The 71,705-nt window shown below is 46.7% G+C and overlaps 3 protein-coding genes, 1 long non-coding RNA gene and 1 pseudogene across 4 annotated transcripts; 3 read left to right on the forward strand and 2 right to left on the reverse strand.

Moving 5' to 3' along the window:
• Positions 1–28,768: 28,768 nt before the first annotated feature.
• Positions 28,769–31,335, forward strand: LOC136503020 (uncharacterized). The gene is made up of 2 exons (XM_066498235.1): positions 28,769–31,005; positions 31,088–31,335. The coding sequence occupies exons 1-2, from the start codon at positions 28,782–28,784 to the stop codon at positions 31,333–31,335; spliced, it is 2,472 nt and encodes an 823-aa protein (XP_066354332.1). The 5' UTR covers positions 28,769–28,781.
• A 3,717-nt stretch (positions 31,336–35,052) lies between these two features.
• Positions 35,053–39,255, forward strand: LOC136505683 (uncharacterized). Its single transcript, XR_010771280.1, has 3 exons — positions 35,053–35,501; positions 36,199–36,356; positions 36,552–39,255. It is a non-coding gene; the product is annotated as an uncharacterized lncRNA (long non-coding RNA).
• Positions 39,256–51,665: 12,410 nt separating this feature from the next.
• Positions 51,666–52,661, reverse strand: LOC136502724 (patatin-like protein 2). Its single transcript, XM_066497971.1, has 2 exons — positions 52,537–52,661; positions 51,666–52,447 (listed from the first exon to the last, which is right to left on the reverse strand). Exons 1-2 carry the CDS (start codon positions 52,642–52,644, stop codon positions 52,211–52,213), a joined length of 345 nt encoding a protein of 114 aa, XP_066354068.1. The 5' UTR covers positions 52,645–52,661; the 3' UTR covers positions 51,666–52,210.
• Positions 52,662–53,326: 665 nt separating this feature from the next.
• Positions 53,327–59,254, forward strand: LOC136503021 (probable apyrase 3; annotated as a pseudogene).
• On the reverse strand, positions 55,946–57,018 carry LOC136505576 (patatin-like protein 1). Its single transcript, XM_066500742.1, has 3 exons — positions 56,969–57,018; positions 56,384–56,924; positions 55,946–56,294 (listed from the first exon to the last, which is right to left on the reverse strand). Exons 1-3 carry the CDS (start codon positions 57,016–57,018, stop codon positions 56,058–56,060), a joined length of 828 nt encoding a protein of 275 aa, XP_066356839.1. The 3' UTR covers positions 55,946–56,057.
• Positions 59,255–71,705: the final 12,451 nt, after the last annotated feature.

Below are 71,705 nucleotides of genomic sequence, written 5' to 3' on the forward strand. Positions count from 1 at the left end.
ACAATAGATACACATGTGTATTCTTTCTAGTGGACAAAAGTGATATATTTGCAACATTCAAATCATTTTTCAAGGGCATTCACAATGAGTTTGAAACATCCATCAAGAGAGTTAGAAGTGACAATGGTAGTGAGTTCAAGAATACTAAAATTGATGAGTTATGTGATGAATTTAGAATTAGACATCAATTCTCGGCCAAGTACACACCTCAATCAAATGGCCTTGTTGAGAGAAAGAATAGAACACTCATTGATATGGCAAGGTCTATGCTTAGTGAGTACAATGTGAGTCAATCCTTTTGGGCCAAAGCTATCAACATGGCTTGCTATTGTAGCAACCGCCTCTATTGTCACCGATTGAAAGAGAAGACACCATATGAGCTCTTGAATGGTAGAAAGCCCAATATTGCATATTTTTGGGTCTTTGGTTGCAAATGCTATATCTTGAAGAAAGGCACAAGATTGGGCAAGTTTAACAAGAAATGTGATGAAGAATTCCTACTTAGATATTTCACTACAAGCAAAGCATATAGAGTTTGGAATTTGGATAGTGGTACTCTTGAGGAAGTTCATGATGTTGAATTTGATGAAACCAAGGGTTCACAAGTAGAGAATAAGAACTTGGAAGATGTTAGAGGCATTCAACTTTCAAATGCCATGAAGAACATGGATATTGGTGAATTAAGGCCTAGGCAAGTGAATGATGATGAAGATGATCAAGTGCAAGTGCTCTCTAACTCAAATGTGCAAGATGATACAAATCAAGTTTGTATAAGTGGATCTCATGATAATGAACAAGATCAAGTGGCTAGTACATCATCTCAACCAAATGATCAAGCAAGTGCAAGCAATCAAGTTCCAATCCTCCAACCAACCAATGTTGCAAGGGATCATCCATTGGACACTATCATTGGTGATATTTTAAGAGGTGTACAAACAAGATCAAGATTGGCATCATTTTGTGAGCACTTCTCATTTGTGTCATCCATTGAACCAAAGAAGATAGATGAAGCATTGAAGGATGTTGATTGGGTGAATGCTATGCATGAAGAATTGAATAACTTCATAAGAAATCAAGTATGGGAATTGATATAAAGACCAAAGGGACACAATGTGATTGGAACCAAATGGGTTTTTAGAAACAAGCAAGATCAAGATGGGATAGTAGTAAGGAACAAAGCAAGATTGGTAGCACAAGGCTATACACAAGTTGAAGGTCTTGACTTTGGAGAAACATATGCCCCGGTTGCTAGATTGGAAGCAATTAGAATCTTGCTAGCCTATGCTTGTGCCCACAACATCAAGCTCTATCAAATGGATGTTAAGAGTGCATTTCTCAATGGCTACATCAATGAAGAATTATATGTTGAGCAACCTCCTAGTTTTGAAGATGACAAGAAGCCCAACCATGTATACAAGTTGAAGAAAGCTTTGTATGGCTTGAAGCAAGCGCCTAGAGCATGGTATGAGAGATTGAGGGATTTCCTACTCTCTAAAGGGTTAACAATGGGCAAGGTTGACACCACTCTTTTCATCAAGAAGATTGGAAAAGATCTATTTGTATTGCAAATCTATGTTGATGACATCATATTTGGATCAACCAATCAAGACTTTTGTGATGAGTTTGAAAAGATGATAGCTAATGAGTTTGAGATGTCCCGTGATTGGAGAGTTGAGTTACTTCCTTGGTCTTCAAATCAAGCAATTTAAGAATGGTACTTTTGTAAGTCAATGCAAGTATATCAAGGACATAATCAAGAAGTTTGGCATGAGTGATAGCAAAGTCATTAGCACACCAATGGAAACAAATAGTAACTTGGATAGTGATGCAAGTGGCAATATGGTGGATCAAAAATTGTATCGGTCTATGATTGGAAGCCTACTCTATGTGACCGCATCAAGGCCGGATGTCATGTTTAGTGTATGCATGTGTGCAAGATTTCAAGCCTCACCAAGAGAAAGTCATTTGAAGGCTACAAAGAGGATATTGAGGTACTTGATGCATACACCAAATGTTGGTTTGTGGTATCCCAAAGGAGCAAAGTTTGAGCTAGTTGGTTACTCCGACTCGGATTATGAGGGATGCAAGGTTGAAAGGAAGAGCACCTCGGGCACATGCCAATTGTTAGGAAGATCACTTGTTTCATGGTCATCAAAGAAGCAAAATAGTGTTGCATTATCAACCGCCGAAGCCGAATACATATCCACCGGTAGTTGTTGTGCACAAATACTTTAGATGAAGGCCACTTTAAGTGATTTTGGAATCAAGTTCAAGAAAGTGCCATTGCTATGTGACAATGAGAGTGCAATCAAGTTGACCAACAATCTGGTTCAATATGCAAGAACAAAGCACATTGATGTCCGCCACCATTTCATAAGAGATCACCAACAAAAAGGGAACATTTGCATTGAGAGTGTAGGCACCGAAGATCAACTTGCCGATATATTCACCAAGCCATTGGATGAGAAAAGGTTTTGCAAGCTAAAGAATGAGTTGAACATATTGGATTTCTCAAATATGTGTTGATGCACCCCCACTCATATGACATGCCTCTCCTTCGAGAAATCCAAGGTAAAAATTGATTGGCATGACATACATCCTTGCTAAGGACATGTTTAGTGCATCTAGTCATCTCTCCATTTTATTAGGCTCATTCATGAAAATCAAATGATCTTGATGTTTATATGGTATCACTATTGCTTCTTTGCTTGACTTGATCTAGTGATAACATATGACATGTTTATGGGCTTGTAAACCTAGTGTTTGATCTAGAAAATAAGCTCTAAGTGTTTAACTCAACATGGTACAAGATAACCCTTATTTGGAGGTGTGGAGAAGCTTGTCCTTGGATCAAACCGAGTTAAATATCTTTGGCAAATGGTCTAGATTGGACAAAATTTGGGAAAATAATCCTCACCCCATTGATTGACATTGGTAATCTCAAACTATCTATAATTTAAGCCTTTGTGGTCATTGATGACAAAGGGGGAGAGAAACAAAGATATAAGTAATAGGGGGAGAACTTGACATAAGGGGAGATATATGACAAAGGAAAGGAATCAATTAAAATTTTGAGCACACAAGTAGGGGGAGCAAGCTCATGAACTTGTATGGTGCATTTGAATGTGCATTTTATATGTTTGCTTGCATGGCACAAGTTTTAAATTTCAACATCCATGCTTGTGTGGTATATGCTAGTTGTAGGTTTGAATGATGAAATAAAAAACTAGCATGCATAGGATATCTAATGATTTCATTTCCAAGTGTTTCCAAGTGGTATAGAGCTAACCATGGTGCTAAGGATGGTATAATGGTGCACTTCGATTAGTATCACGCTTCAAAAGTCCATCTTTTATATCTTAGCATCATTTGGTAGATATTGTCTCCTATATTTCCTATCTAAGAATATATGCAAACTACAATCCAAATTCTTAGCACATATGTAGGGGGAGCAATTGCTACCATATAGGGTTCATAAAACTTGCCATATTCTTTTACACATGGTAAATATGCTTGGGCAAGCAACATGGATTCAATTGAATTTCAATTCATATCTTTGTGAAAGGGTTGTCATCAATTACCAAAAAGGGGGAGATTGAAAGCTCTAGTTTGGTTTTAGTGAATTGATGAAACCCTAAGTGCTAACCTAGTTTATCAAGTGATCATGAGATAGGTAGCACATTCCAAGTGATGAAGCAAATGAAGATCATGACATGAAGATGGAGATGCCATGGTGATGATCAAGTGCTTGGACTTGGAAAGAAAAAGAGAAAAACAAAAAGCTCAAGGCAAAGGTATAATTTGTAGGAGCTATTTTGTTTTGGTGATCAAGACACTTAGAGAGTGTGATCATATTTAAGTTTGATAGCCATACTATTAAGAGGGGTGAAACTCATATCGAAATGCGGTTATCAAAGTGCCACTAGATGCTCTAACTCATTGCATATGCATTTAGGATCTAGTGGAATACTAACACCCTTGAAAATGTTTGTGAAAATATGCTAACACATGTGCACAAGATGATACACTTGGTGGTTGGCACATTTGAGCAAGAGTGAAGAAGTTAGAGGTGAAAAGGAGTTAGTCTTGCTGGTCACTAAGTGACCGGACGCTGGTCCCTGAAGGACCGGCACGTCCAGTCAAGTGTGGCAGCGAAGACGCCAGCGTCAGTCATCGACCGAACACTGGGTCGTGGACTGACCAGATGCTGAGGTCCAGCGTCCGATCTTGTTGTCGGGCAGTGTAGAGAAAAGTCACTGAGTGAGCGGACGCTTACAGGGTCCGGTCAAGCATGACCGGATGCATCCGGTCGAAGAAAATCATTTCTAGAACCTTACTGAAAATGACCGGAGGCTGGAGGCTGAGCGTCCGATCAGTTTATGCACTGCGTCCGGTCAACAGATGACCGTTGAAATCTGATGAATAGTATTTGAAGCAGGGGACACGTGGCGTGAATCATGTGATTGGACGCTATGGGCCAGTGTCTGGTCGATTGGACCAGAGCGTCCGATCACCCCACGTTGTGCCCAGTGAAGGGGTACAATGGCTCTATTTCGTGGGGGCTTCTATTTAAGCCCATGGCCTGTTGAAGCTCACACTTTTGGCCATTTTCATTGACATAGCAACCTTGTGAGCTTAGCCAAAGCCCTCCCACTCATCTCCATCATTGATTCATCATCTTTGTGAGATTGGGAGTGAATCCAAGTGTATTGCTTGAGTGTTTGCATCTAGAGGCACTTGGTGTTCGTGTTTTGCTGTGGGTTTCGCTTGTTACTCTTGGTGGTTGCCACCACCTAGATGTCTTAGAGCAGCGAGGATCATTAAGCGGAGAGTGGTGATTGTCTCTGGTTCCGATCGTGGTGATTTTGAGGGGTTCTTGACCTTTCCCCGACGGAGAGCCAAAAGGTACTCTAGTGGATTACTCGTGGCTTGTGTGATCCTCATCTTGTGTTGATTGTGCGGCACCCTATTGTGGGTTTGGCGTGTGAAGCCAATTAGCGCGTGAACCTCTAAGTGAGTGAATTGTCACAACGAGGACTAGCTTGTCTGCAAGCAAGTGAACCTCGGTAAAAAGCATTGTGTTCATCATTAATTCTGAGGTGATTGGACTTCATTGTTATTCATCCTTGTGATTGATTGGTTTGTTCATCTACATGGCGGTATAACCTTCATGATCACTCTCTTTACTTTACCGCAAACTAGTTGTCAAGCTCTTTAGTGTAGCTAGTTGTGAGAGCTTGCTTGCTTGGTTGGTGTGGCTCTTTAGTTAGCCTTTGAGAGCACACTAACATAGGGTAGTGTCATAGCTATTGTGTGAATAGATACTATCTAAACTAGAATTGTGGTAGGTGGTTTGCATTTTGAGTAGGCTAGCGCAACACTTGCTTCGCCTCTTAGTTGTCTAACCATTTTGTTAAGTGTTGTTGTAGAAATTTTTATTAGGCTATTCACCCCCCTCTAGCCATTAGGACCTTTCACCCGGCTTCTAGTCAAACTGGTTGGACACATGTTTCTGATGATCAGCAACAAGTTGGATAGCTCGGATAAGCTCAAGACGGTGTTGCTCAAAGGATACAAGGCGCTCGGGGACTAGCTGTGGGGGATATGACCCCCAGTACCCATAAGACAAGACATGGGCCGCACCATCAGAGGTGGCCCAACCCACAAGATCAAGGCATGCACAGTACTGGTCGACGTGCACCACAAGATATTGTATAGTACCAAATAGGATACTTTCCTTGTAACCCTACCCCTCCAGAGTATATAAAAAGAGGCAGGGGTCTCCTAGAGGATATATCAAATCTCATATACAATACACATGATGTAGAGTATTACGTCGATCAGAAGGCCCGAACCTGTCTAAATCATTGTCCCTATGCCTTATGTCATCATCCGGTTCCTGATTACGCGCACCTCCATCGATGAATCTACCTTCGTGGGATACCCCTCGAAGGACTACCGAGCATATTTTGTCGACAGAATCCATCTCTACCCATTCCAACTTTACCCTTGTGTTGTCCTTGGATGAATTAGCCAGAAGAAATACCTCTATTTCCTGTGGAAATACGATACACTAAATACTTCTGGGTGAAAGCTACAACGGTAATTCCGTACACTTACGGATCCTTTCTGTGTACGTTAAAAAATATCAACAAGCTTTCTAGCGCTGTTGCCGGGGAACCGTTGCTATTTTCTTCAAACCTAGTTCATCCTCGTATCTTATCTAAAAAAACAAAATATTTTCTTTTATCTTCTTCATCAATGAAGCCATCTTCAAATTCAAATATGTCTGCTTCAAAGGGGGAGTTCCCTGAGCCACCTTCAAAACCTAACTTTTCATCTGGCTATGAACTCCTCCCTGGCATGATAGCCATGGTTCGGGCACAACCCTTCTCCAGGCTAGAAAATGAAAACCCATGCCACCACCTGCACGAATTTGAGGAAATGTGTTCGTGCCTAAGGATCTCGGGCATGACACAGGAAACACTAAAGTGGAAATTGTTTCCCTTCTCTCTCATTGGAAAGGCAAAGCAATGGTACACGTTTGCCGTAGAAAGCACGAATGGGGACTAGGATGAACTTAAAGGCAAGTTTTGTCTTGCATTTTCCCCATGTCCCGTATCGGCTCTCTACCAAGGGCAGTCCTCGACATTGAGCAGCGCGAGAAGGAGTCTATAGGTGCAACCTAGGCTTGGTTTTCAATGTTAATATAAACTAACCTAGATTTGTCTTTACCCGATGGCATGATTTTGCGTCTCTTTTGTTCGTGTCTCGACATAGATGCTGACCTATCCCTAGACGTGACTACCAGAGGTCGGTTTACACATAAACCTATGATGGAACAAGTGAAGTTCCTTGAAAACTTCCTAAAAAGACACACTTCCTCCATCATGGAAACAAGAACCCTCTAGGCGAAAGTCATATTGAGTGTCGAGGAGTCCTCATTAGTCCAAACCAACCACATACCATTCCTAGGTTCGACTCATGAGCCCTCACCTCGGACCACGAACACTGAAGGAATGAGTAATTTATCCTTCAGGGTTCCCTATTGAATTCAAGGATTGTGGCAATACCTCAAGACTCTTTTGGCACAATCCTCATAAGGAAGTTTTCCCCAAGACAGAACCGTCGGAGGAATGGTTAATGGAAGTGAAACGTTCTTCTAAAGCAATTTAGATTCTTTCACCTTCCATGACCATACCTTGCTCATTAAGGGGAACAAACATAGAAGCCCTACAAAACCCCAAAGTCGGGACTAGTATCATGTCAGAATTCCTAGCGAAAAACCTTTTGGGTAACATGCCACTAGTCTCGACCAATAAACTCTTCAAAAGTCCTTTGGGACTATTTTTTGAGTGTTGTGAAATTTCTAGGGCCATGCCAATCGTAATAAACAAAATCTTGGTTTCATAGATTTCCACATCTTTGCCATCCTTGAGTTTGATCTTGTCATAGGCTACCCTTTTAAAAAGTTTTTACAAAAAGAACCTAGGAGCCTTAACGAAGAGTTTGGGAAAGCAGCATCCCAATCATGACCAGTTTGAGGAGGTGAAGTTCATTTCCCCATTCGTTTCACATCCTGGTGAAATAGAACGTCCATCATCACCCTCGCTTGAACATAAACCATGTCCCTCTGGCCATCTAAAAGAAAACTTCTAGGCCATGGACAAACTCGAAGCACCAACTCTAGAGCTCGAAATGTATGATTCCACAAATGAGCATGAAAGTTTCTCTTTTGAGTTTCTTCATATTTCATGCTCACTTTTGGAGTCTCTAGAATTGATCACGCTTAGTGCTACAAGCTTCTACGAGGATCCCAACTTTCTCCTAATCCTTGTTTGCAAACTTTTTAAGAGAATGGTTGTGGATGCCTTCATTTATCACAAATATTGCAAATTCCATTTTTGCATTGTGGCACTATCCTTGCAGCTTGAACATTATTGCTAAATGTTTGGTGGTAAAGCTAGGAACTATATTACCATTGATAGCTGCAGGACAAAGTTCCCACGGTCAAGCTTAAGACCATAAATGAAGCATTGTTGGGAGATACCCTAGATTATCATATATTATCATATAAAATATTCTTTTTAATAAAAGCAAGAACATGTTGTCATGTTAGTATGCACCTTCGGGTATTCTTGGTCGCTAACCATTCCAAGTTGAGATTGAGAAGAACAAGGGTACATATGAGGCTAGAGAACATGAAAGCTGCATCAACAATATGCCTTGACGCTCTTTGTTAATATAACACACTCAATAGGAGACCCTGACTCTGAACACTTGACTTTTACACAAAAGTCCAAGTGTGGGGGAGGATGGTGAAAATCTCACAACAAGTTCCATACACAAAGGCCATCTTGTTTAAAAAATGATGACAGCTCTGTCTTGCTAAAACATATATATATAAAGAGAGAGAGAGAGAAGGAGCCACAAGACCAATGCTCCTCCTCTAGACCTTTGCTGCTATCACTATGGCTCATGGTCCATACACACTAGTTGTGTGTACGGCCTAGCCTTGGTGATAACATGAGGTATACCACATGCGATCAAGCCACCGATGCAGCAGCAACTTTGAAGCTCCATACACAGATGCTGTCGATAAAAACACTCAGGTATGCAAAGGTAAATAAATGTTCACCAAACCCTCCTACTCATAATTATCTCCATAAGAATATAACTTGCTCATAAAGTTCATGCTTCTTTTGTTTATGTTATAATGCTCTAGTTTGTTTATATTCGCAAGAGGTACATCCATAGGCGTTTTAAATTAAGCATGGTGCTTATGTTAAAATTGCCTTCTTTAATCAAACTTAAACATGGTGTTTAAATTTGATTAATGAACTGTGAGTATTACTTTCATAAACAATAGAAGTAAATTACTATGAAGATAAATCAAGGCTATGTTTATTTTTTTCAAACTTTACATTAGCCTTGCTTGAGTATACAAAGTCTAGTGAACAAATAAAATAAAATAAAAATATATAAACATAATAGATTAATAGATAATAATACTAACATAATAATAATAAAATATTTAATAATAATAATAAAATAAAATTTAGGCTCTCCAGTATTCCAGCTGGAAGAGCCCGGTTTGTTTCCATTTTGTTTCTTTTTAAATAAAACAGGTACAAGAACAAGTATTGGGGAGATCTCTCAAGCATGATGAACACTCATTCGAGATCTCCCACCACCACGTTGCACAAACATTGACTATTCCAACATGTAGAAGGACAGGATTGGCTAACCTTCTGGTTTAGCCAAACCACTTCTGACTGAACTCTTTTTCTTCAACGGTGGTTTGTGCAACGCTACCCACAAATTCTCCTATTTTTTTTTGAATTTAAAACTGAATAACTTAAAAAAATAATGCAAAACAAATGACGCTCAATCTTTATACTATCCATTGATTAAATTTGCATACTTTTTATTCCTTGCTAATATTCCTATAATTTGTGAACAAATATCATAGGGACCCCATGTTATCTAAGTAATTGGAATATGTGATATAGTAGGATGAAAATGAACCTTGCTCTCTCATGTGAAGAACTTGGAATTTATTTTACAAAAGCAAAATTTAAATAGCATTCTCCTCAATGATGTTTAAATTCCTACCAAAGCCATATCTTGTGTTTTAGAGCTTAAAACCATCAAATTTTTGCTACTTATTACTGTATTGAATTTTGCCAAGTCTTGTTGACCCTTGTTGAGAAAGTTATCATACCCCCAAAATCAAGATCACGTACACCCACATACATAAGCTATTCCTACACTGGGAATACGCTAAAACATGCCTCCATCCACCCAAAATTCTGCTCCTACACTAGGAGTAGACAAAAAAATATGTGTTAGAAAAATACTCCATATTTTACAAGATAGTGATCTCTCTCAATATGTGGTTTAAGAGACATGTAACACCCCTGGTGTTACGAGCTTATTTAGAACCATGATTTAGGCCTAAGTAAAAGTTTACGAAACAAGTTTCTCGAATTTTTGATTTAAAACATACTTGAAGCGATAAGCGAATCCTGTGCGACTTAGTTTCGTGGAGTCAAATCAACGCGCAGGTTAAATTACGTAGTGCGTAGAAATATTAGACGTGTCCAATAACGATTCTAGCAAATAAATAACGAACGGCTTGTTTCATTAATTAAGCATGAAAAACGACTTTTATAAATAAAATAAAATCCATAAATAAATAGAACGATATATATATATATATATATATATATATATATATATATATATATATATATATATATATATATATATATATATATATATACATGCAACCACGCCATGCATCGCTGTTGGTCTGACCCTGCCGGCCACGTTTGGCCAGGACTACCATGCTATGTTTTGGAAGTTGAGGACAGAGTCTTTCAATCAATCTCTGTCTGTTGTGTCTTGTTGTTGGTCCACTGTTCCCTTTTCCTGGCAAGCAGGCCGGTCACCATATGGTGCTGCTATCGTTCCTTTTTCTCCACCAGGCTGCCACTCCTCCCAACCACGCCATCGCTTTATTCTTCTCTTTCTCAGCTGCCGTGGAGGCGCGCTCGCTCTAGTCCGCCGTCGCCCGGCCACAGAGCACAGGCGCACCGAGCCCCGCGGTGCTACTCTTCCTGCACCCCGCTGCTCACCGCACGCGCAGGCGCGCCGAGTCCGTGCGCAACTCCTCTCTACCGCCCGAGCCTCCAGCGCCGCCGCGCGCTATCCTACCGTGCCTCGCTCGGACCCACGTCGCTCCACCGCGAGCACCAGCGCCTTCCTTTTCCTTCCCCGCAGCTCCACAACGTTCGAGCCGCCTCGCCAGCAACTGCCAATGCCACAGCTCTGCTCTCCCTCGGCCCTCCCCCGCGCAGGCGCACGCGCCGCTCCTGCTCGCCCTTCTCGGCTGCATCCATAGCCGCGCCTTCCACCGATGTTGTCCGGTCTTCGCGTACACGCGCGAGCGCGCGTGTCCCACGGTCGCGCCGTGACCCGTGGCTCTCTCCCGCGCGTGTGCTCGCCCGAGCTGCGAAGCGCCTCCCCGCCGTCCATCGCCGGTCCTCGCGGGCGCGTGCATGAAGCCCACCACCGCACTGGACCGAGCCCTGCGCGCCCATGCTGAACGCGGCCGCGTCGCTGGTGCCGTGCCGCAGCGCATCGCCGGTCCGCCCATGCCGTGCTCGACCACTACCGTTCGCCTCCCGTCACCGGAGCCACGCGTGTCTCTGCCGGCTAATCCGTTGCCGTGCGCGTGCGTGGCCAGGGTGCTATGGGCCACCGCTGGCCATGCCGTCAGTGCCTGCGTACACTGCCGGGCACGCCGCTGCCCCACAGTCGGTTTTCTGCCGTCGCCGTGCAGCCCCGGCCGGGATTGACCGCCGGTCGGTGCTCCCAGTTCCGTCCTCTGCTTCTGGGGAAAAGAAAGCAAGGTGAGGAGGATATAAGTCCAATTCGGAAATTTATACGGGGCCTTTACTGCGAATACGTGAGCCATCGGAATAGTACTGATTGTACTGTGACACGCTTTAGTAGAAGCTCAGGGATCGTTTTGTAAATATTCCGCGCCATCAGCCACCTGGGCCGTCCGCGCCACTACCGCGCGTTGGGCCGGCCGGTTACCGTGCTGTGCGCTGGCCGCGCGCCCGCCTTGGGCCGCCGCACCTGTGGGCCACCTGGCCGGCCTGCTTCCGCGTTGCTGGCCTAGCCGCGCCGCTGGGCCGCGTGCGTTTGCAGGCCGAGTTGGCGGCCCGGGCCCGGTCTTGTTGCGTTGCTTCGGTTTTGTTAATTCAGTGCCTTTCAAAAATTGAAAATAAAATATAGAAAAATAATAAAAAGGTCAAACCAGTTTTAATAGGCTCCTAAAATCATGATCTACCTGTTAGTTCAGTTTGTTCACATAGGGTAATATTATTCTTGGAACCGATATAATTAATTTAGGATACTTAATATTATGAAAAGATAAACTTATAGGAATTTCCATGATAAATCGGTAATATTGTTGAATCTAAAAATTGTACAGTAGGCTTCTAGCAATATGGGGTATTCACTGTAATTTTGGTAGCTCCAGAATAATTAGTTGCTAAATAGATAATGATGTCTTATTTCGAATAATGATTAAATCGATAGAATAAAATAAAGAAACACCTTGGTTTATATAATTAAACTTATTGTTGGGAAATAACGCCTTATCCAACAACGTGTATATGTAGCCTAAGTACGGTCATCATTAGAACTAGCTCGTTAACTTGAGAGGCGAAAAGCGTATTTATACGAGTCATGATTGTAGTCTGTCGACGAAATATGGTCAGCAGTCTACCTAGGGGTATGCCCAAGGTAGTAGATTATCGGCAGACAGGTGCGCAAGCTACGAACGAGATGGTGACGCAAGACAGACACGAGGTTTTATCCAGGTTCGGTCGCCGTGAAGGCGTAATACCTACGTCCTGCGTCTGATTGTATTGCTGTATGTTAATGAGAGATGTTTTTGAGAGGGGCTCCCTGCCTGCCTTATATAGTCTGGGGGCAGGGTTATAGATCTAGAAACTAATCCTAACCAGTTACAATTGCCATAGGTGGCCGGATTAGGATTCCTATTCTAACCGACCAGGATCTTGCTTGATCTCCAAGTCTGCCTTAATTCCTTGTGCGGGACTTCGAGCAGATTGGCCGGGCCGCGTGTCGTCTTCTAGTGGGCCGGACCCCCTGGTCTAGGCTAGCCCAAGCCTAACTGTAAGGGTATAGGGGTTAATACCCCCACACCTAGTCCCCGAGCACCATGTATTATGTTGCGACACGCCGTTTGATCTTCTTCGACTAATACAGTCTGTCTTCATGTTATCTCCAACTGGTTGAAACATTGACCAAACAAATGTGCCAATATCCTGGTCAGCACAGAGAGCAGTAGATCACGATTATAGCCAAAGATTCCAGTTGTTTGAAGAATGCATGGTGTTCTAAAGAAAAAAGAAAAAGATTTCTTTCCTGATCAAGTGTGCCCACTTGTATTGCTGAAAAGAAATGTAAGTGACCCTTGTACAGTAGCAGTTATGGCCAACAGTCAGAGCGTAGGGGTCGATAAAATAAGCACATTCACCACAAGGTGAAATGTGCCCACTTAGTCCCCGAGCTTGGTAGTAGGTGACGTAGGCACATGGTGCCAGAGTCTAAAAAGAATTCCTAGTAAAGTTGAGAATCCAATCGTCGTACAATCGATACAAGATGCATCGGCAGGTGCATCGTACCGATGTAGTCCTCGAGCTTGCTGGAAGGTGAGGTATCAGCCTTGTAGCAAGGTCTAAGTGAGAAAAAATAAATGCCTCTCAACTGTATGTGAGTACAAATCACATGTAGCCGAGGAGAGCGGTCTCCGAGCAATGGTCGGAGAGTGGTCGGGGCAGTCCCCGAGCGCAGCATGGGAAAAACGATGAATCCCCAAGAATAACCGTAGTCAGTTTAGTCCCCAAGCACGAGGGTGGTCGAGACAGTCCCGAGCACGAGAGTAGTCGGAACAGTCCCTGAGCACGATGGTGGTCTGGACAGTCCCCGAGCATGAGTGTGGTCGGGACAATCCCCAAGCACAAAAAGTGTGGCAAAAAACCTTTTGCCACTTGTACTATTATGCCACTTTTACTATTATTTTATGCATTTGCTTATGTATTTGCTCTGACAAGTCCAGTCTGACATGTCTGGTCAAAAAAGTAGACGGGTATAGCACGTCATTTTGCCTTTTTGTCTTGTCAAGCAAACAGTTGCGTGGCACCTATCAGTAGGTGCGTCAGCGTGGGCCCTCCCACACTGGCAACGAAGAGGCACATATATTGGCGTAGATCTCGAGGCTGTGAAAACAACCATCTGCGGCGCGTGCGCACGTCTCCCAAGAATCTCGGGCAGACGAAATGGCATAACTCTTGGGTTAAATACAATATAGCATAGGTCAGTTACTATTTACTGAACCCCATTGCCATTCGCAACCGTAGCTTTCTTCTTCCTCTCGCCAACCAACCCTAATGCATCCGAATCTGCCGCCGCTTCGACTGCCGCCTCCGCTAATCCCCCACTACTGTTGAAGATTAGAACACTCCCCATTCACCAGCAAGGCCAGAGTCATGGCAAAAAGTGATGCGCAGAAGAAAACAGGGGTCATGGCGAAGGAATGGTGGAAGTCAAAAAGCAACGAGCAGACCATTGAAGACCTCATCACCATGGGGGTACTCCACAACAAGGAGCTCACAGGATGGCATGCGCCGAAGGGTGAGGGGTACCCCGATCCGCACCCAGGTGAGATCATGGTGTTCGAGGATTTCTTTAAACGGGGATTTGGGGTTCCGATACATCCGTTTCTTCAGGGGCTCTGTCTTTACTATGAGATTGGGATTTGCAATCTACATCCCAACTTGATCCTCCTTGTCACCACTTTCATTCATCTGTGCGAAGCATATGACGGCTTCCAGCCCCATTTTGATTTTTTCTGCCATCTTTTCTGTCTGCGGAAGAAAGGAAGCGGTGGTTCGAAGATAGCCGGGGGTGTATACCTCAACCTTCACGACAGCATGAAAGCCTAGTACCTGCACTACCCATGGAACATGTTGCTCGATGACTGGTACAAGAAAAGGTTCTACATCCGTGAAGAGCCGAACACGATCACGCTATGCGACACAGGCTACATTCCGGAGAAGAAGACAAGCTGGTCGGAGAAGCCCGAGCATCTTGGACAAATCCCAGAAATATTTAGAATGATCCCATGGAAAAAACTGGATGGTCCGAGCGTGGTCGGGAGTTTCATCAACCGACGGGTCCAGCCCTACCAGAGGAGGGTGCATCCTGGTTATGAGTATCAAGGGAGCGTAGACCCGACGAGGACGAGGCAGAGGGCGCTTGACAAAATCGAAGTCAAAGCTAGAATTGGCGAGCTATTTAACTTAGCCGATCCAAATTATGCCAGAATGAGCGACGTCGAGCATGCTTTCAAGCTTGCCCGACCTCCCCCAAAGGTAACTCATCTTGCCACATACCCGTAGTCTTATATTGTGGTAGGGTAAGTGGAGACTTACTGTGTTCACTCCCCTTTTTTTTACCTAGTTTAATGGTCGTGATAGAGCGATAGTGTTTGTGTCACCACCCCCTGGAGTAGATTGGCCACAAGGAGCTGATCCCACCACCCAGACCAGCGTCGAGATCGAGGACGAGGACGTTGACTGGGCGGTGCTCGGTGCTGGAGAGGAGGCGGCGGCCAAAGCTGTTGGTAAGCGGCTGGCTACCCTAAATAGTCGAAGAAGAGATTAGTAACCACCCTGCTCACCGGGGAAGCGCTAAATATCAATGAGCCCAAGGAGGGTCCAGAGGAGAACCCGGCCAGCAAGCGTCGGCAGGCGATTTTTGCTTGGTCAGACGACGATGTAGAGGAGGGAGAGGATGCAGACACCTTTCGACTTGTCCCTCAAAAAAGAAGGAAGCAACTAGAGTTGATGGAGCAAGGTGGCTCCTCCACGCCTGTGGGGCCTACATCGCCGATGGTGGTGAAGGATGCAGCCGGGTCGACCTCGGGAGTACCTGGGCAAGGAACACGACTAGCGACGGGAGCGACAACTCGACTGAGCATGCCACCAACCACTACAACACGAAGGACGAGTGGTAGAGGGGTTGAGCACCAAGGCCCAGCGACAGTGCTGGATGTAGAGGGAGACCAAGAGTCATCCGCACAGCATGTGGAGCAAGTATGGCCGAAGAGACGTGCTTTCTCCACATCATTCTGTGCTTTCAACATGTAAGTATTTGTAACCTTGATGTAAGTTAGCAATTTGCATTGAATATGATTGCCTTCTGAACTTATCTCGGATGTACTAGTTCAGCGTCCACAGAAAGTCCGGACCAGCTAGCCAGAAGTAGCATGGCACTGCCAATAAGTTTATAGCAGACTACCCAGCAGCTGGCCATCGAGGAAGCCATAGTAGAAGATCCATCGGGGCCTTAGCAAGTGAGCAGTCAGACAACAGTCCCCGAGCAGGTGGTCGAGGGACTAGCCAAGCCGGGCATGAGTGCTCTGAGCACTAAACCTGTTGAGGGCAACACCTCAGCGTCGAGGGTGACGGAGCAGACCAAGGAGCAGCGGCCGAAGGTGAGAGCACAGACCACATTTACCGATGCTGCAGCTCGTGGGAAGGCTGTGGTGATCATAGATGCTGCCGACTTCAGACCAGCACCAGGACTCGAAGAAGAGCCTGAAGAGGACGAGGTGGAGGAAGTCCTAGGCCATCCACAAGACAAGCAACAACATGTTTATGTGTCGCGTTGGTGGAACGACCAATGGGTTATCCATGAGGAAGTCCCAGAGGTTGAAGAAACCAAGAAAGTTGAACGGGCGGCGAAGCGGCTTGTTACGGAAGTGCAGGTAAGCTTCGCTTCACCCGTTGGTCTTGCTGTCAAGTCGTGGTTGTCTTACTTAGCTATCTACACATAGGACTTAATGAAGACCTCAAGGTACCGCAAGAAATGCTTTGACCAGATCGAGGGGATCGTTGCAGACAACAAGGAGCTGACGGCGGAGGTGGACCGCTTGCGCCAGCAACTTGAAGCCGCCAATCATGAAAAAATGGTGCAAGAGTCCAAGAACCAGAACCTGGTCACCCAGCTCAGTAATAAAGAGCGGGAAAGGACAAGTAAGTAGCCATTTTATCATACTGACTACTGACAAGTGCTGTTGCGTTGTTGGTAGTAACAGCTGTAGTGCAGGCTTAGAAGCTGAAGTGATCCATCTCCGAGAGGAGAACAGTCGTGCGGTCGTGGAGTGTGATCACCTGAACGAGAACAACAGAAAACTGGTGCAAGACCAGTCGTAGCTCTAGGACCATACGACCAAGATGATAGAGGAGCTGAAAGGTAAGTTGTCCAACAGCCTTTGCTAATTTTTGTTGCCTACCATAGTTTGGCGTGGTCTGACATTTTAATAGCGTGTGCAGTTTGAAGTTATAAAAATCAATGCAAAGAAGCATATGGAGGCCATGATGAAAGACAGTGGCGGCTGGAAGGCGCAATGCCAAGAGATCACCAAGGACTGTGACACCTGGAAAAGCCGGTGCCAGGAGGTGGCAAAGGGCATTTTGCTGGTCCTTAACCTCATCGATCCGACGCTAGCAGAAGATGTGCCAAGGACGCCACAGCTAGGATTGATTGAGAGATGCCAAAAGGCATGGGGATGGTTCCAGGAGTTCATGAAGGAGGCAGGAGAGTACACAAGTGCACATGTGTTGAGCATGGTACGTGCTCACTACCCCCTGATCGATCTCAAGCGCCTAGAGGCTGGATACCCGAAGGAGGTAGATACAGACAAGGCTGAGGAGCTATGGATGACCCAGCTAGACTTATCAGCGAAAATAATTGGCGACATTAACCTATGTGGAGGTGCGACACCACCCGTACAAGGAACGCCATCAACAAGTTAGCTGGGAGCGTCGTTATTTTCAAGCCAACCGGTGAAGCCTACGGTCTCGACCAGCCAGGCATCGACGGGGCAATCTTCTTCAGCTCGATCAATGCTAGAGTCCTTGAGACCCAAGCACGATGTCAGGCCCAGCGAGCAGTAGGTGCCGCGTGCCCTGACCAGCCATTAGTGTAGGCTATAGCTATAGAAGAAGATGTAGTTGTGTTATTGTGAACTTGGACCTTTTCAGGCAAGCTTGTAATAACGTAACTGTATATCAACATGAGCTTGTTTGTTTTGTAGAAAACGTGTTTAAGCTCGGATATCATGTTGATGTAACTAAGTTAGAATGTATTGGCTTTCTGTTTAGTTGTACCAGTTTAGTCGACACGTCATCCTAAAAGGTTTGTATGGCCCTGGTTTGTCTTGTGGTCAGAGTGTGAGGTGCGTAGCGTGTGCACACGTAGAAACACACAAGTCAAACTAGAGAGCACATGCCGATCACCCATAGCATAGAGAGCGGATCCCATGCACGCTTTGGGAGGAACTAGAGACAAGGCCTGCTCCGAGAACCCGAGAAGGAATGGTGGTCGGTTTTAACTGGTAGAGTTAGAATAACAATAGACTTCGAAATAATACATTAGAGTGGTCGGAGAAATCATAATAGCTTTATTGAAATAAATCAATAGTACAAGAGGAGTACATATCTTAGTAGCTAAGCATAGAAATGCCTAAGCTTATCGATATGCCAGGAATTGGGTACGTCTGTGCCATCTAGGCGAGCTAACCTATAAGATGTAGGGCGTGTAACCTCCTTGATCATGAAGGGTCCTTCCCATGGGGTTGCGAGTTTGTGGACACCAGCCTGATTCGTCTTCCACTTCAGTACCAGGTCCCCGACCATGAAGAACCGCTCCTTGACGTTCTTGTTGTAGTACCTACGCAAAACAGCAAGGTATTTGGCTGTACGTACGCAAGAATCGAGCCACTTCTCTTCTGCACTATTTACTTCTAGCTCCCACACTTCATTGGCCTTGTCTTCGTTGAAGTTCTCTACCCGTGCTGATCTGAAGGCTATATCTGCTGGGAGCATTGCCTCAACGCCATAAACCATAAAGTATGGTGATACGCCGATATTGCGACTGGGCTGGGTTCTGAGACCCTAGACCACAGCTGGTAACTCTTTGAGCCATCTTCCAGGAGCTTTGTCATTCTCTTTGTAGATCCTCTTCTTAAGTGCATCCAGTATCATACCATTTGCCCGCTCGACCTATCCATTAGCTCTAGGGTGTGCCACTAAGACGTATTTTATTGCTATGCTCCTTTCATCGTAGAAGTCCCAAAAGGCATTCTCGGTGAACTGAGTACCCAGATCAGTGATGATGCTATTGGGAATGCCGAAGCAGTGGATGACCTGGTCGAGGAACGCAATAGCCTTTTCTGAAGTTGCCGTGACTAGGGCCATGTACTCTATCCATTTGGAGAATTTGTCGATCAGCACAAAGACGCATGTAAATTTTCTAGGTGCCGGTTTGAAAGGCTCGATCATATCCAGTCCCCAGCATGCAAAGGGCTAAGAGGCTAGAATAGTCTGAATCTCGTGTGCTGGTACGTGGATTCTCTTGGCGAAAAACTAACAACCTTCACAATGATGGACTAGCTTCTCGGCATCGGCTACGGCTAACGGCCAATAGAACCCTGCTCGGAAAGCCTTGCCGACTAGCGTTCTCGAGGCCGCGTGGTTGCTGCAGGAGCCAGAGTGGATTTTGTCTAGGAGATGTTCACCATCCTCCTAGGTTATACACTTCATCAAGATTTCCTCCTTCATGTTCTTGCGCCACAATTTGCCATTGACGAGCAGATAGTGCTTACTGCGACGCATCAAGCGTTCGTTTTCTATCCGATTGGTGTAACCGCTACCATCTGTCAGGTACTTGATGAAAGGTACTCTCCAATCGGGCTCCTTAGTGGTCGGAAGTGGTTCGATGGTGTTTGACGCCATAACTGTAGCCACCAATGGCCGGTCTGGAGGCTTGTCGACCGTGGGATCTTCTTTGATGGAGGGCGTGAGCAGGTCTTGAATAAATATGCCATGTGGGACTTTGGCTCGGGATGATCCTAACTTTGACAGTGCATCTGCTGCTTGATTTTTGTCCCGGACCACATGTGTGTACTCGATGCCATAGAACTTGCCTTCTAACTTTCTGATCGCTTTGCAGTATGTGTCCATCTTTTCGCTGGTCGTATCCCAGTCCTTGTTGAGTTGGTTGATGACCAGAGCCAAGTCTCCGTAGACATAGAGACGCTTGACACCGAGCTCGATCGCAATGCGCAGACCATGTAGGTATGCTTCGTACTCGGCGACGTTATTAGAAGCCGGGAAATAAATCCTAAGGACATATCGGAGCTGCTCCTTGGATGGTGATACGAAAAGGACTCCTGCTCCTATGCCATCGATGTTGAGAGAGCTGTCGAAGTACATCTTCCCATACTCGGTGGGCCCCTGAGAGGCAGGTGTGCTTAAGTCTGTCCACTCGACGATGAAATCGACAAATGCCTGAGACTTGATTATAGTATGGCTTGCAAATTCCAAGGAAAAAGGGCATAGCTCCATTGCCCATTTGACGATGTGCCCGTTCACATCCTTGTTGCGGATGATGTCTCCTAAAGGGTACTCGGTCATGACCACCACACGATATCCGTCGAAGTAGTGTTTCAACTTTTGTGATGTAATTAGTATGGCATAGATCAGTTTCTGAATCTGTGGGTACCTGGTCTTGGATTCATTGAGCACCTCACTGATGAAATAGATTGGTTGCTGTACCTTTTAGACGTGGCTAGGCTCGTCGCGCTCGACCACCATGGCAGTGGAGACCACTCGATTAGTTGCTGCAATGTAAAGCAGGAGGGTTTCGTCTTCTTTGGGAGCAGTGAGGACCGGAGGTGATGTAAGGAATTGTTTCAGCTATGTAAAGGCAGCATCTACTTCCTTCGACCACTCAAACTTCTTGAATGCTTTGAGTAGCTGGAAAAACGGTAGTCCTTTTTCACCTAATCTAGATATGAAACGACTGAGGGCAGCCATGCATCCGGTAAGCTTCTGAACATCCTTCACCTTTTTGAGCGGCTTCATGTCTAAGACAGCTTTTACTTTCTCTAGGTTGGGGCGTATGCCGTCGTGACTGACGACGTTGCCGAGCAGTATACTAGATGGAACACCAAAGATGCACTTCTTTGGGTTTAATTTCCATGGGAATGTGTTAAGGGCTGCAAAGGTGCGTTCTAGGTTGTCGACAAGGGTATATGCTTCCTTGGTTTTGACAACTACATCGTCAACTTAAGCCTCGATGAGGTCGTCTTTTATCTCGTCTTTGAGGTAGGCCTGTATGGCACATTGGTAGGTAGCCCTAGCGTTCTTGAGCCCCGAACAACATGGTCGTGTAGCAGTAGGCGCCGAAGGCATGATGAAGGATGTCTTGATCTGGTCGTCCTTTTTTAGAGCGATCTGGTGATAACCAGAGTAGCAATCGAGAAAGGACAACAGCTCGCAACCGGCAGTTGAATCTACAACCTCGTCTATGCAAGGTAAGTCGAAGGGGTCTTTAGGGCAGTGTTTGTTGAGATAAGTGTAATCAACGCACATTCTCCATTCCTTATTCTTTTTGCGTACAAGAACGGGGTTGGCTAACCACTCCGGATGATACACTTCTTTGATAAATCTAGCTGCTAAAAGCCATGTAACTTCTACCCTAATAGCCTCCTTTTTGTCGCGAGCGAACCGTCATAGCTTCTGCTTGATGGGTTTGGCCTTGCCATCGACATTTAAGGAGTGCTCGATCAAGTTCCAAGGTACACTAGGCATGTCAGCGGGTTTCCATGCGAACACACTCATGTTGCTTCTCAAGAACCCGACGAGCGTGTCTTCCTATTTAGGATCCAGGTTGGCCTCGATAAGGGCCGTTTTGCTGGGATCACCATCGACCAGCTGGATCTCTTTGTGCTCTTTGGACTTGATGTTCTTGCGTGAGGCCTCGAGCTCTGGGATCTCCAGGTGGTCGGCTAGGGTCTACTTGGTGTCGAGCATGGTATCGGCCATGCGAATAGAGAGGTCATGAGCCTCTGCTATTTTGAAGCTATCATTCTCGTAGGTGTAAGCTGCGTATACATTGCCCCTGAGAGTTAGAACCCCCTTCTCAGTAGGCATCTTGAGCACCAAATACATGTAGTGAGTTATGGCCATGAACTTGGTGAGCGCTGGTCGACCAAGGATAGCATGGTAGGTGCCTTCGAAGTCAGCGACCACGAAGTTGACGTAGTCGCTGCGGAAGTGGTCTGGGGTACCAAATTGCACAGGTATCGTGATCTGCCCAAGAGGTGTGGAGCTCTATCCGGGGAGAACACCCCAGAACTATGCCTCGTATGGCTTGAGATCAGCCTGGGTTATCTTCAAGGCCGGTAAACTATTCTTGAACAGTATATCAACGGAACTACCGCCGTCAATCAGCACTCTATCGAACTGAACCTTGTTGATACAAGGATCAAGAACCAGAGAAAAACGCTCTGGCTTAGGTATTGTAGCCCATTGGTCCTTTCTGTTGAAGGAGATCTCGTGGTGAGACCAAGGAGAGAGCCGCGGATCGGCGATGAGGTTGTCGGCATTGGCCATGTTCAAGCAAGCACAGGCGAGCAGCTTGCGCTCTCGCTTGGTCTCGATGGACACTCTACCCCCAATGATGGTGTGGACGCGGTCGGTTGGCTTGATGTACTTATGACGGGGATCCGCGTCTTCATCATCATTGTCCTTGTTACGCTGCTCCCCTGCGTTGTTAGGCTTGTCAGATTTATCCGGAGCCTGTTGGCGCGTATAGATGGATTTGAGAACACGGCAATTCTCCATGGTATGGTTTGACTTGGGATTGAGCTGATAGGGTCCCTTCAATGCTTTGGCATAGTCTTCTTCATAGTTGCGACGTCTGCTACCTTTTTTAACGGTATTGACTTCGCCGTCATCTTCCCGAGCACGCTTGCCCCTGTAATCGTCACGGCGATTACACCGCTGATTACGCTGGTCGTGGTGGTCGCGGGAATCATTGCGCTGGTTGCGACGATCAAAATTGTTGCTCCGACCACGGTTGCCATGGTAGTCATCATGGTGTGGGGGGTGGTTGGAGCGTGGAACCCTTGCTGCTTCTTCGATGATTATCTTTTTAGCATCATCGGCGTCCGCATACTTTTTAGCAGTGGCTAGGAGCGCTGTGACCAATTCAGGTCTTTTGTGGAGGAGCTTGTCCCTTAGGGCATCATGAAAGCAGAGACCAGTGATGAAAGCTTCGATTGCCTCGTTGTCGGAGATTGATGGAACCTTGATGCGCATCTCCGAGAAGCGTCAGACGTACTCACGTAGTGGCTCATCTTTGCGATCTCGAATCCGTTACAGATCATATTTGTTGCCGGGTTGTTCGCAAGTAGCAATGAAGTTGTCGATGAATGCTTGCTTGAGCTCTTGCCAAGAATCAAAGTAGTTCGCCGGCAAGCTGACTAGCCATTGGTGGCTTGCATGGCCAATGGCGACTGGGAAGTAATTAGACATGACATGCTCATCAGCCATGGCTGATCTGCATGTGGTTTCGTAAAGCATGACCCATAACTTGGGGTTCTCCTTGCCGTCGTACTTTTGGAGTTTTTCGAGCTTGAAGTTTTTGGGCCATATGACTTGGCGAAGGTGAGGGGTAAACTGCTTCAAACCCAAAGGGCCATGGGTAGTATCATATTCCATATGGTGATAGCTTTCGTGGAATGCACGATCGTTGGCTCTTTGGTTAATGCGATCGCGTAGATCGCGTTCTCCGAGGGAATGGCGGAGATCGTTATTGCCATCACGGCGATCCCGATTGCCACCCTGGTTGACTCCATGACCGTGGGGATTGCCCTGGTTGTTATGGTGGTTGTCATCTTGACCACCATCATGACCACCGTTTCTGCCTTGACGGTTGTCTAATGGGTCGTCGTTGCGCGAGCCATGTTGGTTGGGTGACTGTGGGCGACTTGAGTACTGGTGACTGTGGCTTGATTCGACTGAGACGGATGGAGCCTGGGCTTGGTTTGTAATCTCTACGGTCTGGGCTATAACAGCCATCAGGTAGGCTTGTACATCATCACGAATTGCCTGGATTTCTGGGGTATTGGGTAGTCGTTGTGCTTGGAGTCCTAAAGACCTGCTTTTCCCCTATCCTATCAAAGGCATTGTTGAGATCGTGTGGCTGGAACCTTATGCGTCGCGCCTCCTCTTCTGCCTCGGCTTCGGCTTGTCTGCGATTAAACCGATCAATATTGCGTGCTTCGTGTGCTAGCCTTTCTTGTTCTGTTTCGCCAACTGTCGGTGGTTCATCATTACTGACGACATTGATCAAGTCTCCTCACCTTGGTGGGAAAGATGGGAATCGTGGGAAACCTGGGGAGTGGTCTAGGATATCCAGATCGTATTCAACTTCTCCATTGTCACGGCGCTAGAGCTCAGTGTGGACAGAGCCAATAGATGCGGTGCTAGACAGGGAGCTTGAACTACCCTCTTGAACTATGTGGACCGACCCTTCTTGATACTCCTCGATCCGAACCATGTTGACGAAGTTGCGTGGCTTTGGCCGAGGTCGATGTATAGAACATAGATCCGAGCAGCGTTGTATATTGTGCGCGTAGTTGGAAGTAGTGTTTCACAGGCTGTAGGGCTGAGCCTGGTAGTTCTCCATCGAGGCTTTGCACTCGGAGAGCCGAAGACCCGTCACGGGGGCTGGTCGGCGATGAACGGAGCGCCCTTCAGGATTAGACGTAACCATGAGATCTGTACCGAGTCGTGCAGGGTGACTAGCCCAAGCTGGTCAGGTAGATCTGCTGTGGGTTGTGGTTACCTGCTCGGTAGGCTAATTTTGAATCGAATCTACCAGAGCTAGGGTTTCAGCAAGCTTGGTGCCGACCCGATCGATGGAGTCGAGCAGGTCGGTGTTGTTGATCTACCTCCCTTTGTAGCGAGGAAGCAAATGATGGGTTGTCGGCGTGGCTGAAGACGATGCTAGTGTGGTTGGAGCCAGGTCCAACATGATCAGAGCCATAGCCGATGCCGGTGAAGCAGTGGTCGATGCAGATTGGATCCGCGCCTCTTCCGTGGTCATGGCGATGAAGTTGTCGATGCTAGTGGTCTAGGTGATCTAGCTGATGGTGAACGTGAGGCCGTTCGGCGTAGCCATGGATCTGGGGATGATGACCATCTTGTTCTTCTAGGGAGCAGTATGCACACCCCCTACCTGGTGCGCCACTGCAGACGAAATATGGTCGGCAGTCTACCTAGGGGTATGCCCAAGGTATTAGATTATCGACAGACAGGTGCGCAAGCTACGAACGAGATGGTGATGCAAGACAGACACGAGGTTTTATCCAGGTTCGGCCACCGTGAAGGCGTAATACCTATGTCCTGTGTCTGATTGTATTACTGTATGTCAATGAGAGATGTTTTTGAGAGGGGTCCCCTGCCCGTCTTATATAGTCTAGGGGGCAGGGTTACAGATCTGGAAACTAATCCTAACCAGTTACAATTGCCATAGGTGGCCGGATAAGGATTCCTATTCTAACCGACCAGGATCTTGCTTGATCTCCAAGTCTACCTTGATTCCTTGTGCGGGACTCCAAGTAGATTGGCCAAGCCGCACGTCGTCTTCTAGTGGGCCGGACCCCCTGGTCCGGGCTGGCCCAAGCCTAACCGTAAGGGTATAGGGGTTAATACCCCCACATAGTCAATTAATTATATCTTTGCATTGCATTACATTGCATATCATAATAGGGACGTCGGTGGATCATGGAGTCATCAGGAGTTGCTAGAGAATGGTGCTTTTGAAGATCATGTCGCCAGGATGGAAAGCTAACTTCTGATTATATTTTACCCAGGCAAGCCCCGGTGCATAACCCTACTTTCTGTAGTTTAAATTATAATTGTGCATTAAGTTTTAAGGAGTTGAATGAAACCCACTTGCATATATATCTTTATCCTATGAGTCTTACTAGTATGACAGGATCGTGTAGATTGCTATGCTACAGGACTCCGGTAGAAGTCGAGTGATTGTCTGTCGCTCGCGAGATATAGGAAATATATTACTGGATTATTATCACTGGAAAAACATAAATGGTGGAAAGGAAAAATGGTGACCAGGCAGGGATGCGGTTTGGGTATTGGTGAGTGTAAGAGGTTGTGTCATCGTGGATGCGGGGCATAGCTTGGTTACACTGTTTTTCCCTGTCTGGTCAGTTAAGGACCGTTCATTGCATGAGACTCTAGGCAGGTCACATACTTATTATCCTGAGCACATACTTGTGTATGGGCGTCTGGAAGACTTGTTGCTCTCTTATCACGGATCTGGCTCTTTCTGGACCGACTGTCAGGGTTTCTTTTTGGTGGAGGAGGTCCTTGCACCGCACTGGGTCCGGGACTTAGGGGCGGGGGCTTGGAGTCCCAGTTTGGATGGGGACCTAGACACCCGGGACAAGAGAGTGACGGGTTGGTCCTGCTTGTGCCTGGGGTACAAGCGGGGCGTGTGTTTTTGGGGTACCCAGCTAGGGACATTAATTCACGAATCACCGGGCGATCTGGTACGGCTTGTCTACGGTTTAGCATCGTAGTAAGAACTAAAAGATGAAAGATGAAAAAAAGAGAAATCTGATTGCTTACCACCTGCTTGAAAGTAGCACAGATGCTTACATAGAATGTTTAGCTAATGAACCAATGCGTCTATTAATAAAAATCGAATATAAAGATGCACGCTTAGTAATGCTTCCTGCAAATGCAATAAACCCACAAGCCAAATAGCCTTGCATATCCTTGGAGTCTTTTCTTTTCTCCTATCGGGTAAGTCTTGCTAAGTACAATTGAGTACTCAGGGTTTTATTCCCCCTGTTGCAGGTGACAAGTGGATGCTTGAGCTGACCTTTGTGTGTGGATACCTCCTAGTGGGCTCAGCGAGGATTCCTTTACGCTGCGATCGTAGTTGTTATTTATAACTCTCACCAAATGCTTTTATAAAGGAAAGTTTCATAATCTGTTGTCGTAGTTTATATATCAAAACTTCATCATGCCATGAATAGATATTTATTTCCGCTGTAATACTGATCACATGTTTATATTTCGTTGTTTAATTAAATGATTCCTAACTCTGATAATATGATTACATTCCGCTATTATAATAATAAATGTTATACTCTGATGTACATGCAAAAGAATGTAAGAAATGGTTAAAATGATGTAAGCTTTATTCTCTCATTTGTGATCCTGATAGCAAAAATGTGGAGTTTTCAGGTTCTCCCCTGGGGTGTGTCCGACGGAACTGAGTAATTTAGTGTTCTCCCTTGAGTGCTTAGTGTCTAATGGAAGACAAGCACTCCTGTGATGCATTAGATTAAGCGGTTCTGCCACAAGACATGACTATGCAAAAGTATGAAAAAGAAAAAAAATATGGACACATGAAGGTCCAAGAGTAAAAAAAATATAGGGACACATGAAGGTCCCAAAGTATTGAAAAAAAAGATGAGCACATGAAGGCTCATCAAAATAAAATAAAATAAAATAAAATGATAGCCATGTCTCAAAATGAAAAGCTAGAGAGAGATCACTCATACGAAAGGAGTATAGTACAGATTTAAAAATGTTTTTTCACACACTTGCACTTCTTGATCTAAGGGTATGACATCTTTATCCTTGGATTCGAGCTTTGACTCAACAAAATATGCAGAGTAAGTATGCCTTCATATCTTTCCCTACCCAAAGATCTGTATAAGCTTTTTAGAAGTAGGAAAGAAAGAAGGCAACACTATGATATGCCTTGGTGAGGAACCAAACACATATATGAGCGATTTGAGAGAATCATTTGAGGATCTAAGCTATGTTTACATTTTTAAAATCAAATAAAAACCCAAGTTTCTGAACTGATTGATGCAAGGGGATTTGAATACATGTTGTTCTATTATTCAATTACCCAAGATAATGTGGTAGACAATTCAAAAGTTTACAAGTGCAGGTGACGCTTGGAATAACTTGTGTGCAGATGTCATATCAAGGAGATGACCCATCTTAGTCTTTAACTTTACTTGAGGAAGAGCAAAGGGCTAAGTGTGGGGGAGTTGTTGGCAGTCCTTAACTAATATTTTCGCCCGCCAACTTTACACAAATTCCATACAAACAAACATCAAAACTTAGTAAATAGGGTTTTACACTAATGTATTCCATAAGTTTTGGTGAGTTAGCCATTTTCAGGACATATACATGGAATACATAGGAAAACACATCAAAAGGCGGAACTTAGAAAACGTAAAGCAGAACTGCGCAATGGAATGAAAGGAGAAAGCCCACCTACATAATAAACCTGGTCCAGGCACCGACGTGGGAGCCATCCAGGCCCAGCTAGGAGCCTGCCAGAGCAAGGCAATGGTAAACGGGCCAACCCAGGGCACCGCCCCCAAGCCCGCTCAGCCCCACATCGCTCTGGCAGTTGCATGGCGGCATGCTAAGGACGGTTTGGGTGGTTTCTTATTTTATCTCCCGCCAAACTAACCTCAAGCATGTATAAAAGCATGGGTAGAACCCTCCTCATTAAAACAACACCTCAAGGAAGGGCAACACCACAAGAGCTACACTCCAAGGCTTAGGCCATAGCTAGTAAACTTGGCTCGGGAGAGATGTGAGGGAGAGTATGGGGAAGAACCGGACTTGTCGGTATCTCCCCGAGCTTGTACCTCGACGAACACTTGTGCCTCAATGGAGCTTTCCTCTAAAGTGAGTGTTCGTGGTTGTTGTGGCATTAAGTCCTTTGAATAGTTAAGCTCTACTTTTAGTTATTTGCGGGTTCGTCGTCCGTCCCCATGGTGGATACTCTAGTAGAGGGCCCTAATAAAGACGGATAACCCTACGCGAATGCTAGAGTAGTAGTTGATAGCGTAGACGTGGTGTCTAGGCTAGAGGCTACCTTCGTTTACCTCGTATCCTCCGGTTGAGGGGTAGGTGGCAGGTGGCGACAGCCCTGTCCGTCCTTCGTAATCCCCCACGTTCAGATACGGTGTAGAGCCATATGCCGGTATCGCCTGGCAGACCAAGTACGCTCCGGTGCCCGAAGTGAGCAAGTAAATGTAGAGTTTATCTGTCCTTAGACCCAAATGCCATAGAAATCCATCTCTACCCTTTTCAACTTTATCCCTTGTGTTGTCCTTAGACGAATTAGAGAGAGAGGTGTATGAGGCCCAGGAAAGGGTGCCGGAGCAATCTTGCTAACCTTGCAGAGGCTGTATAAGCTGTGTGTGTGAGATAGAGAAGAGAAGAGAAGAGAAGAGAAGAGAGAAGAGAGAGATGTTGAGCCACACTGGTGCAATCCTGCACACCTTGCATAGGCTCTTCAAGCTGGACACTGTTACTCATGTCGCCAGTGTAGAGCTGTGGGTGCTGCTGACGACGGTGCTGCTGGTGCTGCGGTTCGTCCTCGACTTCCAGGGGCCATGGTTCGGGAAGCCGGGCAGCATGAGGATGCTTATTGTGCTCAACCTGGAGACACTGAACCAAAGCTTGGTGATCTACACCATGGGACTGATGCAGCTGTCGGGCACCACGAAGGTGAACGACTACTTCCAGGTGTGGGCGGTGCTGCTGGTGACCCTGCAGTACAGCGTCAAGATCGGGCGCCCCTACACCAGGTCCAAGCAGGTCCCATTGCTGGACCTCATGTCCTCCTTGTGGTCAGCAAATCTCCTCCGGGTGCAGACCTTCCCCCTCCTTAAGATCCCTCTCTGGACGATCTGGTCCCTGAACGCAGTTCGCATCATTGTGGTCTTCGTCAGCTCCAGTAAAGGGGAGACAAGTAACCAAGAGAGCATGAGGCTGGTGAGCGAGTACATGAGGTACGAGGACACGCTCTCTGCATCTGCATCTGCTGGCCCCTTTGATGCCCTTGGTGGTGGTGATGGTGAGCAGCACAAGACTATTATGAGCGGGTACAAGTATGTGGTGCATGGCGAGCACCGCGTGCTTGAGGAAGTCCAAGACGCCGGCCGGCGGCGGGAGGGAAGAAGAAGAATAGCAAGCGGCGGCGACGTGGGAAGGTACAAGATCCGATTGGATCCAGATGGAGACCACAGGGAGAAGCTCGTCACCGTGGAGAAGATATGGGACGACACCGACACCAGCAGCGACAGCGAGCAGAGGAGCAGGTGGTTGCTGGGAGGCACAGCCGACCCGGGCAACCAGCTCAAGGACCTGTGCCTGTCGTTCGCTCTGTACAAGCTGCTGCGCCGCCGGTTCTATGATCTCCCGATGCATGAGCTGTCTAGCCGGCGGGGGAAGGAGAAGATGGGCAGGCTCGTCGTCGACTACGTCCTCGGGGAGCACCCCGAGAGGGCTTTCCGCATCACGGGGACGGAGCTGTCCTTCCTCCGAGACCTGTTCTACAGCAAGCACGCCACCATGTTTGCTGGCGGGCTCTGGGTACCAGTCCGGAGCCTGCTGCTGTCTCTGTGCCTGGCCACGGCGACGGGGTACATCGCCTACCCTGCCCGGTACATACCGGAGAGGATGGATCCAGCGGACCGGAACAGGATCACGCACGGCGTGTTCATCACCCGCCTCATGGTCGCCATCATCGTCCTCAAGGAGCTCCTGGAGATTTTTCTCTACGTGTCGTCGCGGTGGGCCAAAGTTCTGATGCTGTGCAAGTACGTCCAGGTCCCGCGACCGGTGCCGGTGGTGGTGGAGTGGGTGATGAGGTTCCTGCTTTTCTTCGGCGACAAGGAGGCCCAGTGGGACCGGAAGATCTGTGCCGTCCGTCAGCAAAATCTTCTGGTTCAGGTTCCTGTGCTGGTGCTCATCGTCTCCTTTTGGAAAGTAACCATTTCACAACCCCGTCGGGGTGTAAGACATGGAAAAATCTACCTGACGGATTACACCAAGACTGCGATATTGGACTCCATCAAGAACTTGAAGCAGGCGGAGGAGCAAGGGCGGCTAGGGCTGCTGGATAGCTACTTCTCCAACGCCTTCGCCGGATCATCAAATGATGGCGAGAAGAAGGTGGAGTGGCCATGCTGCTGTGACTGTGACCTCAAGGTAGACACCCACATCATTTTGGTCTGGCACATCGCGACCTGCCTCTGTGAGATCTACTTCTTCGACGAGGTGAAGGAGCTCAGCGCTGTGCAGCGCCGGTGTCGTCCGCGGCCGTTGGGGACGACGATGGTGCTGGAGCGTCCTGGGTGGTATGAGCAGTACGAAGCTGCTGTCAGCTTATCCAACTACTGCGTGTATCTGGTAAGAAAGACACTGGTGCCCGACAATCGCCTCGTTGCCTGGAAGGTGCTTGATGAGGTAATCAAAGAAATCAACCACGTTACTATTTGCCCGCCGAATCGGAACGGTGTATGGCTATTGAAAGATGTGTACAACTGCCTTATGGAGACGGTTAACACAGAGCAGCCCAGCTGCAAGAAGAAGCCTGATCATTACCCTGACGACGACGTCGACGTGGAATCAGTAACGACGACACAAGGTGACCATCAAGTGGAAGAAGATGATGATGACGACCACGGTCTCGACATCGGGTGTTCCTTGACACGAATGGGTGCAGTGCTTGGAAAGAAGCTGACGGGGGCCGTACCCTGGCGACGCAGCAGGCCTCTGGAGGGACCTGGCCACCTTCTGGACGGGGTTCCTCCTCCACTTGGCGGCGAACACGGGGGCGGCCACGCACGGGAAGCATCTCGCCGGCGACACCGAGCTCATCACACACCTCTGGGCGCTGCTTACACACGCCGGCTTCCGTGGGAACGCCATCCATGGCGAGGAGGGCCTAGACGAGGAGGGCATCCCGGATATCGACCGTGGCCACCAACTCATAATGAAAAATAAATTAATATGATCAGTATTCGAATCCTAGCGCCGCGCGCGCCAGCATCTATCTATATCCGTGTCGTCGTTTGTTTTTATTTCTTCTGCCTTCTCGTGTTAATTTGTTGCTATTGTAACTTTATACGTTTATTATCATCATCATCACCATGTCATCTCATATACTATGAAAGAGAGGTTTTTTTTTAATGAGACACTTCTTCTTTAGTACCTTCCATCTGAGCCTTCCATCATTTAGCGATAAAATGTAAAAAAAAATTAAAATTTTGACACTCAGAAAGTTACGACTTTATCTTTTGTTTGTTTTAAATCTGCCGAAGTCCTAAACCCTCATTTTGTCCTATTATATCACGTTGAGTATAGACGGCGGCGGCCTTTCGTTTGTTTTATTTTTTGAACTTTTTCCCATCCATCACGTTTCGTTTTTGTTTTGTTTTTTTTTTTCCTTTTTTCATCTTTCTTGGATTTATTTTTCCAAGAGCTATTGAACCATTGGCATTCTCTAAAAAACAAGATTTCTAGCATAAAGCCATCGAATGTCCTTATGATTAGAAACAAAACTTACTCATATTAAAACTGAATCAACTGATCACTATTACAGAAAGGTCACCACTGCCGGGTTAGAACCTCCTATTACCGCTGATTTTGGCCCTTGGCGGTGAAATATTTAAGGCAAAATTTGCTACAGGACTGCTAGCGGATAAAAAAAAGAACAGTTTGTTAGTGGACACCAACGTTGTTGTCAAATTTGCTTCCGGACACCGCGTCCAATAAAAAAATCATTTCTTGCTTAGGAGGAGAGAGAACATCGGCGAAATATCCTTTTTACCCTTGACTCTTTCTTCTTCCCCATCTCGTTCTCTGCTCAGGCCAAGGCCCACCATGGCCGCGAGCTCGGAGCTCGCCGGTGCTCGGCCATGGAGGAGGCCTAAAAGGTCAGTTTGACCCTGAGCAGTTGCTCTGATCCTTTTCTGGTGTAGATGGGTGCTGCAGAGAACACATGAACTGCCACTTTAGGCATACTGCAAGTGTTGCAAAGTAAATATTGATGATGGAACATGGGGAGGTAAGTAATTTTTCTAAGCAAGGACAACGGGGTGGGGGCGGGGACGAATAGTCCCCACCTTGTCTGGTGGGTGGAGGGCCGAGGCCCAAAATGTTCGGCTTGGTGCCAATTACAATCCCAGAAGCAGGGAGGAGAGAGTGCTTACATCCAGACAATTGAACTCCGAAAACTTGAAAGAAGGGGGGAGGTTCTAGGAATACGACACTGCCAGAGGGTTGCGGTAGATTTGCAGACCATCACGAGACGATCCACGCTGGGCGGGAGGCCCTGGAACACTACATCATGATGGTGTTTCCACAATTGGCAGCAGCAAAACAGGAGTTAAGCAATTAGATTATTGTTAGCATATGCGTTCAGTTTCAGGTGTCTAATTCTGAACTTGTGGTACGGCAGCTAAAACCCTGAAAGAGTGGCCGTTGATCTTGAGCAGGAAACGTAACTGAACGTGGGCTTAGGCTCTCTGCTTGGCTGATCGGGTCGCGCATTCAGGAGAGGGACCTAATTTTTTACAATTTAGTCTCTTTTTTTAAGAAAATTTACGTTTGGTCTCTTGTGTGACTTAAACTCATCTTTGGACCCTGAGATTGGCGCCATGAGTCCTGCCACCCAAGTAACACGTCTCGGCGCCACAGATCTTGACTCCGAGGTGCCTGGCCGTACACAGCAGGGAATCCTAGATGACGTTGACGTGGCCAGTACCTCGGAGCCAGAATACATGGCGCCTAGCATACATTCACAGCGTGCGCCTGTACCCGCCTAACCGCATGTCTCCCTCCACTGCTCTTGTGCGCTACTACTAGCCTACTACTTTACTCCTACCACTGGTAGTAACAGGAGTAGCAGAGCGCGTGAGGCGCGGGGGAGGAGGGCCATGCAATTAATGTCGCAAGGACTGACGGCCGACCATTTCTACAGTGCTGGAGGACTGGAGGTACAACAAGGAATGAATGAAACAAAGCATGAAGCACAAACAAGAGCATGGAAGAGAGGGAAATGAGACGCTTTTCTTGACTACCGGTTGCCACAAGGACCCTCAGATATCTAGGACAAAGGAGGATTCTTTCCTCAAACCAACAAGAAAGCCAGGCTGGATTCTTTCCTCACATAGTTCACCGAGAACGAGAGAAGAGAGAGGGAGAAAGGAGGAGAGAGGGAGAAGGGAGGAGAGGTGGATCGAGGTCACCGGAGTCGGGGACGACGGACGAGATCAGTAGATCACGAGAGAGAGCTCAGATTCATCAGATCGTGGATGCGGCCGATGCGGCCGAGAGAGGGAGCAGAGATTGCGCCGCGGCGAGCCGGCGAGCGAGTGGGGATTAGGGTTAGGGTTGGGAGCGGACTGCGGAGCCGGCCGTCGGCGAGGCCAAGGCGACTGGGCGAGCGGGGCTTGGCTATGCCACGGCGAGCGAGTGGGGAACTGGGGATTAGGGTTAGGGTTTGGAGCGGAGAGCGAAGCGGACGGAGAAGGAGAGTGGAGAGGTGAGGACTGAGGAGGCGAGGCGACGGGCGACGGGGGGACTAGGGAGCCGCTTATATGCGGGGGCGGGGTGCTGGCAGGCCGGGTCGTCACCAGGCTAGCTGCTCTGCAGTAGGCCGTGCCGTGCCGGCCCACATGCCTGGGGGTAGGCCCAGGCATGGCCTGCTGCTCCGGGCCGGGCCAGCCTGGGCCCGCTAGCCTCCGTGTCGGGCCGTGTTTGGGCCGGGCCAAAAAACTGGGCCTTGGGCCGACTGATGGGCTCGTGCTGCATGGCCAACTATAGGTACTGGCGTACGCTTTAAATGCATGCTCGGCGCCAGAATACATGGCGCCGAGCTCGGCGCCAAGATCTGCGGCGCCATGTATTCTGGCGCCGAGGTACCAGCCACGTCAACGCCACCTAGGATTTCCTGTTGTGCATGGTCAGGCACCTCGGAGCCAAGATCTGTCGCGCTGAGACGTGTTACCTCGGCGTTATGACTCATGGTGCCGACCCCAGAGTCCAAAGATGAGTTAAGTCTCTCAGGAGACTAAACGTAAATTTTCTTAAAAAAAGACCAAATTATAAAAAATTAGGGGAGAGGGAAACATGGGTGTGCCCGGCCCACCAGGTCAATTCTAGCCCTTGTCCCGCCCTGCGGAACAAGGAAATCGGCCCACTATAGTTATTGGGTATTTGCTCTGGGCTTGTTTACTGTCGTCGTTTTCCTCAGTGGCTTGTTTTTTTTTTTTTTTTTTGAAAGAATCCTCAGAGGCTTGTTAAGTTCCACTTAGTTAGTTAGGTGCTTTTGGTGGGCCAAATACTTCGGTTTGTTTGTACTCTCAACATAGGCTAAGCAATTATTAGTCGCAAAATCCCCTAAAAAAATTATTCGTCGCAAAAAAAAGGCTAAGTAATTATTCCTGTCTATAATAAAATGATCTGAAATCAAATGAAAAAGTAATAAATACAAAGCCGAGTTACAGACCACCCCAGAGCTACAATTGTCAAATAAAATTTATCTCTTATGAGTTTCCATATCTATGCTATAAAGGAGCGAATGAATTAGAGATTATCTGTCACCGCAAACACTCTCTACCCACCTTAGATCTCATCTCATCGACGGGAGGACTCACGAGAGAAGAACGACACAAACGTATGAAACACCAGTGTTTCACGTTGCGGATGACTCTTCCTCCGTGTTTTTTTCACCGACGAAATCTTTACCCACGCCCGCCGCGTCCCTCCGCCTCCGCAAGGCCACGCCGCCAACCGCTCCCTCCCCGTCCACTCGCCTTCACCCACGCGAGCCCCGCCCGTCCACCCTCGGCGGTTTCATCGCGCTGCCTTCTTCACGCTTCTTCGCCACGCGACACCGTCGCCCTTCCTCACGCACGGGGAAACCACTGCGCTTCCTCGCTCCCTGCCGGGACGGACGAGGACGACGGACGCCCCTCCTGGTGACACAAGGACGTTGCGCCGCCGCCATCAAGGGCAGGGGCCTTCTCCTACCAGCGCTTCCCTCTCTCTCTCAACCAACTGCTCCTCCGCTCGCGGCGGCGACGGCGAGGGAAGCCATTCCTTCCGTCTATCGGCCTCTGCCACCATCTCGCCTGCATCTCCGAAATCTGAATCTCCACCAAGGATTGGTGAGAGGTATGGTTTACTACCTTCTGGATTGTATTTCTGCCTTCTGGATGTCTGACGGCCTGTTCCTGCGTTTTGGTTTTGGGACGGATGAAAATCACATTATGTTTTCCTAATGTTTACTGCAAATTGAGTTGGTACTGGCACGAAGTTGGCTGCTAAACCCACTGGCAAATTGTAATTGATTATTTGCACGAGTCTAGAATCTGTTTGCAATCTTTACAGTAAGACAGGAGAAGGCAAAAAAAAAAAAAGGTTTGTATATATGATTGTATGGAGGTATTTTGAATAGTTTAGTTAAAAGAGAGGAATCTGAGTTTTTCAGTTTTCTGAATGAATTTGCTGTTATGTGTCCCCCCTCTACTGCCATTGGTGTGTTCCCCATTCTTCTCTCTCTAATGTAACCCACCTGAATATTTTGCTCACCCTAGAAGGTGATTTCAAGGTTAGCTCCAATCTTATTGTACAGTTCAGCAGGCAAATAATATAAAATTTGCAATGTATATGATTGAAGATATTATTATTATCAGTTTTGAGGATCTCTTTTGGGAAATTAACATATCTGAATTGGGTGTATGTTCGCTGATTATATAATTTCTAAAGACCATGATGCTTATATTAAAATAGAACTGGTACTATATTCACTGCTGCTGCACATGAAAAAATTAACTATTTCTTCTAATGTGCTATTCATTCATGGTAACAGGCGAAGCTTTTGATGTTCATTGGAGAAATTTAAAAATTGGTCGATCAATTTCTAGGAAAAAAACATGATTGTGATGAAATGGAGAGGATGACACTTGCAGACTTGGCGACCGGGTGTCCACAAGGATATATTCTCATTCTCGACCAGAGATGCCATTGGTAAGAACAGCAGACAACAAATAACATACTTGCAATTTCATAAAAAAAAACTAGCTTTCATGTACTGTATAGCTTAGATAGATAGTGGCAGACATGCTACATCAATCAGGTTGTATGTACTATATAATGCTTCTATACACAGACCAATGTGATTCCAACTGTCCTGACCACCATGTGCTTATTATAATGTTTCAGATTCAGATGTAGGAATGAGTAGGAGGACGTGCAAGGTAATCCGTGGACTGAGCAGGCGGACATGCAAGCTAACCACCTCACAGGTACGCCCTTGGATCTCACAACTCCTCCACCTCCCTGCCTAAGCTCGCCGATAGCATGCTCCAATTTGGCTCAGTCTTTTTTTCCTTATTATAAATTCCAAGCCCTAACTGCAAATCCAAAAATGTCCTTCACCTCCTACTCCCCTCGCTTAGAGATGCATTGCCAGCTTCTCCAAACAGGAAACTCTCCAAAGATATGGTGTTTTCATCAAAACAGAGCTGCTTCAAAAAGTTATTTGAGGGGTGCAGTTAGCCCACACACCATGCTTCTTTTAAAAAGAATAAAAGAACTTGCATTGACTACTATTGAAAGATAACTTTGGAGGTTGGACACTGGAGAATATATTATTTTGTCTTTTTAAGAAACACTAACTAAAAAAACTAACTAAAAATGAAGAGCAAGTTTATACTGAAGTCCTCATACTACCTGGTATATACGGCCATTTTCATATCATTTATTCCTTTTGTATTTGACTGGCAAGTTTCCTCCTAAGAGGTTGTTGTGGATAGTTATATAATTTTGGGTGCCTCTTGGCAAGTGTAGCTAAGAGGGGAAACAAGTACTTATGTTGCTTTAAAAATGCATGAAAGGAATTCTGAAATACCATAAGTTGATTTCTTTTTTCTGATTAGTCCAATGAGCAATCCATAGAGATATATATGTACGCCAATTCCTTGACTAACTAATTTGAGTTGCAAGTGAGTTTTATAACATGATGTTTACTTAAAAATTGTTTCTTCTTGGTGCTGCTGAGGATTAAACTACTTTCTAAAAGGAGGATAAGTGGACCAAGGGGAGGAACACAACATGGATTGCAGGCAGTTATGGAGTTTCCATCCTAAAGATCGAGATTCTAAATAACATAAACTATGGCCAGTCTTGTAGAATTTCCAAATTTCCTTGGATTCATAATTCTTATTTGTGGTTCAACTCAGGTAAAGGCCACACTATCTGGTGTGGGCAGCCAAAACCCAGTAATCTACTGGTGCACAACTTCTGATTTTACCTTGGGCTCAATTTTATACTAAGCAATTAGTATGAATTTGTTTGTTCAGTAAACTGTAATAATATGCTGCATATTTTACTTGAGAGGATTTCCTTTTTCCTTTCCCATTTCTGAAAGATTAAACATTTGTTCAGTTTATCATTTGAAGTAAAAAGAAGCCAATGATAAAATTAATTGTGAGTCAAGGATTCTATAAAAGGTACTATTACTATTGTTAAACTTAGTCATTTTAGCTATCCACTTCCATTTCTGTTGTTCATAATTTTGGAATGGAGAGAGGGGGAGACAGAAGGAGAGGGAGGGAGGGAAAGACAGGGCTTAAGAGGTAGTTTTTTAATCTCAGTTACTTGTGACTCTGTTATTCCTTGAGGCATCAAGGATAGTTATTCCAGTTTTTTTTTCCTGATAACTCAATCATGCTATGTAATAACAAGAGCTAGATGCTTCTCTGTGATGCCGGTTTTTTTTTTCCAGATTACTGAACAATGCTAATATACTGTTTGCATAACCGTGGTAACTGAAACAACCTATTTTAAGATATATGTATATATATGTGCAGTAGTTGTCAACTGAATACATGTAGTTCTTTTCAGTAAACTAATCCATGCTATGGAAAATCATCAACTAGCAGATGCTCTATATGTTTTTTAATATAAATATAAATATTACTGAATCATGCTAATGTCCTGTTTTCAAAACCATTCTAACTGAAACGTGCTCTTTTCAGTATGTGCAGTAGTAGTTAACTGAATATAATATGCATGAGTTAGTCAGCAATATAGCATGTTTCTCGTTATCTAAAAAGAACATGTTCCCAATTGCTATAGTGTTCCTATGATTAAGTGCTATATATAGCTTCTCTGGTCCATTTTACCAAAACAATTGGCATTTCATTGAACGCATCACGCCTGCACATATACTATTTCTTCAAGAACTATGTACCACAGGAGCTAAACCCTGGTAGATTCAATGGGTTAGATAATGCTTCGTGAATAAAAATAAACTAAAAAAAGAAGTACTTTTTGAACCACCTTTAGCTTAATTTTAATGTACCAATTCTGATCAGTTACCTGTCAATACCAACCACACCTTTTGTGTTCATTTCTTTATATAACTTGACCTTCTAAATTTTGGCTGATGCAGTTCTCATGATTCAGATCTTTCATATTGCAAACGGCTGGTGGATGTGCCTACCGCCTACGACAATGGCAGTTGAGGAATAGTTTGATAACTACATGATGCAAAGTTTCTTTCCTTTATTTGTAGTTGCATTGATCATTATATGGTACAAATGGTTCTTTCCTTTATTTACACTGACTGAAAATGTTTCTTGGATCTGCATGCAGGAAAGGGCTGAGGGGGTCATGATGGCATTCAAAAGCGACATACAGTAATAGTAATGACTCTTGTTTATATAGAACTGAAGGTGAAAATGAAATTATGGTAAATGTAAAAAAAATTTACAAATGGTGGTACAGTTGCACTGTGGGTATGCATATATTGTTTTCCAATTATTGACATTTATGTATTTAATTTAACTATTACAAAAGATTTTTGTTTTGGTATAGACATGTGCGGCACGCACGTGCCTATCCACTAGTATGAAAAGGTATGTGTCGGTGCGGGACCCACGGGATACCCCGCAAGGAAGGGAGAAGATCTACTCTAACTATGATTATTCCCATGTAATCTTAGTAGTAGTATTATTCTGTAATCCTACTAGGAACTCTCATTGTAAATCGACTAGGATTCTGACCTCCTGACTATATAAAGGAGGGCAGGGCTCCTTAGATCGGGAGTTAGGAGAACAATTGTACGACAACACAACACTTTACAATCAATCTAACGCAAAGGCTAACGCCGACTGGACGTAGGGTTGTTACTCGATCTACGACCTGAGGGTCCGAACCAGGATAAATCGACTGTCTCTTGTGTTAACCGTCGAGTTCCGCATACGCTGAAGCTCGAACATACTGCCCCGGGGACCCCCGTGGCAGGCTATCGGTGGTAAAACATCGACAACTGGCGCGCCAGGTAGGGGCTTTCGGCGACTTTGCATCCGGGAGCTCGACGGACCTCGACAACATGATTTTTTCGAAGGGATCAACCTTCATCTTTGGTTCGTGGATCTGCGAGGCAGGTGACGATGGCAAGCTTCAAGGCCGTCTCCTCGAAGATTCGGATCATCATCAAGACCTTTCCTTTCCGGCGACAACGACAGATCAGCTTATAGGAAGATTCGCGCAACTCATGATGTCCAATCCAACTCAGATTCTGCGGCTTCACGCATCAGATTCAAACTCAGGCTCCTGCTTCTGAGATGGAGTCCTACCCGAGTTCTTTCGGAAAAACCGAGTTCTTTTCCGACAAGGCTCCGGAACACGACATCAACCTATCAAGAATACAACTCGGAGTACACTCAGAGTACTTTAAAGAAGACGGGTCCTTTTTCTGTTCGATCTTGGCAACATGGCAACGTCTTATCAGGCACAGCTCGAAAGATCTCTTAATCTAGTTTCCGGAATACCACTGACAGGAGTTCAGGAAGGCCTCATACTAACCATGACATCTCAAGATTGCCTAGTCCACTGGCCGGGTCCTATTCCTAGAAGAAGCAATGCCCGATTAGTTGATGAGACAGCCGTTCTACCCTACCATAAAGGCAGTATGCTCTACGACACCGATGCCTCCACAGAAGACATCAACAACTCATGCAAGGCAGACATAGAAGCAGTACATGCCCGAGAAGTTTTTATGGTTCGACAATCACCGCTGATACCGCCACAAGCACCAGATGTCAGATCCTCAGATGAGTCAGAATCCAACATATCTCCCAATGCCCTGGAATACGATGGTGAGTCTGAGGGCCAGAAACAAGCCAGAGAAAGAAGAAATAAACTAAAAGAAGGTCGCAGACGCCGCGCTAGATAGCACAAAGAAGCCTAGATCAAGTACGAGACGGAATTAGCCAAGTACTGGCAAGAAGAAATACAATCAAGAAGCCGGAGAAAGACGAGCAGCTAGGGCACGCAATGCTCCATATGATAAGATCTGAGAAGTGTTAGAAGAACTTGAAGCCATTTCACATCCCAATGAAGAACAAGAGCGACTCCGAGAACTTTTACGAACAACATCCTTAAAAGCACACGACGGAACGACCCGCTCTAGAATACCCGCCTGTTTCAGCCGGGCAAAAAGTACAAAGTCAAAGGAGGTCTGCTTTTGAAAGACTGGGGCCAAACAAAAAAACCATACTCAGAGTAACCAAGTTGAGCATACCTGAAAAGATGCTTGAGCCCGCCGATGAGGGTAGCTAATAAGCTAACACCCGAACCAAAAAGCAACACGGCTAATAATATGCCTGAGCATACCGGCCGAGAGCAAAAAAGCTGAAAAGATGCTTGAGCCCGCCGATGAGGGTAGCTAACAAGCTAACACCCGAACCAAAAAGCAACACGGCTAATAATATGCCTGATCATACCGGCCAAGAGCAAAAAAGCTAAAAAGATGCTTGAGCCCGCCGATAAGGGTAGCTAACAAGCTAACACCCGAACCAAAAAGCAACACGGCTAATAATATGCCTGAGCATACCGGCCGAGAGCAAAAAAGCTAAAAGATGCTTGAGCCCGCCGATGAGGGTAGCTAAAAAGCTAACACCCGAACCAAAAAGCAACACGGCTAATAATATGCCTGAGCATACCAGGCGAGAGCAAAAAAGCTAAAAAGATGCTTGAGCCCGCCGATGAGGGTAGCTAACAAGCTAACACCCGAACCAAAAAGCAACATGGCTAATAATATGCCTGAGCATACCGGCCGAGAGCAAAAGAGCTGAAAAGATACTTGAGCCCACCGATGAGGGTAGCTAATAAGATAACACCTGAACCAAAAAGCAAAATGGCTAATAGTATGCCTGAGCATTCCGGTCGAGAGCAAAAGAGCTCAAAAGATGCTTGAGCCCGCCGATGAGGGTAGCTAATAAGCTAACACCCGCTAGTCCTAAGACTTTCCAGTACCAACAAGATCAAGAAAGGTTGTCAACACAACAATATACATATATCGAGTAGTTTACATGGCGCAGACGAAAGCCAGACAAACACTCGACAAATCAATAAAGTTTGTCAAGACAACAATCTACAAATACTGAGTTGTTTACACGGCGCAGATGAAAGCCAGACAAGCACTCGACAAATCAAGAAAATTTGTCAAGACAACGATCTACAAATACCGAGTTGTTTACACGGCGCAGATGAAAGCCAGACAAGTACTCGACAAATCAAGAAAGTTTGTCAAGACAACGAACTACAAATGCCGAGTTGTTTACACAGTGCAGACAAAAGCATGACAAGCACTTGACAAAGTCAAAGACATCCAGACAAAGAAGACATCAACGAAAAATAAAGGATCTTCATTCAAAAAGAAGTATAATATTCTATTAAAAAAGATCTTGTTTTTTGAAACAAGCCAGTTGTCTGACTACTCGTCACAGTTTCCGACTACTTTGGCTGCGGTGACCAACTACTCGACAGCTCATGTCCAAGTACTCGCAAGCTGATGCTCAGGGGCTACAACCACTAGGGGTCTCCTGAGCGCAAAATGTCAGGATCACACGCTGATTCTACCACGCGGTCCGTCAATCAAATTGATTTACCTGGGTTGCTGAGGCCTTAATCCGTGAAGCCCACTCACCGGAAAGGGAACCATTTTCTAGGACCACGTCATCAAATAAGGAGCTCGCCCACCGCTAGCTGTCTTACTTGACCACTGCTTCAGTTGGGTGAGACACACGCCCCACGCTTGTCTTACTCGGTTGCTGCTCTAGAAGTCGCCAGGACGTCCAACTACTCGGCCGCTGGTAATCGACTACTCGGTTGGGGTAATCAACTACTCGACAGCTAAGGTCGACCTTAGTTGCGGTGATTTGGAAATTCTAAGGTGGGGGTGATACGGGGTCTCCGGTGAGGGGACTGCCCACCCGAAGCCTTTTGACGGATTATCTAGGTTGCCTTACTTGGATCGAATCATGGTCGAACGAGAAGATTTTGTGTTAGCAAGATGAGCGCGAATATGAGGAATGCACGTGCATATTTATATGTACTTTCATTACTCAAGCGAAACAAAGGAAGAGGCATGACATACAGCAGCATGCAAGAAGACATCAAGCACGCAAGATAATTATGGAAAGTACTCGGTGGCGCAACTGTGTTGACTTGCAATGGTATATGGATAGCCTACTGTAGTTCGCGGGTTACTTGGATACACCCTTGAGAATGTCTACAAGATCCTACATATCCTCAGAAGAGGTTTTCAGTTCTTTGAACAACTCAACTTTTTGTTCCAAATAGCAAGAGGCTCGGGGGCTACACTCAGTGAGTGTACTTTTTCTTCCGAAAAGCGCACAACACTCAGAAGACTTCTTCAAGACAGGAGTTTTCAAACAACATAAGATTCAAGACCCTCCAACTTTTTGTTCCAAATAGTAAGAGGCTCAGGGAGCTACACTCAGTGAGTGCACTTTTTTCTTCGAAAAAGCGCACGTCACCGAGAAGACTTCTTCAAGACAGACCACTTTAAGGCCTCACGACAAAAAGAACCCGGACCGATCTATACCCGGGTATATGCTCGGGAGCCATTCGACGAAGAATCAGAGCAAGTTCAAGACAAGACCCTCCAGCTCCTTGTTCCAAATAGCAAGAGGCTCGGGGGCTACACCAAGATGGGAGTACTTTTTTCTTCAAAAAAGGTACACACCACGCGAAGATCTCACGAAGCGCTACACTGGTTCGCTCAAGAAAGAACTCGAACGACGCTTGTTCCTGCTCGACAAGACCTGAAGGAACAAGACGAGGCTTCCAGAGCTCAACCATGAAGTGCTCGGGGGCTTATCGGTGCGGGACCCATGGGATACCCCGCAAGGAAGGGGGAAGATCTAGTCTAACTATGATTCTTCCCATGTAATCTTAGTTGTAGTATTATTCTGTAATCCTACTAGAAACTCTCATTGTAAACCGACTAGGATTCTGACCTCCTGACTATATAAAGGAGGGCAGGGCTCCTTAGATGGGGAGTTAGGAGAACAATTGTACGACAACACAACACTTTACAATCAATCCAACGCAAAGGCTAACGCCGACTACGTGCTGTTACTCGATCTACGATCGAGGGTCCGAACCAGGATAAATCGACTGTCTCTTGCGTTAACCATCGAGTTCCACATACGCTGAAGCCCGAACATACTGCCCCGGGACCCCCGTGGCAGGCTATCAATGGTAAAACATCGACAGTATGATCATTTTTTTTACCTACAGTGCCGACGTAGTATATATAGAATAACTCGCTAGTACAAATGGCGATAAATCAAAATATCACCACATGGCGGCGCCTTGTAACTATTAGGGCCTAACATTTCCCCATTTTGATTGAGATGGCGATTTTTAGTCAATCCCATATGAAATGGATTCTAAAGAACACGTTGCCACAAAAAATGGTGAGAACTTGGTCGGTTAGATTGCGTTTGATCTGGTTCGTCACATGGAACACAGTACACCGCCCAAAAGTGAGAACCGATCAAGGATCGATTGGCGGAGGCACACGAGAGCAGCACGGCACGCGAGAGCAGCACGCCTTGCCATGTAGATGCCGTCATAGGAGATTACCTACTTGCCCTTCATTTAAAAAATGAAAATAACGATATAATATAGGTACTGGTTCTACCTACGCCATTTTGATAGTGTCCCTAGCTATTTGGTACTTTATCGAACTGTTCAATCTCTCTTGATGGATGATTCATATATTTTTTAGGCTTTGTTTGGGGGCTACGGCTGGAGTAGAAGAAATTTGTTGGACCAATAAAAGTAGTGTCTGGAGTAGAAGAAATTTGTTGGACCAATAAAAGTACAGGTGACCGGGTGAGCACCCAACTTCAAAATGGTGCTCCTGCGGGAGTTGCTCTCAGTGCTTTTAGGAACTGAGATTACATTGCTTTCCGACAATACGTAAAGACGTTTGACGCATACCACGGTGGATGGTTCTATGAGTTCAATAAATACTCCGAATGCCTGCCCTACTACTGGGAGTACAAATAAATTTATTTGGTCGACCTTGCTTTGCCAACCCCAGGCGTGTTCTCAACCACCATTCCTATTTAATTAAAGATGAGGATCGGATACCCCTCAGCTCATCTTAGTAGCTTACTGTGTAAGCAACTAAGTATATGCAATAATCAAAGCATATAACGACATAATTTGAGATATCACTGGGATTCACACATCGTTTCTTTGTTTCGCTTCTTTTCACAAAGCACTTCCTTCCTTTAAGCTGGACTAGAAAACACAAAGAGCCTATACATACGTGCTGCACGCGCGAGGAGTCTGAAATCCTTTGCATTGTGGTGCATGCAGCTCCTCGTGGTCGTCGTCATCCGTCTTCAACAAATAAATCACTAAAGAGCTTGTGATTTCACCCAAGGAGTTTGAATTAGCAGGGTCCTGTCCTCATTGCCTGCTGGAACAAGGGAATTTCTCAGCAACCAAATAGGGACTCACCGACACGATGATCCACTATTTACTCGTACTAGCGTACTATCTTTGTCTCACAAAGGATGCAATTTTGAATTTGGTGAAACTACCTTAAATTCGACTAAGTTTATAGGAAATAATATCAATATTTGCGAAATTTAAGCCTAAGCAAATTTTTTAATTCATTTTTTTGAGACGGAGAGAGTACACATATATTTAATGCTTGTGCGATCATGAAAAATGTTTCCTTAACCACTCTTATACTAATAATAACACTATAATGTTTTAAAATTATGTTTATATCCATGACAATAATTTATATAACTTTGTATTCATAGTAAAACACTACGAACTATTTATATTCATAGTATAGTTGTGAGCCATTTTTTAATACAAAAGTAACACTACATATACACAACTGTTGATAAGAAAATCCAACATATTGAGTAGTGGAGGTTAGTAGGTCTCTCTTGTTTTAAGATTCTTGTGGAGTAAACTTAGATTATTAGAGCTAAACATTAATATCCTCTCGAATTTATCCCAATGGCCCTTCCTAGATCTCCAATCTTCATCGCCAGTCTTGAGGGCTATGGTGCAGGCTTAAACGATCATTTATGCTATTGTAGTAATCAAGAGTGCACTGTAAATCTTCAGAATTATTTTTCACACAAATTAAAAAAAGGATGGTTTTCCATAAAAGGTACAATAAGCATATGCGTTTCAACTTTTAACTTGAGGATAAAAAACTTAGAGCAACTTATTAGAAAAAAAATTCAAAAGTCAAAATCTAGATTCATGACGTCATGGTTGCAACAAGAGCCACCATAACTTCAGTTAAGGTTTTACTAATAAATGCATATAGAAGATATACAGATACATAGAGTAATTGTTAAGTTTACCATATCTGGATAGAGATTATAGAGTATATCTATACTCGTATTGTGTTAAAAAATGAATAAAGAGAAAAACATAAAAATAATTAACTTTTGTTGGTTGTAGGTATTAATAAGAACTTCTATTGTTTGTCTTTTGATTCTTGAAAATAGTGTTATCCTAAATAACAAATGTAAACAGTCGATCACCATTTATTTACTATTCAAACTATTTATATGTTGTTTAAATGGAGTTAAATAGTCTAAACGGTTTTGTATAGCACTACTATACATATTTATATATGTAAAGTTAAAATATACAAGAAAGTATACACATTTATATAAAAAAATATGTATTATAGAAAATAGATTTTTTACGACTATTTAGGGACTAAAACAACAAGGTTGATCATCATTTACTGTTTAAATGTTGTTTAAATGGCCCAAATGACCATTTAGGAGAACCGTGCCTAAAATTCGACCCCATGTATATGAGCACACTTTGTTGGAATAGTTTATCAGCATTAGATTTCCAAATGACATAATTCAAAAACCAATACTTTAAATCCTTAGATGTTTTGAGTAACTCCATTTTTTCACAATTTTATTTTAGATATCAAATTAGAAAAAAATAAAGGAATCTGATTTTCACAACTCTGGATTCTTGTTTTAGGACATTAGAAGAGAACTGAAGTTATAGATCCAATTTTGATTTTGTTGAAACAACCAAGCTTTGAGATTTGAAAAAACATTAGAAAATTTCAGGGGAGTAAAGCCCCGTGGAATTGAATGAAAGCAAACGCACACACAAGGATTAATATTCCAGTATATCAGTAACAAACTATACACCTTGTAATCTCACATAGAAGATCACAGTGAAGCACCAGGCAAGGTAAGCTGAAATTTTAATAAGCTGCTCGTAAACAAACGAAATTAAAGGCATCCACTTTGTTCTGGAGCACATGATCCTTTTGGTAAAAAGACCCACCATGGAAAGCCAGAAAGACATGCATGCATTTTTCTTAAAGAGAAAAAGCATAAAAAATATTAACTTTTGTTAGTTGTAGGTATTAATAAGGACTTCTACTGTTTGTCTCTTGAAAATGGTGTTATCCTAACTAATAAATGGTAAACAACCGATCACCATTTATTTACTGTTCAGACCATTTATATGGTGTTTATGGAGTTAAACAGTATAAACGATTTTGTATAGTACTACTAAATATACATATTTATATTTATATATGTAAAGTTCAAATATACAAGAAAGTATACACATTTTTGTATGTTAAAAATATGTATTATAGAAAATATATTTTTATGACTTTTAGGGACTAAACAACAAGGTTGAACATCATTTACTGTTTAAATATTGTTTAAATGGCCCAAATGACCATTAATTCGACCCCTTGTATGAGCACAATTTCATGGAATAGTTTGTCAATTTTAGATTTCAAAATGACATAATTCAAAAACCAATACTTTAAATCCTTAGATATTTTGGGTAACTCCAAATTTTCAAATTTTATTTTGGGTATCAAATTAGAAAAAAAAAACTAAAGGGATCTGATTTTTACAACTCTAGATTCTTTTTTTAGGACATTAGAGAAACTAAAGTTAGAGATCCAATTTTGATTTTGTTGAAACAAGAAGCTTTGAGATTTGAAAAACATTACCAGATCCACGAAATGAAAGCAAACGCACACAAGGATTATTCCAGACACGCGTTTCAGTAATATAAACTATACACCTTGTAATCTCACATAGAAGATCACAGTGAAGCACAAGGCAAGGTAAGCTGAATTTCTAATAAGCTGCTCATAAACAAACGAAATTAAAGGCATCCACTTTGTTCTCGAGCACATGATCCTTTTGTAAGACCCACCATGGAAAGCCAGAAAGACATGAATGCATTTTTCTTAATGCAGTTAATAAAGTTCATATAAGGGAAAAATACGTAATTAAACATGAACGTGGTATGCAAGCATGAGAGATTCGTGAAATGCAGAGCAAATTGTGTAACATAGCTTGCGTAGGCAATGATCATATATACCGTGGTAGCTATGGCATGGTCGCGAAAAAAAAAAGCATATATACCTGTAAGTTACACATGGGACATGGCTGTAACATGTGAGGTCGTTCATTCCCATGTAAAAACCTCCCATGAGCGAAAGTTTAGAAGGCCAGCAGGGGTACCACTTGCATGGATCAACAAGAGGTCAAGAGCACTCAGCACTCGGTAGCTAGCAGCGTAGCTAGCAATGGCAGCCCCTGTGCACTGTGTTTTCTCGGACACTCAGCAAACCATCTCTTTGCCGAGTGCCAAACTAAAGACACTCAGCAAATATTCTGACACTCGGCAAACTATCTGTTTGCCGAGTGTCTTACTAGAAAACACTCGGCAAACATTCTGACACTCGGCAATTCTACTGAAAAACACTCGGCAAACTCCGGCACTCGGCAAATATGGTAAAAACACTCGGCAAATTACGACACTCGACAAACATCGCGCCACGTGTCCCTCCATGAAATGAGAAAAATAAAAAAAATAAAAAAACTTTGCCTAGCGTTAGATCTAGGACACTCTGGCAAACACTGCTTTGCCGGGTGCCAGATCCAGGGCACTCGGCAAAGCCCCGCCCGCCGCACACTTAACACGCACGCACACCCCCTCCTTCCCTGCCCCCGCTCCCCTCTCCCTGCCCGCCACTCCCCTCCTCTCGCCGGCGCCACCCCCTCCTTCCCCGGCCGCCGCCCCCTCCCTCCCTCCCCTCCTCCCTTTCCGGCGCCGACGTGCCCCTCTCCTCTCTCTCCGGCACGCCCCCCTCCCCTCCCTCCCCTCCTCCCTCTCCGGCGCTGGCGCAGCCCCGCCCTCCCCTCCCTCTCCGCCGCGCCCCCCTCCGCTCCCTCTCCGGTGCGGCCCCGCCCTCCCCTCACTAGATCTGCCCAGCCCTCAGCTCCCCTCCCTCCTCCCCTCCCTCCTCCCTGCCTCCTCCCCAGATCCTCCCGCCCGCGCCCTCTCTCCGACGCCGCCGCGCCGCTCCCCTCCCTCCCCTCCTCCGGCGCACCCCTCCCCTCCCTCTCCGGCACGGCCCACCTCCCCTCCCTCTCCGGATCCGGGCACCGCCCCTCCCCTCCTCCTCCTCCCCGGATTCAGCCGCCGCCGCTCCCCCTCTCTCTCCTGGTGGCGGCGTGGTGGTGGTGGTGGCGTGGCATCGGCGGGAGGCGTGGTGGTGGTGGTGGCGTGGCGTCGACGGGAGACGTGGTGGTGGTGGTGGCGTGTTGGCGGCGGGCGTGGTGGCGACGGGCGTGTCGGCCGCAGGCGTGGCGGCGGCTGGCATGTTGGCGGTGGGCGTGGTGGCAAGCGCAGGAGCTGCGCGAGCAAATCGAGCGCGAGGAGGCGATGAGCTCGCCGGCGATGGCGGCGGCGCTGTTGGTGGAGGGGCTGGCGTGGTGGTGCTGTTTTTTTTGGAAAAATATTTGCCGAGTGTTGCCGAGTGCACGATAGAAAACACTCGGCAAAGAAACCTTTGCCGGCACTGTGTACGCCGAGTGCCATTTGCCGAGTATTTTTTGGGCTTTGCCGTGTGCCGTGGACACACGGCAAAGCTAGGCATTCCGGTAGTGGTGGCAGCAGTAGTGCTCCTCCTCTTCCTCCTGCAACTAGCCTCCCTGTACCCCAGCAGCGTGATCCTTGCCGATGCTGGTGCTTGGTCGAAAGGCGGGCCTCCTCGTCATGGACGACACCGACGAGCCAGCGGCGGAGAGTATTAATGCGGCGCGGCGGCTGGGCCTGGGGAGGTACGCCGTGATCTTTGACGTCGGCAGCACGGGGACCCGGATGCACGTCTTCAGGTTCGACAACAAGATGGACCTCGTCGGGATTGGCCACGCCATCGAGTTCTTCGCCAAGGTATAGCCTCATCACTAGCAGAACGATGAACCCGTTTTTTTCCCTCTCTCCGTTTTCTTTTGGCCGGTAGTACAAGAACAAAAGCTGCCAGTGCATGTATAGTGTGTACACTTCTAACGAGAGTAAACATATATGTTAAGAAAACTCGACCGGTGAGGGAAGAACCGTCCCTCACGGACAATGTCATAGGAAGGGACCGTATGACCCCGGTCGAGAAAACCCCCGAACCCTGGCATATGCCCCGAAGGGCTGAGTGAACCGGGACAGATCATCAGGCCGGAGCCGACGCAGTCACCAGGCTCGCGTGCACAGCGAGGGGATTTTTTTGGGTGGGTACCGGATATTCTGCCCCCACCGGGGCTCGAACTCCGGTCGGCAGGCTGAGGCCTTAAGCCTCACCGCCTGGCCAGTCGAGCCGAAGATATATGTTATTGTTACTGATTGAGCAATGAGCTGTAGATGGGGAAAATTTGGTTTGATGGTCCTTACAATGTACCGTGGGCACCTACCATGGATTCATGACACGTGTGTATGTAAAATCGTCCATACACATGTGTGTTAGATAATTTTACATGCACACGTGTCATCAATTAGTGATAGGTGCCCACAGATATCCCGTGAGGATTGTCTCTATCGATTTTTTTTCTATAGGTAGTACAATGCATTTATGCAGGGATTTTGATAGATAATGTAACATAATTCATGTCCTCGACATTGTTAATTTGTTGGTGCAGGTGAAACCTGGGCTAAGCTCATATGCGGGGCAACCCCAAGAGGCCGCAAACTCCATACTACTTCTCATCAAGAAGGCCAAGAGGGTTGTCCCTTCGCAGCTAATGGAAAACCCCCCTCTTAAGCTAGGAGTATGGATTCACGACACGTGTGTATGTAAAATCGTCCATACACATGTGTGTTAGATAATTTTACATGCACACGTGTCATCAATTAGTGATAGGTGCCCAAAGATATCCCGTGAGGACTGTCTCTATCAATTTTTTTCTATAGGTAGTACAATGCATTTATGCAGGGATTTCGATAGATAATGTAACATCATTCATGTCCTCGACATTGTTAATTGAGAAAATTTTCTATTTAGCCTCGAAAATAATGCTACTTTCCTATTTGATACCGAAACTGAAAATCTTTCCTATATGTCCTCAACTCAAGTTTTTATTTCTTATTTGACATTCCCGTCAGTTCCGTGAGCAACTACCGTTAGCTGCTGCAGTGGCATGCGGCAGCATGCATGCGGGCATGCACGGCCACCACCGGGCGGGTACGCCACATGCATGCGCGCGCCAGCGCCAGCGCCAGAGCCAGGCAGGCACGGGCAGGGAAAGGGGCCGGACTACCGGAGCAGGCGTGCGCGCGCGCGCCCGTACGCGTCGCGTGCATGCGCAGGGGGAGGAGCTGGGTCGATGCGCTCCTGGTACGTCTCGTGGGCGTGGCGTGGGCCTGTCCCGGCGTCGTCCGGGCGTCCGCGTCAAGCAGCAGCGGGTTCAACGGCCCGACCGCGAAGAATCTCTGGCCCTGGAACGGCGGTTGCGCGGCGACCACGTCGATGAACTCGCCCTCTAGCGCGCGGCACGTGTTCATGACCAGGCCGGCGACGGGGCGCGGCCTCCTCCATCTGGAAGACGAAATCCACGAACTCCTTGGACATGCAGGCGTTGGGGGGCAGGAACTTGAAGCCGTAGTCACTGATGAGCCGGTGCTCGGGGTCCAGCCACCCGAGGTCGTACGAGATGGAGGAGGTCGCCGAGCAGGTCGCCGCGGCCCTGAAGGGCAGCAAGCAGCGTTTCATCTGGGTCTGCGCAAAGCGCGCGCCTGGCGAAACTGCTTGATTAATTGGCAGGGGGCTATGGCTCAGCTAGCTAGCGTGCATGTTGCACTTGCCCGTCCGCGAGAGTGATGGACGTACGTACGTACGTGACAGTTTTGACGCGCTCATCTACGACATCTAGGCGGCGCTCGTGCCCACCATCCTTCACCCCGCCACCAGCTCCTGCCTCGCCGTGCTCGAGCTCGCCAGTCATCACCACCTCGCCCAGGCTCCACTTCGCCGCCGAGGTCATCAGTCTCCGCGAGCGCTGTCCGCTGCTACTTCTGCCTCGCCGAGGTGCATTTAACTCTAAAAATAACAAACGGCTAGCTACCATGCAATGCATCTATCTGAGGCATACTGCTAGTCTGTGTATATAATGACCACTCTGCAATCTGAAGATCCTTGTGCGGAATTCCACTGCCAGTCTGTAATTGATACTTGAGAGCTAGTTGGAGTTGATATTGCTCTTGCGTAGCTTGCGCTCGTCAGAGAGTTGTTTGGCGAAGTGAGCAAGCGCCTCTGCATTTGTGCCCTCACCGGAACAGGACTCGTACACCCCAGTGTCGATGTTCACTCTCGCCACTGGCTTCTTGAGCAGCTCCTGGCCGATCCCGATCAGAGACTCCATGTTCTCCTTGGTCGCGATGTCCACTGACGATGCGTCCCCAGTCAAAGTATCATCCTACATAAATACGATAGCATCGATCATCGTCGATTTTATACCAAGAACAGAATATATATGCTTTAGTATATCCTACAAACGTATCATACCTGAATGCGAAGGTAGTTCTTCTCACAGTGGAGGGCCTGAAAGAGCACGGGTGCATGGATGTCAACCATGTTGGAACTGGCATGTGAGAAGATGTCGATGATCGGCATGAAGCCACCGTTGTACAGCCACTGAATGAGTCCCAGCTGCCTCCGCGCCACTCCCCTCCTCTCGCCGGTGCCACACCTCCTTCCCCGGCCGCCGCCCCTCCCTCCCTCCCCTCCTCCCTTTTCGGCACCGGCGCACCCCTCTCCTCCCTCTCCGGCGCCCCCCCCCTCCCCTCCCTCCCCTCCTCCCTCTCCGGCGCTGGCGCAGCCCCGCCCTCCCCTCCCTCTCCGCCGCGCCCCCCCCCCTCCCTCTCCGGTGCGGCCCCCCCTCCCCTCACTAGATCTGCCCAGCCCTCAGCTCCCCTCCCTCCTCCCCTGCCTCCTCCCCAGATCCGCCCGCCTGCGCCCTCTCTCCGGCGCCGCCGTGCCGCTCCCCTCCCTCTCCAGATCCGGGCGCCGCCCCTCCCCTCCTCCTCCTCCCCGGATTCGGCCGCCGCCGCTCCCCCTCTCTCTCCCGGTGGCGGCGTGGTGGTGGTGTGGCATCGACGGGAGGCGTGGTGGTGGTGGTGGCGTGGCGTCGACGGGAGACGTGATGGTGGTGGTGGCGTGTTGGCGGCGGGCGTGGTGGCGATGGGCGTGTCGGCCGCAGGCGTGGTGGCAGCTGGCATGTTGGCGGTGGGCGTGGTGGCATGCGCTGGAGCTGCGCGAGCCAGTCGAGCGCGAGGAGGCGATGAGCTCGCCGGCGATGGCGGCGGCGCTAGCTGTTGGTGGAGGGGCTAGCGTGGTGGTGCTGTTTTTTTTTGGAAAAATATTTGCCGAGTGTTGCCGAGTGCACGATAGAAAACACTCGACAAAGAAACCTTTGCCGGCACTGTGTACGCCGAGTGCCATTTGCCGAGTATTTTTTGGGCTTTGCCGTATGCCGTGGACACACGGCAAAGCTAGGCATTCCGGTAGTGGTGGCAGCAGTAGTGCTCCTCCTCTTCCTCCTGCAACTAGCCTCCCTGTACCCCAGCAGCGTGATCCTTGCCGATGCGGTGCTTGGTCGAAAGGCGGGCCTCCTCGTCATGGACGACACCGACGAGCCAGCGGCGGAGAGTATTAATGCGGCGCGGCGGCTGGGCCAGGGAGGTACGCCGTGATCTTTGACGTCGGTAGCACGGGGACCCGGATGCACGTCTTCAGGTTCGACAACAAGATGGACCTCGTCGGGATTGGCCACGCCATCGAGTTCTTCGCCAAGGTATAGCCTCATCACAGCAGAACGATGAACCCGTTTTTTTCCCTCTCTCGTTTTCTTTTGGCCGGTAGTACAAGAACAAAAGCTGCCAGTGCATGTATAGTGTGTACACTTCTAACGAGAGTAAACATATATGTTAAAAAAACTCGACCGGTGAGGGAAGAACTGCCCTCACGACAATGTCATAGGAAGGGACCGTATGACCCCGGTCGAGAAAACCCCCGAACCCTGGCATATGCCCCGAAGGGCTGAGTGAACCGGGGCAGATCATCAGGCCGGAGCTGACGCAGTCACCAGGCTCACGTGCACAGCGAGGGGATTTTTTTTGGGTGGGTACCGGAAATTCTGCCCCCACCGGGGCTCGAACTCCGGTCGGCAAGCTGAGGCCTTAAGCCTCACCGCCTGGCCAGTCGAGCCGAAGATATATGTTATTGTTACTGATTGAGCAATGAGATGTAGACAGGGAAAATTTGGTTTGATGGTCCTTACAATGTACCGTGGGCACCTACCATGGATTCACGACATGTGTTTATGTAAAACCGTCCATACACATGTGTGTTAGATAATTTTACATGCACACATGTCATCAATTAGTGATAGGTGCCTACAGATATCCCGTGAGGCAACGCATTTATGCAGGGATTTTGATAGATAATGTAACATAATTCATGTCCTCGACATTGTTAATTTGTTGGTGCAGGTGAAACCTGGGCTAAGCTCATATGCGGGGCAACCCCAAGAGGCCGCAAACTCCATACTACTTCTCATCAAGAAGGCCAAGAGGGTTGTCCCTTCGCAGCTAATGGAAAACCCCCCTCTTAAGCTAGGAGTATGGATTCACGACACGTGTGTATGTAAAATCGTCCATACACATGTGTGTTAGATAATTTTACATGCACACGTGTCATCAATTAGTGATAGGTGCCCAAAGATATCCCGTGAGGACTGTCTCTATCAATTTTTTTCTATAGGTAGTACAATGCATTTATGCAGGGATTTCGATAGATAATGTAACATCATTCATGTCCTCGACATTGTTAATTGAGAAAATTTTCTATTTAGCCTCGAAAATAATGCTACTTTCCTATTTGATACCGAAACTGAAAATCTTTCCTATATGTCCTCAACTCAAGTTTTTATTTCTTATTTGACATTCCCGTCAGTTCCGTGAGCAACTACCGTTAGCTGCTGCAGTGGCATGCGGCAGCATGCATGCGGGCATGCACGGCCACCACCGGGCGGGTACGCCACATGCATGCGCGCGCCAGCGCCAGCGCCAGAGCCAGGCAGGCACGGGCAGGGAAAGGGGCCGGACTACCGGAGCAGGCGTGCGCGCGCGCGCCCGTACGCGTCGCGTGCATGCGCAGGGGGAGGAGCTGGGTCGATGCGCTCCTGGTACGTCTCGTGGGCGTGGCGTGGGCCTGTCCCGGCGTCGTCCGGGCGTCCGCGTCAAGCAGCAGCGGGTTCAACGGCCCGACCGCGAAGAATCTCTGGCCCTGGAACGGCGGTTGCGCGGCGACCACGTCGATGAACTCGCCCTCTAGCGCGCGGCACGTGTTCATGACCAGGCCGGCGACGGGGCGCGGCCTCCTCCATCTGGAAGACGAAATCCACGAACTCCTTGGACATGCAGGCGTTGGGGGGCAGGAACTTGAAGCCGTAGTCACTGATGAGCCGGTGCTCGGGGTCCAGCCACCCGAGGTCGTACGAGATGGAGGAGGTCGCCGAGCAGGTCGCCGCGGCCCTGAAGGGCAGCAAGCAGCGTTTCATCTGGGTCTGCGCAAAGCGCGCGCCTGGCGAAACTGCTTGATTAATTGGCAGGGGGCTATGGCTCAGCTAGCTAGCGTGCATGTTGCACTTGCCCGTCCGCGAGAGTGATGGACGTACGTACGTACGTGACAGTTTTGACGCGCTCATCTACGACATCTAGGCGGCGCTCGTGCCCACCATCCTTCACCCCGCCACCAGCTCCTGCCTCGCCGTGCTCGAGCTCGCCAGTCATCACCACCTCGCCCAGGCTCCACTTCGCCGCCGAGGTCATCAGTCTCCGCGAGCGCTGTCCGCTGCTACTTCTGCCTCGCCGAGGTGCATTTAACTCTAAAAATAACAAACGGCTAGCTACCATGCAATGCATCTATCTGAGGCATACTGCTAGTCTGTGTATATAATGACCACTCTGCAATCTGAAGATCCTTGTGCGGAATTCCACTGCCAGTCTGTAATTGATACTTGAGAGCTAGTTGGAGTTGATATTGCTCTTGCGTAGCTTGCGCTCGTCAGAGAGTTGTTTGGCGAAGTGAGCAAGCGCCTCTGCATTTGTGCCCTCACCGGAACAGGACTCGTACACCCCAGTGTCGATGTTCACTCTCGCCACTGGCTTCTTGAGCAGCTCCTGGCCGATCCCGATCAGAGACTCCATGTTCTCCTTGGTCGCGATGTCCACTGACGATGCGTCCCCAGTCAAAGTATCATCCTACATAAATACGATAGCATCGATCATCGTCGATTTTATACCAAGAACAGAATATATATGCTTTAGTATATCCTACAAACGTATCATACCTGAATGCGAAGGTAGTTCTTCTCACAGTGGAGGGCCTGAAAGAGCACGGGTGCATGGATGTCAACCATGTTGGAACTGGCATGTGAGAAGATGTCGATGATCGGCATGAAGCCACCGTTGTACAGCCACTGAATGAGGCCCCATTTCGCGCACTGCTCAGCGGTGTACTTCTCCGCCTGCTTCGCCGACCCAGTGCCGACGGAGATGACGAGGTAGTTTGTGTACTCGGTCGGCCTACCGACGTTGAAGTCCAGGTTCCGATGGTGCACCTCCTTGGTGAGCATGGATATGGCGACCATGGTGGGGTTGTTGGCCGCGACGCCACCGTCGACGAGGTGGTACTCCCGGGACCTGCCGTCGGCGGCCTCGGTCTTGAAGAAGTGTGCCGGGAAGTAGGTCGGCGCCGCCGACGTGCTGATGCAGATGTCGGAGAGGTGCGCGTTCTTGAGCGTGTCGTTCTTGGCCTCGTACGTGGAGAAGATGAACAGCCGCGACTCTAGGCCACCGAGTTCTTTTCCTACCCTCAAAGGGCATTTTGGTCTTTTCCCATTGCCTCACTTCAACAGCTAACGGTAGTTGCTCACGGAACTGACGGGAATGTCAAATAGGAAATAAAAACTCGAGTTGAGGACATATAGGAAAGATTTTCAGTTTCGGTGTCAAATAGGAAAGTAGCATTATTTTCGAGGCTAAATAGGAAATTTTCTCTTGTTAATTTGTTGGTGCAGGTGAAACCTGGGCTAAGCTCATATGCGGGGCAACCCCAAGAGGCCGCAAACTCCATACTACCTCTCATCAAGAAGGCCAAGAGGGTTGTCCCTTCGCAGCTAATGGAGAAAACCCCTCTTAAGCTAGGAGTATGTGAAAAAAATTCCTATCTTTTTCTTAAGTGTAACACTGTAGATATAATTGAAGATCATTTATGAAATGCATATTCTCCTCTCTCGACTCTAGTCACCAGTTGACGAGGTATCATTATAGGTGATGTGGTCTACTTACAAACAAATGGATCATCACACTTCTTCTTCTTTTAAAAAAAATTGTGCACTAGAATGAATTTGAATACTGCATCTAGTATGACCTCTTACAGTTTTTTATTACATATATAACACGAAACCGAAGAAAAAACTAATGAAAGCAAAATTGGTGTGAAGCTATTTATCCACCAGAATTAGCAATATCAAAAGGTTCTTTGTATATCCCTAATGTTTTATTTTATTGTACCAATCGAATCTTCAGGCAACTCTTGAGACTTATCGGAGACGAACAAGCGGATAAGATTCTTGAGGCGGTAATATATTGCATCTCAATTACCTACGGGTTTTGTATCAGCACTTGGCACACACCATCATAACAGGCATGAACATGACAATATATATTAACCGATGGACTAATTGAAGATATTCCAAATTACATACAGGTTAGGGATCTTGTCCACACCAAGAGCCAATTCCAATACAACCCTAACTGGATCAATGTTATTGAAGGATATCAAGAAGGGTCTTATCTATGGGTATGGCTTAGTTTTTTATACATTATTTGTTGCATATATATATGTCTATTGTTACAATTTGCTAGTGTATGGCATTTGATGTGTAGGTTGCTCTAAATTATCTGTTGGACAAACTGGGAGGGGATTTCTCCTAGACGGTTGGTGTTGTTGACATGGGAGGTGGATCCTTGCAAATGGCCTATGCCATTTCTGCAAATGAGGCCGCAAAGGCTCCTAAAGTACCAGGTGGAAATGATCGCTATGTTACAAAAGAGTATCTTAAAGGAAAAGATTACAACATCTATGCTCACAGGTATGAATTCATCACATTAGCTTGGATAAAAGGCTAGCTTGTGCAACTTTATTAATCATAAGGCGACATATACAAGGAATGGTCACCGAGAACCTTTAATTTTTCTTGCAGCTACTTAAACTATGGTGCTTTTGCAGCTCGAGCAAAGATTCTAAATGCAAAGGGTGGACAATTTAGTTTCTGCATGCTGCGTGGATTCAAAGGTGTGTATGTTGACCTTGCTCATACAAGCATTTCATTTGTATTTTTATTTCAAGAATTTTATAAATTTCAAATGTAATGTTCCCTCTCTTTTTTAAGGTAACTACACATACAATGGGCAGCAATACGATGCAACCGCCTCACCCGAAGGAGCAGTGTATGAAAAATGTAGGGAAGAGATAACTAAGGCACTAAACCTGAGTGCCCCATGTAACACAAAGAGTTGCACCTTCAATGGTGTGTGGAATGGGGGAGGTGGAGCTGGCCAGGACAACCTCTACCTTGCATCAAGCTTTCACTTTTTGGCCGCACAGGTATTAATTAAAACTAATAATTCCCCAAATTATGATTGATATGTAATTGGAATGTCTGCAAGCCACAGTATGTATGTTAACACATTTTCTTCTCCATATGAAAAGGTTGGGATCATAGACGGAAGATTCCCCAGTGCAAAGTCGACCCCTTCTGCATTCAGAGTTGTTGCAAAGAAGGTTTGCCAAATGAGTGTTAAAGAAGCAAAAGCTGCATACCCCAGTGTTCAGGACATCCATGTGCCATACTTGTGCATGGATCTTACTTACCAGTACACATTACTCATAGATGGTTTCGGTTAGTAGAGAATTAGTTCTGAATATTATTTACTCCACATGCAAGAAACTTCTTTGTAGTAAAATATGATGTTACACATCATGCATGTATATATGTAATTCATGTGATCGTTGTGTGCTTGTGTAGGCCTGAAGTAAAAAAAAAGGTCACATTGGTATCAAGGTGAAGCATGGAGAGTACTACGTTGAAGCTGCGTGGCCTTTGGGTACTGCCATTGAGGCATTGTCACCCAAAAAGGGGCATGGACCTGCATGAGATAGGCTTTGGGCCTCCAGGCAACAGCACAACCTGAGCGCATGTTAACAAGGGGTCAACAACTGAAGTAGTATGTATTCAATTATAAATTGCTATTATATCTTTCAATATATATGTGTTCTCTAAACGTATTACAATAATTTCATTGTGAGGGGCAGCCATGATTCATGCTGACATTAACTTAGTTCCATCCCAACTCAATCATGAGCATCTAATTTGTAACTTTCGGGCAGTTTTAATTTACAGTTGCCTACTAAGTGTTTTTAGAAGTGAGGCATATAGAACCCGTGGACCCCTTGCTTAATTTGCGCGAGCCCTCCTTGCCACTATGTTACACCAGCTAGACAACCACTTGTGACCAAGTATCGGTGGCCATGGAGGGGCACGATTAGGGGAGGAAAGGAGCAAAAGAGAGAGGGTGAGGTATTGACGTATATGATACTATATGTAACAACGGTAAATCACGTAATGTAGTACCGCTGCAGTAGGACTCTATGACTGATATTTAAGGCCCATGGTCCAATCAATAAAGCATCGTAGAATATTATTTCCCTAATCAATAAAAAAAGAAATATTTTCTTTTATCAATCTTCAGTGTGCGTCAGCTATTGATCCGAAGATTGATATGCATGTGAAGCACAGTGGACCTCAGAGGAGGGCCTGACACACTGCAGACCATCGATGAGATGGCTAGAGAGAGTTGGCACAAGGCCGTTTGACAAAAAGATTCACCAAAATATGCCCATTGAGTAGGTCAATGTTAAGAAGAAAGAACAGACATGGCTTCGGGCTGCCACTTCTGCTGAGGTGGTGTTCTAGTGGATGATACATCTGATTAGTGATAATGAGGAAGTTATTCGAGATGCACAAGTGACAATTGAGGACACCATCTTTGTCACTACCCAAGAAGTCAAGGTAGAAGATCCTTGGTTGACAGAGGATCCATTAATAGAGGCAACGTCTTCTTTCACCGCTACAACTTGGATGAATGATGTGAAGGTCCTCTTTGTACACACCGGACATGCACATCAGAACCAACAAATTTGTCTCCTACCACTGACAAGCATAGTAAGACGTCATTACAATTCCTACAATATAGATCGCCATTTAATCAAAGTGCATGCCTTGCACTCCACAGCGTGTTGGGAATGATATTGGGAATGATATGAAGCTCAACAAGGATACAATGCAAGACCCATAGATAGGTTTAAAATGTCATGCCTTCTGGGATGTGGTGGCAAAATTTTCTTTGGTCTTGGTTAGATGTTGTCTCTGTAGTTGTTGGTGGTGGTGTTGTTTTTGCTCATGGTGGAAGCAGGTTGTTGTTGTTTGAGTTATCTTAGTTTTTGTAGCTGTTGTTTTTATGTTGTAAGCCTACTGTTTGTCCAGTCTATGCCTCCCTGTTTTCTCAATTTAGTTGGCAGCTCTCATGCCTGGTCCATTTCAAAATGTCATAGCAAAATTGTTTTTTTAAACTAGATTGAATCCTGAAATGGTGAAACAATAAACTAGTGATCGATCTGCGTGACCAACAACAGGAACTGATGCTATAGGGAACAGGAGCTTTGCCGTGTGCCGTAGGCACACGGCAAAGCCACAAATACACTCGGCAAAGGGTTTGCCGAGTATAACACTCGGTAAAGGACACTCAACAAAAAATTCATCGGCAAACTAACTTTGCTGAGTGTTTTTCGTCGGGCACTCGGCGAAGACGTTGCCGAGTGTCCAAAAAACACTCGGCAAATATTTTTCGCAAGAAATAAAAAAAACAAATTGCCACCAGCCGCCGCCCACCACGGCCACCACGCCGCCACGCCAGCTACCGCTCCACGCCGGACGCCGCACGCCACCCGCCGGATCCGGGAGAGGGGAGGGGCGGCCGCCGGGATGCCGCCGGATCCGAGAGGGGAGGGGCCGCCGCCGGATCTGGGGAAGGAGTGGAGGGGGGCTCCGGGGAGAAGGGTGAAGGGTCGAGATGGCGACTAGAGGGGGGGTGAATAGTCTTTTCTAAAACTTAATCGCGTCGGCTAACCGATACAAATGCGGAATTAAAACTATTGGTCTAGCCAAGACTATACCCCACTATATATGTTCACTAGCACCTTACAAAGATAACAATTAAGCAACAAAGGTGCCGGGCTAGCTAGAGCTCTCCTAAACAATTCTAGGAGCAAGGTTACACAAACCTATGCCACTAGTACTTTAAGCGACAAGGGAGCTCCTACACATGCTAGTAAGCAAAAGCACAAAGCTAACTAAGCTCACTAGCAATGCTCAATAACAAGGCAACCAATGCCTAATTAGAAAGCGCAAATACTTAGCTACACAAACTAAGCAATGTGACTAACAAGGTTACTAAAACCAAATTAGCCACGCAAGGGAGCTACTTCTATGCTACACAAGCAAGAAGGTAATTAGCAAGCTACACAAGCTATCTAATTACACGAGCAACTACACAAGCTTAATATGTATAAAAGTAATTGCAAGCTTGTGTAACGGGGATGCAAACCAACGGGAAGAATAAGGTTGACACGATGATTTTTCTCCCGAGGTTCACGTGTTTGCCAACACGCTAGTCCCCGTTGTGTCGACCGCTCACTTGGTGGTTCGGCGGCTAATTAGCATCACCCGCTAAGCCCGCACGTCGGGCGCCGCAAGAACCTACCCCTTGAGTGAGGGTAGCTCAATGACACGCTTTACTAAAGTTGCTCTTCGCGACTCCCACGGGGCGAGCACAATGCCCCTCACAAGCACTTCTCCGGAGCGCCGCACAAGCTTCTTGCGCGCTTCGACGGAGACCACCACCAAGCCGTCTAGGAGGTGGCAACCTCCAAGAGTAACAAGCTCCACCGGCTTGCAACTCGATCACCTAGTGCCACTCGATGCAACCTCACGATGCAATCGCACTAGAATCGCTCACTCACACAATCGAATGATCACTATCAAGTATATGTGTGATGGAGGGCTCCCAAGCACTCACAAGCATGGACACTAAGTCCCTTGAGGTGCTCCACCCTAGCCATGGCCGAGGGCCACATCTATTTATAGCCCCAAGGGCTAAACTAGCCGTTACCCCTTCACTGGGCAACGGTCGGGCCGACCGGACGCTCCGGTCGTGTTGACCGGACGCTGGACCTCAGCGTCCGGTCGCTCGCAGACGACCACGTGTCCCGGTTCCAACGGTCACTTGACCTGACCGGACGCTCCAGCTTCAACTGACCGGACGCTGGACCCTCAGCGTCCGGTCGTTTCCAGTAAGCTCCCGAGCATGACCGGACGCGTCCGGTCGAATGCGATCGGACGCAGCCAGCGTCCGGTGCATTCAGATCCAGCGTCCGGTCAGTTGACCGACGCCAGCATCTTCTCCATTCTCTTCACCCAATAAGGGTCAACTCCAGTAAGGGTCTAGACTTGGAATTACTAAGCATCTTCTCCATTCAGATCAATCCAATTTGATTACTAAGCAATTATCCATTCAACCCTTGCCCAAGCGTCCGGTCAACTCCAGTAAGGGTCTAGACTTGGAAAAGTGTGACCGAACGCGTCCGGTCAGTGTGACCGGACCCTGAATATCCAGCGTCCGGTCGTTTACAGTAAGCATCCAAGAGCGACCGGACGCGTCCGATCGGTACTGACCGGACCCTGACAGCGTCCGGTCATCACTTGAATGCTGGTTCACGGGTTGAACTGACCGGAGCGTCCGGTCATCACGACCGGAGCGTCCGGTCATCCCGCAGAAGCTCATAACGGTTAGTTTTTCAGGCTGGCTTATAAATAGAAGCTCCACTCGTGAGTGGAGTATCCTTTGCTCATTCCAACAGCTGAGAAACACGTTTGTGAGTGCCAAGAAGAGCAAGATCCTAGTGAGGTGTTTGTGATTTGAGAATCCAAGAGAGTAGCCTCACTAGCAAATCAAGAGTAGCAAAGTGTGCATCCATCTTCTCATTAGGCTTCGCGTGGTCAAGTGAGAGTTCGTGCTTGTTACTCTTGGTGATCGCCATCACCTAGACGGCTTGGTGGTGATTGGGAGTTTGGTGTTCATCCGGCGGAGCTTGTGGGTGACCCAACTCAAGTTGTGAGCGGTTTTGGGTGATTCACCGCGACGGAGTGTCGAAGAATCAACCCGTAGAGAGCACTTGATCCTTGCGCGGATCAAGGGGGAGCTACACCCTTGCGCGGGTGCTCCAACGAGGACTAGTGGGGAGTGGCGACTCTCCGATACCTCGGCAAAACATCGCCGCGTTCCTTTCTCTCTCTACTTACTTTGAGCACTTACTTTGAGTATTTACTTTGAGCAATTCAATACTTGTTTTACATCCATAGAATTGCTTGCTAGAGTAAGTTTGGAACATAGGTTGAGAGGTTGTTGTGCATTAGTTTGATATAAACACTTTTCTAGGCACAAGGGGTTAATTGGGCTATCCGTAGGATTTGATTATTGCAAGAGAATTTAGAATTAGCCCAATTCACCCCCCCTCTTGGGCATCTTGATCCTTTCAAAGGGGAGGGAGCGGCGGCCGGGGGAAGGAGAGGTGGCCAAGATCCGGACGGGAGGGGAGGGGCCGCCGCCGGATCTGGGGAAGGAGTGGAGGGGGTGGCGCCGGGGAGAAGGGGAGGGGCCGCCGGATCTGGGGAAGGAGTGGAGGGGAGGGGCCGCCGGCGGGGAGAAGGGGAGGGGGCGACGCGGCGCATGCCCGGAGAAGGGGAGGGGGCGTGCGGGGAGAAGGGGAGGGGCCATCGGATCTGGGGAAGGAGTGGAGGGGAGGGGCCGCCAGCGGGGAGAAGGGGAGGGGGCGGCGTGGCGCGTGCGCGTGCGCGGTGAAGGGGAGGGGGTGTGCGGGGAGAAGGGCCGGCGGTGGGGGTGTGCGTGTGGGTGCGGCCGGGTTATAGGAGTTTTGCTTTGCCGAGTGCGGGATGGGAGGCACTCAGCAAAGCTTGTTTTTTTTTATTTTTTTTCTGCCTCTTTTTTACACAGTAAGTATTTTTTTTCCTTTGCCGAGTGTCCTAGATCTGGACACTCGGCAAAAAAAAATTTCATTTTTTTTCTTCTCCTTCTTTTCTAGAAAAAGATTTTATTTCTTTACCAAGTGTCCTAGATCTGAGCACTCGGCAAAGTTTTTTTTTCATTTTTTTCTTCTCTTTCTTTCCAAAAAAAGATTTTATTTCTTTGCCAAGTGTAAAAAAGAAACCCCCAACTTTGCCGAGTGTTTTTTTTTGACACTCAGCAAACCTCCTCTTTGCCGAGTGTTTTTTTTTGCCGAGTGTTTTTAGCGCAGCACTCGGCAAAGAACTTGTTTGCCGAGTGCCCGAGATAATACACTCGGTAAACATAAAAACACTCGGCAAATTTGACGTTTTCAGTAGTGTGATGATACTTTGTAGTACACCACCAATGCAGCACTGTTAATATCTATGGACTATGGTACATATATAATCATTCGTTCGAGGATTATTCCACACACGCAAGGACACAACTCAGAGGTAAAGTTGACACATACACATATAAGGCACCAAATGTAATCACCGATCGGAATCAACATTGCAGTAGTTGGCACGAATGAACACCCGACTCGCATGTCTTGTCAGGGTCATCTACACCTGTGCATGTGGTTGACCCTGAGGAGGAGGAGGAGCAGCAGCAGCAGCAGCAGCAGACTGCTGGCCGTCGTGCTTGGGCTCGGCCTCAGCTGCTGGTGCCGACGCCGGCGCCGGCGTGAGAATCATGGTGAAGGAGCTGATCCCGAGCGCGGCGGCGACGAGGGTCAGCACGGCCGCTGTCGCGAACCCGGCGCCCTTGAGGTAGTGGCACCCGTACTCGTACAGCCCCATGGCGACGGCGTCGCGCGTCGTGGCCGCGTTCCACCTGACGCCTTTGACGTAGTCCGCCGCTGCCACCGCCGCCGCTATCCTGCATACATGCATGCATGTACAGGAATCTATCGATCGCTGTCATATATGCCACTATAATGCCCACGCGTCGACTCACCATGAGGCGACACAGCAGACGACGCCCTTGGCCCGCCGGGACCCGGAAGCGGCGCCGCCCTGTGGCTTGACGCAGCCAAAGCAGCCGCCGGCCACCGTGGAGATGACCATGGCCGCCACTAGCAGGGGCAACGCGCATATACCCAGCGTGTAAGCTGGCTTGGCTGGGTAGGCGCACACGCCGGAGGATTCGTGGAATTGGATCTCATCCGGCTGCAACATGCATGCAAACATAGATGATGCAAGATTGAGGAGAACGGAAACATTTATAAAGATGGATTTCATTCTCACCCATGCATTGCATGCATGCTTACATTATTTAGTTTTGTGGCCTGCGTGATGAACCCCAACACAGCTAGCACTCGCCACCGCAAGCAAATCAACCACGACGGCCAGGATGGTGATCACGCTATTACTCGCCATTATTAGTCCTAGCAATGCAAACACCCTCGATCTCTCTTTGATTTTTCTGTGAGATGTGAAGAAGTAAGGATATATCGATGTGGCTGGAATGGATGTGCGATAAAACAATGCTCGAGCTTACGTATATATATAGAGAGACATAGAGATCGAGAGCGTCGAGAAATGTGATGAGGGCAGTATCTTTGCCGTGAAAGACGCATCAGATGACGACGAATGCTACACTCTGGCTTCTGTTGTCCTCGCAGTCTAGCACCAATTCAAGTCAACTCGCAAGCCAAGGCATATGCATTTGATAAAATAAATGATCAAGTCAATAGCAGGTGGATTCCTTAAGCCAATCGTGAAGTTAACAGGGTGCGAGACGACAGAGGCCAGCGAAAACCCCTGTTGCTTTTTTTCCGACGTATTATTGCAAGCTTCTAGTTTTCACATGGAATCTTTGTTGATGCCATTCTCGCTGCGACTGTGAACACATGGTTGATATGTGCCCATATGTAAGTGTGATTGCCAAGGAGATGAGCTTTGGTTAAGTGTGTGTAGAACTAATAACCGAGGCGTGAGTGGGTGTGTGTGAAATCTGTTCTAAAAAAAAACTCAACCCTTGGATAGCTAGACAGCCCTAGAACTTTGCGCTTTAAGAAGGAGACCTCTCACGCAGGTCGAGAAAAACCCCCAAACCCCATTACCCTGCCCGCACATAGGGGTATGTAACCCTATGAGTGGACCGGTCCGCAACTTGTGCTTTGGGAAACGCATAGCAGGCGAGAGGATTTTTTTTCCCGTCCGGCCAGCACGGTGCCGCAGAAGCTAGCGCTAGAGCAACCGGACTGGCTTCCGTTGGCGTGAAATCTGTTCCAGAGAACTTAGTCTTATTGGTATTGGCCAATTCTTCTTCCTACGACGAGGCCAATGCAGTAACTGAGCGAATCTCTTCTTTCAACCCTCCTAAAAACTGAGTGACAAAGTATACATCATCGTAGTTGCTTTCGTAGAGCAAAATTCCATGGGCCAATTGCTCAAATCATCGCTGGTAATCAGCAACCGACCCAGTCTGACGCAACTGCAATTAATACTGATCTTTATCGAATCGTTCAAATACTGTTGCACATAGCTGCCCCCAATCTGCAATACGACCTCTCCTCTCTTGAGTTTGCAACAAGAGCGCCGCTGAGCTCACAAAGATCAACGCAATGAATCTTGTCTTCAACTGGTCACTCACCGAATACACCTCGAAATAAATTTCACAGCGGTCACGCCATAAGCGAGGATTCTTTCCATCAAATTTGGGAAACTCAAGTTTGGGAAATGACGTTGAACGAGAAATTGAATCTCTAAATGAAGAATTAGAAGCATGGTGGCGCGGGAAGGTCTCAAGATGGTTGTGGAGCCTAGTTGAGGTCGATAGGGTTGACCCAACCCGATGGTGGTGGTGGCGCCAGCCCCGCTGCAGCAGCGATGACGATGGTGGCGGTGGCGGAATGGCTTCCAATTGTTGCAGTTGTGCCGCCGCCGCGTCAGTCTTTGTCCGCAACGAGCCGAGCGATGCATCAGCCGGTCGTACGCCGGCCTCCAAGCCATTCAGCTTGTCGAGGGTCTGCTACATCATCACCTTAAAGCCATTGAACTTGTTCGCCAATTCTTTCATATTCGTCGCCATTTGCAGCTCCAAGGCGCCAGTCCGAGTAGTGGAACAAAAAAATTCTTGCAAAATCGTCCCCGAGACCATGCTCTACATACCAATTGTCACGCTACTACAGCTCTGGGATGGAATCTAAGGAACATAGCAAGAATTTAGGATTGGGAATGGAGATGAACACAGCTGTTCCGCGAGGACGAGGACAGTTTATTCACGAAGAAACAGAGTTCTTACAACCGTTACCTTTTTTTAGTGGAACTTACAACTGTTACCTGTTTCTCCTCTGCCAACCGGCTTATAACTGCGCCGATGGGCCTCAAGTGGGTACAAAAGAGCCCACTCACGCCGAGGCCCATATGGACCACCATCCCGCCAGAGCCCTTTAGTTTCATGACATCACCGAAGACCGCAGGCCACCGCAAGCCCGAAAATATTTTTTTCTTCCCCCCCCCCCCCCCCCCCCCCCCCCCCCCCCCCCCCTCCGCAGCCTTCGATTTAGATTTTGGAGCGAGTCGTTCGCATCCAAGTAGTTTTCAATTATTTTTCCTTTTTCTTTTTTTAAATAATCTGTGTTTCTTCTTCTATATACTACGAAACAATTTTTTTAGATTTAGAAGTTTGTCGGAACAAGTTATGCGAAAAAATTGTTAGATAATAAAAAATTATGTGTATAAATTATGTTTATTCATAAAATTATTATACAAAATTTGTGTCAGACAAATCTGTGTTGAGAAATTGTTATAATAAATTTGTCTGCTAACAGTTATGAATAAAAATTGCGTTCTAAATATAATGTACTCTCTCTGTACCTAAATAAGTGTCGTTCTCGCTTTCCGAGAAGTCAAACTCTTTTAACTTTGACCAAATATATATAAAATAATATTGATATTTGTAGTACATAATTAGTATCATTTGTTGAATCTATTTTCATAATAAACTTATATGGAGATAAAAATGTTGTTAATATTTTCTACAACCCTAGTTAAACTTAAGAAAGTTTGACTGGCACGAATACCATAGCGACTTTTATTTAGAGACGGAGGGAATAGAAAAGCTACCATGATAAGTTGTCTGTAAAATTAGTAAAAAACTATATAAAAAATATGATAAAAATTATGGTGATAAATTTGTTCTATAAAATGTTATATAAATGATTTTCCTGTATTGTTCCTCAAAAAATTATACATAAAAGTTATGTTCATAACTTTGCAACTCTCTAAGAAAATATGATGATAAATTTTGTCCGTAAAAAGTTATAGTGAGTATAACTTTGTAACTTTCTAAAAATAAAAGTTACTGGAATATTTTTTTTCTAAAAAAAGAAAGCAACGAGCCTATGGGACTATCGTTCGTTGATTTATGCCTACAACTTTGTAATAACTTTCAAAATAAGATTTTTTTTGAAAATGTGTAGGGGGGAGATTTGTATACATTCCAAAAAAACATGACTTACAACTTTTTCAGAAAATTATGGTGATAAATTTGTTCTGTAAAAGCTGCCATGACTTTTCTTTTTTGGAAAGTTATCAAGAAAAGTCATGGTGGCTATGGGATTGACAGTTGGATTTTAGCCCAATGGTCGTTCGCTAATTAGGTGGGTCATTGTGATCATGTGTGGGGGAGAGATTTGACACGCCTTATTTACATCCTCCATCATAGGAATTATGGAAATCGGAGGTGGCGGCTATATGTCGGGTTCATAAACCCGGGGTCCCCAATGGACCCGCTTCCTTGTAAAAACTCGGCCTAGCAGATGGCGTAGCAACAACGCTTGTCTCCCGGACCGGCCCATATACATAATGACAAGCCGGAACAACGATCCAGTCCCCGATCGAAAGCCCTGGCCCAGGTGGGGGCGAGGTCCGACTCCGACCTTCTTTTCCGACCAGAGATACGTCGGACCTCTGCTCACGGTTCTTCCCCGACCAACGCTATCAGGGCAAACGGGGGACGATCGACCGAGGATGGCTGCTCGGTGAGGGCCTAGGGACCAGGCATGGCAGGTAAGTGAAAGCATCTAGGCCTCTAGTTGGGTTTCGGTGATTAATGATAATACGTGATTACTATGACTAACATGTATTTTGCAGAGATAATTAAGATAGGTTATGGTAATGGAGATCGATTGAGCTATCATGGTGGTCATGCCCCTACGATGGAAATCGTTTCGGTTTTCAAAGGATGGACGACAAGGTTAAGAATGGACTAGTTCTAAGTGTCGATTGGAGTTGAAGAGACACTTAGAGTAGTTTAGGACTTTGTTTTTCCTTTGGCCATAATATTAAGGGGGTTATGGATGGGTAGCTTAACCTAGGTGAGTCTAGTGAGTTAGGTGTGGTGCATATTTGCCAAATCTAGCAATAGGTAGCTCCAAAATAGCCCTTAGATCCATTGGAGCAACTTCATTCACGTATGATCGAGAGTTGGAAGTGAATGAAGGGTCAAATACTAACCGGACGCTGGCTTCGGTGTGACCGAACGCTGGCGCAGAGTCCAATCAATTCATTTGATCAAGGTGAAGTCATCTAGAAGTGATCGGACGCTGAGAGGTGAAGTGACAGCGTTTGGTCGACTCCAGTAAGGTTCCAGAGAGGGAAAATCACGACCGGACGCGTCCGGTCAGTGCTGACCAGACGCTGCCCAGTGTTCGGTCACCACTTAAACACTGGAGTTCAGGGAGAACTGACCGGTGCGTCCGGTCAACATGACCGGAGCGTCCGGTCACCTCGTAGAGGCATATAACGGTTCGTTTTTCAGTCATGCTTATAAATACTTCCTCCATTCGTGTGTGGGGGTACTTTTGCTCATTTCAATAGCTGAGAAACACCTTTGAGAGTGCCAAGAAGAGCAAGGTCCTAGTGAGATGATTGAGATTTAAGAATCCCAAAAAGAGCCCTCATTAGTAAGATCAAGAGTAGCAAAGTGTGCATCCACCCTTCTTATTAAGCTTGTCGTGGTCAAGTAAGAGTTCATGCTTGTTACTCTTGGTGATCGCCATCACCTAGACGGCTTGGTGGTGATTGTGAGCTTGGTGATCATCCGGCGGAGCTTGTGGATGACCCAACTCAAGTTGTGAGCGGTTGTGGGTGATTCACCGCAACGAAGTGTCAAAGAATCAACCCGTAGAGAGCACTTGATCCTTGCGCGGATCAATGGGGAGCAACACCCTTATGCGGGTGCTCCAACGAGGACTAGTGGGGAGCGATGACTCTCCGATACTTCGACAAAACATCGCCGCGTTCCTTCTTCTCTTTTTACTTTGAGCATTTACTTTGAGCAATTCAATTCTTGTCTTTCACATTCATAGAATTGTCATGCTAGAGTAGGATTGGAATATAGGTTGCTAAACTTTTGTGCATTAGATAAATAGAAACACTTTCTAGGCACAATGGGTTAATTGGGCTAACTGTAGGACTTAATTATTGCAAAGAAATTTAGAATTAGCCCAATTCACCCCTTCATGGGCATCTTGATCCTTTCAATTGGTATCGGAGCCACATGCTCATATATTTAGGCTTAACCGCCTAGAGAAAGATGTCTCACAGGGATGGACCTCCTCCTATCTTTGAGGGGGATGATTTTCCATATTGAAAAATTCGCATGGCGACGTACTTAGAAGCTCTAGATGTTGGAATACTTAGAGCCGCCTCACAAGGCTTCCCAAAACCTCGAGATGCTACACACCTACAAGGCGATGAGGTGAATTACGAGAAATGGAATGCAAAGGCTCAAAACACCATCTTTAGAGGCCTTTGCAAAGATGTGTTTAACCGGATGAGGAACCACAAAGACGCCCATACACTATAGTCGGACGTTTGTGCGCTCCATGAGGTTACAAAGAGTGAGCGTGAGGAACACTATCATCTTGTCATGAAAAAGCTTAACTCTTTTGAGATGCTTCCTAAAGAATATGCTAATGAGATGTACTCATGTTTGAATGTTCTTCTAGAGAAAGTCAATGGGCTTGGACTCACTCAAATACAACCATCCGATGTTGTAAGAAAGATTTTGAGTGTCCTCCCCATTGACAAATATGGGCATATTGTGACCGTGCTTTATTAAGGTGATCTTTCCACCACTACACCGACACAAATCTTGGAAAAGATCAATGCTCATGAGATGTATATGCACATTACGCCACAAGATGGCTCATTCTCTACCAAGAAGAAAGACAAGGACTTAGCATTCAAAGCTAGCCAAGAGAAGGGCAAAGCAAGACTTGAGTATGAGAGCTCAAGTGATGATGAAGTTGATGATGCAAGTCTTGCTCTCATGGTGAGAAAAACCGTCAAGATGCTAAAGAAGCTCAGCAAGAGTGGTATCAAGTTCGATGGCAAGAATAAGAAGTTCTTCACTAGCTCTAGAAGGAAGCCAATCTCCGAGATGGATTGCTACAATTGTCGAGAGCTT

This window comes from Miscanthus floridulus, chromosome 14, assembly GCF_019320115.1.
Source record: "Miscanthus floridulus cultivar M001 chromosome 14, ASM1932011v1, whole genome shotgun sequence".
Classification (NCBI taxonomy): domain Eukaryota; kingdom Viridiplantae; phylum Streptophyta; class Magnoliopsida; order Poales; family Poaceae; genus Miscanthus; species Miscanthus floridulus.

Excerpts from the sequence above, each read along its gene's own strand:
- LOC136503020 (XM_066498235.1), top strand. The coding sequence starts at position 28,782 with ATGTTGAGCCACACTGGTGCAATCCTGCACACCTTGCATAGGCTCTTC. Across the intron at positions 31,006-31,087 it reads AGATGATGATGACGACCACG|CAGGCCTCTGGAGGGACCTG; the intron begins GTCTCGACATCG and ends CTGGCGACGCAG.
- LOC136502724 (XM_066497971.1), bottom strand. The coding sequence starts at position 52,644 with ATGCCGATCATCGACATCTTCTCACATGCCAGTTCCAACATGGTTGAC. Across the intron at positions 52,448-52,536 it reads AGAACTACCTTCGCATTCAG|GATGATACTTTGACTGGGGA; the intron begins GTATGATACGTT and ends GTATTTATGTAG.
- LOC136505576 (XM_066500742.1), bottom strand. The coding sequence starts at position 57,018 with ATGTCCTCAACTCGAGTTTTTATTTCCTATTTGACATTCCCGTCAGTT. Across the intron at positions 56,925-56,968 it reads TTGACATTCCCGTCAGTTCC|ACCAAAATGCCCTTTGAGGG; the intron begins GTGAGCAACTAC and ends CAATGGGAAAAG. Across the intron at positions 56,295-56,383 it reads AGAACTACCTTCGCATTCAG|GATGATACTTTGACTGGGGA; the intron begins GTATGATACGTT and ends GTATTTATGTAG.